Source organism: Patella vulgata, chromosome 9, assembly GCF_932274485.2.
Source record: "Patella vulgata chromosome 9, xgPatVulg1.2, whole genome shotgun sequence".
Classification (NCBI taxonomy): domain Eukaryota; kingdom Metazoa; phylum Mollusca; class Gastropoda; family Patellidae; genus Patella; species Patella vulgata.
In genome coordinates, this window is record NC_065887.2 from 12222884 (window position 1) to 12284023 (window position 61140).

Below are 61140 nucleotides of genomic sequence, written 5' to 3' on the forward strand. Positions count from 1 at the left end.
TTTTAAACAAATATTATTCACAAAGATAATAAATATTTTCAGTATAGATATCATGTATTAAATATATAAAATATATATATAAATAATATTAAATTTATAAATTCATGGTGATAGTTCAATAAAAATTTTGAGCATATTAAATAGTGTGAGATAAAACTTCAATATTATCTATTTACAAAACCCCCTCAAATATAACACTTTAAACATTATAATAACCTAATTATGATAATGATATACAAACAAATGGATGAAGATATATATTTAATAATTTACAGCTGCTCATTATCATATGGGGCATCTGTTATACGAATAACCTAAAAATACCACCATTAGGAGTAAACAAGTCACTTAAAAATGTATGAATTGTAAGCTTATTTATCAGTTTCAGCCTATTATTTTATTTTTCCCTTTCATAAAAAAAAATATATTTTTTCAAGTTGTAACTGATAGCCTATTTAACCACAAATGTTTGAATTTTGAGCTTATTTTTCACTTTCAACCTACAATTTTCCCATTCATTAAAAATTTTTCAAGGTGTAACTTCTAGTCACAAAGGAATATATTGCTAAATCTTTTATAGCACACAATAAGTTTACAATATATATATATTAACAATATCACTATATTTAAACATTTGATTCTAATACACAATAAAACAAAATACACTGTGACAAGCTTTAAAATTTACAATTTTAATATTTCATTTCAAGGATTATATACATTAGTTATGAAACAGAGGTCAACAAATATAGAAATCTTATGTACAAATAATTTATTTCACTCCTTTTTTTGATAGATTATGACTTTCTATCGCAACATACATACATTCATATATCAACAGGAAATTCAACAACTAATTAATTAAACAGTGATATGTATTTTCCGCTAAAATTACAAATTTCTCACGGCCTAATCCGTGCTAATATGTAGTCGCATTAATTTTTCAATATTTAATTAAGAAAACAAAATCCAAATACCAATGCTAGATTATCTCCGGATTTCAATTGGATTTAAAAAATGCCTATCATTTCTGTTTGCCCACATCAAAATGGCGGTTGGCTTATTACACTTTGTAGATACAGAACAGAATCCAAGTAAGTTGATGTCCAATTGGGCATATTCATGGTCAGACGCTTGGAAAATAGCGTAGGACATGTCTGGAATATATGGGCAAAATAGCATCTCTGGTTTGGACTGAATTCATATTGCTTAAAATGGGTTTCAAAATTAAAATCAACAATTGTCTTACCAAAGAAAATGGAGACTATATTACATGTATATCCTATTTAAAAAAAAGAAGTTAGTCCATATTCAAATTTTAAAAAAATTAAAGCACATGATCTAAAACTTTGTGAGTTTCCATTAGAGTTAAATCTTTTTACAGATATATAAACATCTGAATGCTGCTGATCACTCTGACCAACAAACAGTAATAACAAGAGACCTAAAACCTCCCTGACTTATGACGGTCACATAATAAATAATGCCATATTATAGAATATAATGCCCGATGTACTACTATACATAACAATACAATCTCGTGACTGTTTAAAGGACAATATTGGTGTCAGTCATTATCACATACGTGATAGAGCTGGTTAAACACGTTCCAAATACAATTTTAACACAGAGATCATTGCTACGGGGAAGTGTAATGAACATTTCAGCAATTGGAAGTGACGAACGCAAAAAGAAAACACGAGTTATCCCTCTATATAACTGACTGAAGTGACGAGTGATAACAGATACTCGGGCAAATTTCTGCTCACTAATAATTCCTTCAAGTCTAAAAGTTGTTATATGAGACTGTAAGAGTATATCGCCCATGTACCAGTTATCACTCGTCACTTCAGTCGTGTTTTCCTTTTGCGTTTGTCACTTCTGATTGTTGAAACCTGCATAACACATCTATCGAAGCAATGATCTCTGTGATAAAATTATATTTGGAACGTGTTGAACCAGTTCCATCACATATGTGATAATGACTGACATCAATATGGTCCTTTAACCCTTTAGTTCTTGGTACATGTAAATATATCGACTACCCCAGTTCCAAGAAGGAAATTAGAGAAAAGTAATATATTAATAGGAAAATAGGGGGCATGGCAACACTCCCTTAAAAGAATAACATGGACTGGACCGGCCTATAGTTCTGTGTAGCTGCTGGATCAAACGATGATGCCAGCGGAGAGTGCAGAGAGTAATAAAGATCTACAGGTAAGTACAAAATCAGAATTAAGGTTAGATGAGAAGTGGTATATTAATACTGTTACATCCTGAACAGATCGAAACTAGTGTACCTTAGACCGTCTCAAACCACCGGACATATTTGAATAGTTTTCCGTACTATAGGACCAATTTGCATGCCCCACAACTGTGCAAGTGACAGAGCCATTTGGGACGGTCTAAGGAACTCTAGTTAGGGTGGTAAGAAGCCGATCCATACCTATTTGCCTGTTTATTAATATTAACTGTGTGTTTATCTAGATCTAATTGCAGCATGAGCATTAAAAACTTTGAAGGAATGTATGCAGTATAAGACCCACTATTATTATTTACAGAACAGCTAGTATATATTGTAATGCTAAAAATAAAATACCCTTTCATTTACAGACAATGACTTAAAAATTATAAAATCTTCTAAATTAAATAATAAATATATCTAAATGTATCGGTAGTTCTAAATTCATTCATCAATAAAAAAACTTATGTCAGCAGAATTTGTACTAGAATCAAGCCTGTAAATAAGGCGCCTGTCACTGACAATGTCAGACACAGATTCAGGGATTGTCAGGCACTAAACCTCTGGTGCCTGTCATTTTGACTGGCACTGATTTGTCTTTTTTATTGATATTATTAATACATGTCCGGCATCAAGTTAAAAAAGTCAGGTACTATTTCATTAGTGCCTGACATTTTGTCAGGTACATCTAAAACCGTTATTTCCAGGCCTGACTAGAATCACCACAACTCAACAATCATAGAGTTGCTTGATACATGTAGTGTACTAATTTTGGCAATTTTTCCCCCAGTGATTAGACAACAGAAGAAATGAAATGAAATGAAATGGGGTTTAACGTCCTACTGTTCTGCTCCTAACCTGGGCTAATGAAGACGGGCATGCGCCATACAGTGTGCTATGAGGGAAATTTTGCCCGGACAGCGGCACTACGGCCTACTCTTATATCGAATTCCAACTGCCAAGGGATCTTTTACGTGCACGCCAATGTGTACACGGGACCTCGGTTTTTCGTCCCATCCGAAAGACTAGACAGCTTTCCTTGTCAGCCCCTCCGTCCTGCATCACTGACAAGGGAGAACCACGCCGGAAAATCTGGATGAACTTTCTCGGCCAATGCAGGGACAACAGAAGCCTAAATCAAATAATTGGAGAGTTACCAAAATGATTGACATCAGGCACACATGACATAATGACACAACTTACAGTTCCAAAATATTGTAATTTTTTTTAAAAATATTTTCTTAGACACTGCCTGACAAATTAGCGACAAATACTAATAGAACATGCTAAAATATCTGTCTATTGAATATGCTGTTTATTTACCCTTTCAATTCTGACACAAATTTTCAGATCACAGACTGCCATTTTCTTTACAATTCAGGGTTTGACATTTAGGAAATTTGACAAAAGAACAAATGTGTGACAGTTATTGCACAATTACAGATGGAGTCCTTAGAAGTCAGAAATCATTTTTGGATATCTATGTGGTCGTATGGAATCAATCTGTTGACTGGAATCAAAACATTTTAACATTTGTTTGAATGGCTTTTTTGTTAGAATTGATCAAAATATGTGACCGCAAAATGAGTGGGAATTCACAAGTCATAGTTTACAATATATGAACAAAATGTCGAAATATATATATATATATTAAGAACCTATTTGAACATTTTTTTTTCATATCGAAATGTGACTTACGGTCACATATGACCATACTTTTTTTATACAAATAATAATTCTTCTGGCATGTTGAGGCTTTAAGTATATAAAAAAAAAGAAAGAATTGAAATATTACGAGAACCCTGCCATGAAATAAATTAATTATATCGACCATTTTTTTTTCTGTCTACCTTTCCCTCTACTTGGTGGCAGGCCTTTCGATGTTTCATCACTTTTCTTTTTTCGTTCTACTACCACCCACTTATCTGCGGTCGGCTGGTTTCCTGTGCTGGAATCAGTTGAGCGAGCAGGGGAGCTATTTTGGGATTGTTGATGACTAGGTGAAGCGTTAGGGGATAATGTAGGAGGCTTTGGCTTTTGACCATTATTTCTCTGGACCTCTTTGTAAATAGCCGTATGACGTTCTTGAGGCAGATTAATCTTTTTTGGCGGCTTACCTCGATAAGCTGGAGTTTGTGAAGTTCGAACATAGGGATCACCACTCACGGTCTGTCGTTGAGGTATTTCATTTGTTTTCAACAGCTGTGGATTGGAGTAATTAGGTTCACTATCAGAATTATTCCGACTACCCTGTTTTTTGTTTCCACGGTACTGCCCCACACTGCCCCTACCCTGTGGAAAATAATTTTTAGGCTGATTGCTAGAGAATTGTCTATTTATGTTATGAGCACCTCGCCAATTTCTGGAACTCTCATACCTATGCTGATCGTAGTTTTGATTATTATGATGTGATTTCTTTATAATACTTTGCTTTTCTGTTCTTGCAGCTTGAGACTGAACTGGCACGTTGGATTGGCACTTGCGGCAAATTTCAGCATACGATCCAGACTGGTGTTCACTAAACCCACTGGAACTGCTGTTCGATGTGTCGCCATCTCCTAAAATGAATTTCACTTTAAGGTTCTTTTGGCTCGTTTCTCCTGGCTGAGGGTCTGCTGATGGGTTGTGTATTTCCGAATTTCTTCGGGAGAAATTGCTCAAAAGAGAGGCGGATGAGTCAAAGGAAGGCTGAAGGACGGCGTTTGACCCTGGCACGGGTTTGGGTTGTAAGGACCCAGCTAGAGATGTAAAGGAAGGTTTTCTACCAGACACAATACTCGACCAAACATCTGGACTTCCTATAAAATATAAAGAAGATAAAAGATTAAATTAAGAGAGAGAGAGAGAATTGGGGTTTAACGTCCACTCGATACAAACTAGGTCATTTCGGGACTAACATATGGTTTAATTTTATTTCAATAATTTGCTTGCGCGTAGGGGTCTTTAGCAGTGGGAGGAAACCGGAGGACCCGGGGAAAACCCACGAGGTTGGACAGACGACCCTACTCCTTGTCACGTACAACCGGGGATTCGATTAAATTAAGGAAAGAATGGTGATGTACATATATTATATAGTATCGGCAGTAAGAGAATATACGGCCACCATCAGCATTTTTAAGCGTTGCATTTATATATATCACTATATTACGTGCAATAATTACACATACATTTCAATAGGATACCTTTTTAGATTTGCCAACTAAATCCAGCTCGTTACAAGGACAGCTGTCTAGTCATTCATATGAGACAGAAAACCGAGGTCCCGTGTACACATTGGCGTGCATGTTAAAGATCCCTTGGCAGTTAGAATTCAATGTAAGAGTAGGCCATAGTGCCGCTGCCCGTGCAAAATTTCCCTCATAGCACACTGTATGGCGTATTTCCATCTTCATTAGCCCAGTCAGAGCAGAACATTAGGATGTTAAACCCAATTTCATTTCAATTTCTTTTCATGACAGGGGCAATGTATCCAGACATTGATTATTACCAATGACTTGGGTTAAGATATACCGCTAAACATTTTGTTTGTATAATCTAACAGCTCGATGCATTATTTAACGCTATAGGAATCCTTTTAAAACTACAATATTGTGAAAGGGAGATCGGTCCCAAAATGGTTCAAATCCATTCAGTATTTACAAAGTTATGATAAATTGAAATTTCATCAATCTATGCCGCTCAAGCGTAATAAAAAGCCGCCATCTTTTATTGGTAGCAGAGAAACCCGATGGGCAATTGTATCCAAGCCGAGAGATTATCTAGCACTGGTTTATTGAAATTGTTTCTTAATTAAAGGGGCATTATGGGGGATTAGATAAAGAGTTGACAGTTCTCACAATAATAGTTAAAAATTTCAGTCAAATTGCTCCACTCTGAACCAAGATATTAGCGACTAAATTTTAGGCCTAGCCTCAATCATCATTACTAAAGTCATGACGCAACATGCTTTATCATTTACTTACTTTTGTGATCATTAATAATGATATCTCTTTCTGCAAATCTGTTCATCCAAGCACCTTTCAGTGTAGATTTCTGATTGACAGATTTTGAACGAATAGAAGAATATGGTACATCATGACTGGCACTGACACTGGCAGTTGATGAAACAGTTTGTTCTAAGGTTAGTGTCACTGTCTGCTGTACAGAATCAGAATGGAGAGGGTTGATCTGGTGTAGATGACGTGTTGTTCGAGGAATTTTCACCGAAGACTGGAAATAAAGAAATAACAGACTTCCCTTTAAAGATGCATTATATGAGATTTAGAGTTGGTCGTTCTTGCTATAATAGTTCAAATCAGATAATGAAAAATGAATATATTAAAAATTTCATTCAAATTATTTTATTCTGGGCGAAGTTGTCACATGCCACACACTTGTTCAAATCCATTTAATTCTCGGCAATCCAATGGACTAGAGATTTGATTAATTATAGATTTGGCATGTGATCAAATGTCTAAATAATAATTTATTTAACATTTGAAGCCAGAAAAAAGATCTGCAATAGAATGGAGTGCTGAGCAAGGAATACTATTCTTTCCGTCATTTTAACCCCAACATAACTTTAATATCTCATCTGTCGTGCCACACATTCAACTTGATGATTTAAACTGAATTTTCTTTAATATGGGTCAAATTTTTTTCTGATCAATTATAATTTTTATTCATTTGGATTTCTGGTGTCATTAGCAAGTGATGAAATTTTTGGTGTGAAGTTTCAAAGAAGGGCAGTTAAAGAATATCATAAAAGCCTCAACATTTTCCTGTCAGCACTGATGCCTAATTCCTAAAACCATGCTTGGAAAATTATAAAATTCCAATAGTAGCGAGAGCGACTCTAGTGTCCGAGCTAAATGACTACCACACCTTCAGTATATGAATAACTAGAAGAATGCCCAGCTTCGCTCAGGGGTCATAACCCCGAAACCAGAAGTGGTAGACTAACGCCACCTGGCCTATGTTACTCCCCGGTCCGCGCAACCCCTATACCCCAAATTTCAGACTCGGGGCAGACCTAGTGTAGCCGCCAACCCGGAACAGACAGACAAACGACAGTCACAAATATTAGTATTGATATAAGACGTACCTCGTAATTGACAAGACATTCTATTGTCATACCTTCCACAATACCAACACACCATTTCTCCATTATAAATGGTGGCTGAAAATAAATACATCATTAGTTGTGTGTTTTTTTGTCAATAAGCATTTACTGATTTTATTGCATAATTGACTTAACTTCCACTTCTCTTGTAAAAGATAGAGATTTACCTGTTTTAGAGATTTAGTTGGGTGTTTTTTTGTCCATAAGCATTTACTGATTTTATTGCATAATTGACTTAACTTCCATTCCTCTTGGAAAAGATAGAGATTTGCCTGTTTTAGTGCAAATGTTGCATAGAGATTTACCTGTTTTAGTGTAAATGTTACATTGAGATTTACCTGTTTTAGAGATTAACATGTTTTAGTGTAAATGTTACATCGAGATTAACATGTTTTGGTGTAAATGTTACATGGAAATGTACCCGTTTTAAATGTTGCATAGCGATTTACCTGTTTTAGTGTTACATAAATATTTACCTTCTTTAGAAATTTACATGTTTTAGTGTAAATGTTCCATTGAGATTTACCTGTTTTAGTATAAATGTTACATTGAGATTTACCTGTTTTAGTTACATTGAGATTAACCTGTTTTAATTTAAATGTTACATTGAGATTTACCTGTTTTAGTATAAATGTTACATTGAGATTAACCTGTTTTAATTTAAATGTTACATTGAGATTTACCTGTTTTAGTTTAAATGTACCAAATGAGGGTGATTTACAGATAAAGCTGACATCACTGATGTAGACTAAAGGATTATGACCTTCAACATTTTCATCTTCATCAACTTCTACATACATCTTCCATTTATCTTCCTACAAATATATATAACAACAATATAATAATTTAACATAATGTTGCCAGGCAACGAATATATGCTCCTTCAGTAGCATTGTGATGGCTGTTCAGGATACTAAACTTGCGCTTACATTACAATTAGCTCCACTTGAGAACAGACACTAAGCTAGTCGAATGACATTTTAATTCCTAAATTGACGATTGTGGTCAAAAACCCTTTGAGAAACTTTGAAAAGTTTTTATTCTGCTTCCATTTTATGAATTTCAAAATGTTTATTTAGTCTTTGTGTGTATGACAAATGTGGAACCGAGGAGAATGGCATTACAAAATAGTTTTGTAATTTTTCGATATGGCGGCCATGCAAAGTAGAGATCTATTCTTGAAGTAGATTGTTCTCTGTATGCAGAATGGGAAGTTAGGTTGTATAACTATACATAAAACACATAGTGGAACTATAAGACTTCTCTTTGAAACCTAACCCAACAATTTGAGCAAATTTTTAAAAAATGGGGTTTAACACTAATTTACATATTTTGAGACTAACATATGGTTTAATTTTATTTCAATAATTCCTTTGTGTCTAGAGGTCTTTAACAGTGGGAGGAAACCAGATGCCCCCGAGAGAACCCACAAGGCTGGAGTGGACAGATGACCTTATTCCTTGTAACACAAAAGCAAGGAATCGAACCTACGCCACTTGACAAATGTACAAACCAATATCACCCATTGTCCCAATAAATACATGTAAAGAGAATGTTCTGTTGTTTTATGCATGATGTTGATATACCAAAAATAGATGTGTAACTACAATAACAATACCTGTAAAATAAAATGTAATCTTAATACCTAGATTTAATCCTAAAGATTAAAAATAAGATTCTGTCAAATAATTAAAAATATATGTCTGTAAATTTATCAAAATAACATTTCATTTCTTCTACCCCTGACAAGATACTTATCACACACAAAAGAAAGTTTTATATTAAGAACAAACTCTATTATTCCATTGCCTACGCTGGTATTATTAAGAAAAAGTCAGATTGAGACCGAGATTAAGTATTTTTGTAATTTCTGTCAAGCCCAACTAACTATCTAGATCTGATATCTACTTGTGTCGAGATATGTTAGTGTTTAAACATATCACTACATCTGATGTACAAAACACACAATAGGACACACAGCGATTCGTCCCCTCCCTTTAAAGTGACATAACAATTTCAGATATATTTGCACACCAATGAGTAATGGGGAGAAGTGGGGACCAGAGTTAATCCATATGACCAGACCCAATTTTACTTGAAAACTCCATGCTTGAAAATTCCCAAGGGGTGTTTTTGAGACACACTAGAAGTCAATTCCCGGACATTGCAGCCTACAGGCCAGTGCCCTACTGCTCAAGCAATGTGTTGAGGTCTAGGGATACAAAAAGGGTTAAATATATGAGTAGGGGAGTGGCATATATTTCAGTCATAAATTTCATGGCTTTTACGAATTAGACATAAAATGTCATGCAAAAAAATATGCATAAAAAATTGATGCACTTATTAAGGGAGCCATGGTGACTCAGTGAATATTGGGCTGGCTCTCTAACACGGAGGTCAGTGTTGGTCGAGACAATTCCTCAGAATAATTCAGTCTGGTTTTCCCCCTTGTCAGAGGTACAGGATAGTGGGCCTGGCATGGACGGGCATCTAGTTGTTCAGATAGGAATGAGGGAGACAAGGTTTAACGTCCACTCGACACAAACTAGGTCATTTCGGGACTAAGGGATCTTTAGCAGTGGGAGGAAACCAGAGAAAACTTACAAGATTGGACAGGCGACTCTACTCCTTGTCACGTACAAACGGGGAATTGAAACCACGCCAGCTGACTCAATGACAGACCTCATTATAAAGCGTGCACATGCTAACCATTCGGCCATCAAAAGCCCCCCCCCCCCGGTTCAGATGGGACAAAACCAGGGGACCTGTGTGGTGTACTTATCCGTAAACAAACTCTTCAAAGTCATAATTGAAAGAAAAAAAGCTAAAACATTGATGGCTGGGTGAAATTTCTGTCACAGCCCACTAAATATTATGTATTTACATGCCTTTATTATACAAAACAACATATTGTGCATAGGAATTTGAGAATCGTTTTGTAACGTCTTTATACAGCAACTGAATATTACTGTGTGTGACTTTATGACTAAACTACACATACCATTATCTTAATATTTTTTTAAAAATCTTGTATGAAAAGATGAGAGATTTTTTAAATCTATTTACATGACAATTTCCCACAATTACGATGACAATCAACTCGACGACTTGTAAGAAATAATCTTACTTGGACATCAGTAATTTTCTTCCCTGGGCCTCTTCAAACAAAGAATATAGATTTTTACACAATGATAACATTAGTCTATTATATATTTATTTATTGTAGAAACCACCCAGCATGTGGCACTGTTAAAGTATCCAGTGGTATTTTAATATAATGTACTAAAGATCACTCTGTTATGTAGATTCTCATATTATTTTCACCGATGTACTTGATAACAGTCACAGATCCCGGATGAATATTTAAATAATCAGAATCAAAATCAGCAACATACCAAGTTAAACGACAGTCAGAAGTTTTCACTGCCACAAAGATAATTATTTTTTGACATATTCTATGGTGTATTATGAATTATTACATTTGATAAAAAGAAGACAAAATGGCCCCCTGATGTTACAGTTAGATGAAATGAACTCTGTAAAGAGACAACCTGACATATGTACATATATTATTCAGTTTTCATCTATCTGATAAAATCTTTAATCATATTCATGAAATATGGCCAATTTTTGTTTCACAATAACAAAATAATTATGTTATGTCTTTCTGTCTTGTGAATTATTATAAAATTCATCTTATCACAGTCTACAGAAACTTTATGTAATAGGAGAGAAAAGAGAGAGAGAGAGAAAAGAAAGAGAGAGAGAAAAGAGAGAGAGAGAGAAAAGAGAGGGAGGGCGAAATGGAGTCTAACCTCAACTCAACACAAACAACATCATTTCGAGACTAACACACTGTTCAATTTCATTTTAATAATTCCCTTGCACTTGGAGGAAACCCGACAAGAGTTGAACAAGCGACCTTACTCCTGGTCATGTACAAGCGAGGAACTGAGACCACACCACTTGACACAATGACAGACCTTGCGATCTAAAGTGTGTGCTCTAAAGCGCATGCATTAAACCATTTAGCCACCCAACCCCCCTTTATGTAATATGGGAGAGAGAAATGTGGTTCAACTTCCACTCAACATATTTATACAAACTAGGTCTTATTGGGACTAACATATATTTTTTAAAAAGCAAATTAACAATAAAGTAACAGCAGAACCTGGGGCCTAAAGTTAAAATCTAAATTTTAGAAGATACTTCAATTTTGATTGGCTAAGCACTAAAATCAATCTAATATTATCCAATCAAATTACTAAAATTTGGATTTTATCTTAGTTAAAATTAAAATTTCGTGAAACAAGCCCCTGGTGATTGGCCATCCTCGGTATCCCCAGTGGTATCATTCCTTCTACTCCCCAACCCCTGGATCCATTCAAAGGGGAGACACATAGTCAAATTATCCTCCCTTGACCAATCAAAAAATTTCATAAATACAAAGCGAGTGGGTGAAGGGAAGTAACTCACGTCTTATTTCAACTAAGATCGGGGAAACCTTGTTGTAAACTTTGTCAAAATAATTTGTGTGCATGCCATTTATTTGATATTAATTTTCTTGCAAACCTTCTCAAAATCAAGCATACAAGCTGCTGTATTGTGGCGAACGTAAACAAGAACACTAAGACTGGTATGTAAAGTGTTTTTTGATTGGTTCTTAGAATCCAGCTACATGGCCAATGAAATCATCAAGGGCAGATAATATGAATTTGTGAAAACCCTTTCAATGAACACAGGGTTTACTGGAGTGAAACGGAACGATACCACTGGGAATACCAAGGATGGTCATTGGCCTAGCGTATATTGAAAACCTTTTTCATCTCACTGAAATGGCTCAGCATACTTTCCTTGCTAGCACTACATGTACTACTTCCGACAAATCAAACCCTGGTTTGAAAAATCCAGAATATTAATTATTTTTCGTGCCGGGCCCGTTGTGAGATCGATGTCTGGCCACTTCCCACCTCTAAAATCTACATCAACTACCAAAAGTGATAAATAATCTAATTAAATTTGTTTTAAAATCTGTAGAAAACCTGGTTTTATGTAGGGAATTAACAGGCTTTAAATGTTTTTATGAAATTTCAACAAGCTAACAATGAGGCTGATATCCCCCGCCGATATGCCAAAATAAATAGATGACACATATTAATTAATCGCAGATTTTTTTTTCAAAAGTATCGAGCAATCAAACTGATTATCAACTATACACTAAGTTCCATCACTTTCTATCAGATAGAATCAAAGTTATCTTTCCCCAAAGCAACGACCAATGAAATTACTTAGCTCTGCTTAGCTTTAGCTCGAAATGTTAATCATTGAACTCAGTCAAGACATTCACCTAATATACATCTACATCAAGTTTAAACATTTTACTTCAATTAAAAGCAGAGTTGTTATGTCTTGACCAATGAATTAAACAGCCTATCGCTCCTTAGTCTAAGCAGAAAATTCTCACCATCGAACTCTGTCACGGTAATTATATAATGAATCTATATTCAGAGTTTCATCGTTTTCACTTCATTATAACCAAAGTTATTGTGCCCCAAAGCATCAACCAATCAGATTGCTTATCTCTGCTTACCCTAAGCAGACAATGTTCATCACCGAACCCCATCAAGGCATTCACCTAATGAACGCCTATGCCAAGTTTGAACATTCTACCTCAATTAGAAGGAGAGTTATTGTGTTCCAAAGTCTTGACCAATCAAATTGCTTGTCTCTCTGCTTACCCTCAGCAGAAAAATGTTAATTATCGAACTTAGTCAAGGTATTGATGTATAAAAACTATACACCAAGGGTCCTCAATCTCACTTAATTAAAACTAAAGTTATTGTGTCCCAAAGCATCAACCAATCAAATAGCTTATCTTCGAACTTCATCAAGGCATTGACCTAATAAACAACTACACCAAGTTTGAACATTCTAGCTTAATTAGAAAGAGAGTTATTGTGTCCCAAAATGTGTGACGGACGGACAGACAGACAGACGAACCCATTTTAATAGTCCCCTGCTTTCTTCGAAAGGCGGAGGACAATAAAATCTAAAAGCAACAATTGGAACAGAAAGATAATGCCTGTTCTGGGATTTATCCTTTCATTTACTATTTGTGATCCTAATCCTATTTCATCAATATTGGAAGATGATGTAGTGGATAGAGGTGGGTTGGTGAGATGTAAAGTTGATAGAGACAGGTTGGTGAGATGTAGAGTTGATAGAGGTGGGTTGGTGAGATGTAGAGTGGATAAAGGGGGTAGATGAGATGTAAAGTGGATAGAAAGAAGTGGATGAGATGTGGAGTGGATAAAGTGGATAGAGAGGATGAGTGGATAGAGTGGGGTGGATAAGATGTAATGTGGATAAAGAGGATAGAGGGATGGATGACATGTAGAGTGGATAGAGGGGGTGTGGGATGGATGATATGGACAGTGGATAAATGGATTAGCATTAGATAGATGAATCATTGGATAAATAGATGAAATAGAGAGTTGATTAGAGGGATGTATGGATAAATGGTGAAGAGGGTATGATGATAGAGATACCAATAGATCGAAGAGATGTTACAAAAGGTGGATTGAGAATAAACTGACAAAAATGATGTGAATGGTGGATAGACGAATCAATGGGTGAAGGGATCTGATGAAGAATGAATTGAAAAGCTAGTGAATAAATGAATGGATGAGTAAGGCCTGTTTTCCATGTACACATTTCCCACATGCGATTTTTTTACATTTCCTTGTGTACAGAAAAAACACTAAAAAGTTTGGGGAATCACAAGTAAATTACAGAACGCCAGAATGTACACATTTGCATGTGCACACTTCACGCAGAGATCACATAATGGACAAGTGGATTAGATGAAACATGGACAGAAGCATTATTGCTAAACTTTTTCTGTTGCTGTTTTTATTTTTTATTTATTAAACCAAATTAAAATACAGATGTGACGTCATCCTTTGATGTTGGCGTACCATTATTTCAAATAATCGTACAGGCAACTTGCCAATCGTACATTATTTACACTAGTGAAATATTGGACTCGCATGACCTATTTCACTGAAAAAGCATGTGTGGAGTGTCTGTATTTTAAGTCGTTTAACGGCCCTCTTGTTGTTACAATATATTACTTAATGTCTCGCTTTCGACCACTAAACAATACTTAATTGATGAAAACATTCCTTATAGAAGAAGATAAAAATCAAATATAAATGGATAATATTCTCCTTTAACTGAATAACCAAGGGCAATACAAAATCAAATAATCTTAAAAAGAACTTACTTCCTGAGAATGACCATGACGTAAATGATGACCAAATATTAAAGTAAGGCTGATAGTTCGATGTTCTACAGTAAAGGACGGCTCAGAATGGACAGGTTTTATCTCCTAAAACAAAGAAAATATGTTTTTCTTAAACATATTGTCATATACTCCTTTACTAAACCAACTTATTCATATTATTAAGGAATAGTGGTCTGAAGCCTTCTTGAGTTATTTGTGTTAATAGAGTTACTTCCCTTGATTAATAAAAGGCTTTGATCCTAGATGGAATTCTGGGATGGAGTGAAATGGAAGATGGCTGTTTTTAATTAGCTCTTCTGATTGTCATAAACAATCCAGGCCATCTTGTGGCCTATACACCCCAATACCACAATATATACAGATATCATTTGAGAAATTTTTTGTCAGAACTAAAATAGGTTTTACATAGTGAATACAGGACATGGGTTAGCTGTATAAATGAAATGGGTTTTAACATCCTACTTTTCTAGGCTAAGTGAGCAGTATATATCTGTAAGCAAATCGTTACATATTCAGTAACCACACCATTCACTAACTAACCTTGGGGTATTATCCAAGCTTACACTTGCTACAACTGACTAACCTTTGCTCGTCTCCATTTTCCTAAGGTTAGAGCAGAAAACTAACATGTTAAACCCTAATTCATTTCAATGCTGCCCACACTACTTCTTTGTTGGGGAGTCGAAATGGCTCAAACGGTAAAGAGCTGGCCCCGCTGGCCTGGAGGTCGTGGGTTCATCCCCCGGTGATGGCCGAGAAAGTTCAATGTGATTTTTCCTTGTTAGTGGTGCAAGACATGGGGCGTGACAAGGGCAGCCGTCTAGTCAATTGGATGTGACGAAAAAAAAAACGAGATCCCATGTACACATTGACATGCACATAAATGATCCCTTGGCAGTTGGAATTCGATATAAGAGTAGGCCATAGCGCCACTGTCTCTGCAAAATTCCCCTCAAAGCACACTGTATGGCATATGCTTGTCTTCATTAGCCCAGTTGGAGCAGAACAGTAGGACATTAAAACCCCTTTCAATTCATTTATTTGTTTCTTGCATACATTAACTATGATTTTTCCATAAGATGGAAACAATAGAAACTATATGTAACAATATGGTTAGACAAGCAAAAACATTTGACATCAAAATCCAAAAAAAGCAGCAATTTAAGAATTTAAAATAGTCAAAGATCTCAAACTTACCATAGGAGATAATGGAGGGAAGTTAATAAGACGATAATTGTGAGCCTTTAATAATTCTATCTCTGTCTAAAATAAAACAAAATATCTTCATTTAAACCATGTAAACAAAATATCTTCATTTTAGTCATATAAACAAAATATCTTCATTTTAGCCATATAAACAAAATATCTTCATTTTAGCCATATAACTACTACTACTACCTGGTGTTTTAACGTCCACTTCCACAGAAGTGATATCACAGACAAATAGCCATATAAACAAAATTATAGTTACTTTTGATAAAGATATTTTGTTTTATATGATCTAAATGAAGATATTTTGTTTAATGAAGATATGTTTAAATGGAGATATTTTGTTTATATGGCTAAAAAAAAATATCTCCATTTGAACATATCTTCATTAAACAAAATATCTTCATTTAGATCATATAAAACAAAATATCTTTATTAAAAGTAACTATAATTTTTCTTAATCCAATTTTACATCAATATCTATTAAACACAGATAATATTCAGGTTTGCTTGTTGTAGTTTAAATTTTGTTTTATTTATCGTCAAGACAGTTGGATCTGCAAGAGTTTTTAAATATTCCATGTTCTGTTTGAACCGGAGGCCTAGCCAAGGAAATTGCCCCTTTAAGTTGAACTATGTACAAGGTGTGCACAGAATTCTAGGAGTTGCTTACTGAGTGGTTCCGTAAAAAAAACCCCACAAGTTAAATAGTCTACATTAAAGTAAGAGTTCACTTGTATGATTCCTGTCGTGACCCCCTACAAAAACTGATCTGAGTGGAGGTCAACGAAAGTTTAAAGAAAATGAAATGAAATTTAGATCTGTATTTAATCTACAGTAGACATTCTACACTGCCATATTTTTTCCAAATAATTTGAACTACTTCTATATTGTCATTTATCATTAAACTAATTACTATAGGATAATCTACAACCATAGCTACTTAGGTCAAATTTTTAAATCTGTCTAATATATGCCTCTCTTATTTCAATTCTAACTGATGATATACATAAAAATAAAAAAAAACCCAATATCACTTCATTCATAATAACACAACTTTATGGATTTACTACTTCCAGGTTTTTATTACATGCAACATGACGTAAGCGGATGTTAAATAAAGCTATTTCACACACTCATTATTGATCATTGCTTGATAAAGATACCTGTAAGAGTATTGAAACGTTGCATGTAATAAATCATGAAGTAGTAAATCCATAAAGTTGTGTTATTATGAATATTATACCTCTACTTCTAAATGTCATATAAGGATAATATCACTTCATGTTTCTAAGACATGTATTTTTCCATCTATGTGTAGATATATAGAATACATACTCATATATATATATATAGAGAGAGAGAAATGGGGTTTAACGTCCATTCAACTAGGTCATTTCGGGACTAACACGTGGTTCAATTTTATTTCAATAATTTGCTTGCGCGTACGGGTCTTTAGCAGAGGGAGGAAACCGGAGGACTCAGAGAAAGCCTACGTGGTTAGACAGGCGACCCTACTCTTTGTCACGTACAACCAGGGGAACCGGAACCCCGCCAGTTGACTCAATGACAGACTGTATGATACAGTGCGCACATGCTAACCATTCAGCCATATATATAACTTGTATAACTTACATGTAGATCTATATAATGTCCTATACTAGTAATACCCATATCTTTAAGATCAGATTGTTGTAATCGTAATAATCTTCTGCCAGTAATATTATTGGCAAGAAATAAATCAGCATATTGAGCTAAATCACACGTACTGCCTGAAAAATAACAAACAAAAATATAATCATTACTACTAGTCCAAGTTAACCACTGGGCTTTTTATTTAACATAACAGAATGGATGGTTGTCACACCTATGGATTCATGTAACAAATTCTGTTATAATTATGATATTTTACCAATAATTATATTTTACCAATAATCTGCCAAAAGATCTGCAACTGTAACAACTGTGTTGATGAATAAGGCATAAGCTATGGGTAGCCACGGTAGCTAAGTGAGTAAGACACTGACTCGCTAGCCTTGAGGGTTCAATCCCGGTGTTGGCCGAGAAAGTTCATCAGGATTTTCTGGTGTGGATTCCCTTTGTCAGTGGTGCAGGAAATTTGATATACGAGTAGTCTGTAGTGCCGTTGTCCGGCCAAGATTTCCCTCATTGCCCCTCTTCATTAGCCCAGTCGCAGCAAAACAATAGCACATTAAACGCAATTTCATTTCATTTCATGATATTGGTGCTACAGCCTACTCTTATTTGAATTTCTAATTGTCAAGGGATCTCTTTAATGGGCTGGGTTCTCCGTTGTTTGTCCAATCCTGGAGGGGAAACCAGGCTAGATTATCATGAGAAAATTCTTGGCCAATACTGGGATCGAGTCTGGAACCTCCTGGTAAGAAAGCCAGAGCCACCATGGCTTCCAATTCACTAAAAAGGAAAATCTAATCAAACAGATAATCTGAGATATGTGAGAGAGAGAGAGAAATGGGGTTTAATGTCCACTCGACACAAACTAGGTCATTTCGGGATTAACACATGGTTCAATTTTATTTCAATAATTCGCTTGCGCGTAGGGGTCTCTAGCAGTGGGAGGAAACCGGAGGACCCGGAGAAAACCCACGAGGTTAGACAGGCGACCCTACTCCTTGTCACGTACAACCGGAGATTCGATTAAATTAAGGAAAGAATGGTGATGTACATATATTATATAGTATCGGCAGTAAGAGAATATACGGCCACCATCAGCATTTTTAAGCGTTGCCTTTATATATATCACTATATTACGTGCAATAATTACACATAACGTCCTACAGTTTTGCTCCTAAACTGGGCTAATGAAGACGGGTATACGCCATACAGTGTGATATGAGAGAAATTTTGCGCGGGCAGCGGCGCTACGGTCTACTCTTATATCGAATTCCAACTGCCAAAGGATCTTTTATGTCCCATCTGAATGACTAGACAGCTGTCCTTGTCAGGCCCTCCATCCTGCATCACTGACAAGGGGAAACCACGCCGGAAAATCTGGATGAACTTTCTCGGCCAATGCAGGGATTGAAAGTTATATGAACCAATATAAAATAACTTACCATTATTTCCTAAAAGCATGACCCATTGATACTGTAATATAAACAAATATAGATTCAAATTTAAACATACATTATGGGAGATTCGATAACGAGTTGGTAATTCTCACTATAATCGTTAAAAACTAGAAAATGTAAAGGCAATTTGCTGAAAATTTCATTCAAATTGATCCACTATGAATCAAGAACTAAGCGATTTAAATTTTTGCCTAGCCTCGATCATCATTACTAAAGTCAGTACGATAATCGAGCATAGCCTTGATTATCCATTTAATCGTTAAATCGTGAAGGAAAGTTATGCAGTAAATCGGCTCATAATCCACTAAAGATCGCAGGCTAGAGATGCCATCTAAAGTTGATTATGGTCTGGATAGGTTAATTAATGTCTAATTAATAATTTAGATAACATTTCAGGCCTAAAGAAAGACCTGCAATAGACAGATCTAGCTCTTGCATAATGTATGTTTAATATTTTTTCTTCTTAAAATGAGTATCCAGGGAAGTAACTCTAGAAAACACTGTCTTCTCAAAATAATTTAATTCTCAAAAGTTTACACACATATAGCACACTGTTTCAACAAGTGTTTTTTTATAGTTTTCAAGCCTGTGCTATTTGTGTAGAAAGCAACGATTGTATTCCATCTAAATGATTGTTATGTTGTTTTATTGTGTTCGATCGCTAAATGCCATTCAAGAATTACAAATTAAGCAGTGTTAATATTCAATATTTTACTGTATTGCTAGTAACTACTCTTGTCTCTGGTTACATATCTGTCACTTCAGCTAGTGTGTGATCAATCAAAATGTACTTATTTCCTGGTGTTTAAAACACTAGTTTGTTGTACTTATCTTCAATAAAATCTTATACTCATAATCTATATAATCTCATTCTCATCGTCAATAAAATCTCATACTCATCATTGTTCATACTCATCATATTTCATACTATCATCTATAAAATCTCATACTCTTCATCTATAAAATCTCTTACTTCTCGTCAATAAATTATCATACTCATCATCTCTCATACTCATTATCTCTCATACTCATCATCTCTCATACTCATCATCTCTCATACTTCATCTTTTGTACTTATCTTCAATAAAATCTCATACTCATCATCTATAAAATCTCATACTCATCACCTATAAAATATCATACTCTTCAACTAAAAAATCCCATACTTATCATCAATAAAACCTATTCCTCATCTTCAATAAAATTTCATACTCATCATCTATAAAATCTAAAATCTCATCAATAAATTCTCATATTCATCATCTCATACTCTTAATCTATAATATCTCGAGCTCATACCCATCATCAATAAATTCTCATTTTTATTGTCAATAAAATCTCATTTTTATTGTCAATAAAATCTCATTTTTATTGTCAATAAAATCTCATTTTTAGTGTCAATAAAATCTCATACTTATAGTAAATAAAATCCCATACTTAACATCAATAAAATCTCATACTCATCATCACTTATACCCATCATCTCTCATACTCATATCTCATACTCATCATCTCTCATACACATTGTCAATAGAATCATCAGCAGTATCTCACATTTATTCTTAACTTATCAAAGTGTAAATAATACATTTATCCAGGGATGGGATTTTGCCCGTATATGTTTTAATTTCCTTGATGTCGGCCGACAGCACGTAGAAATTAGTCATATATGTCACATATTCTAATTACACCCCAAATCAATATGTATCCAATAGCTCGTCTGCGATATCACTTCGGTGGAAGCGAGCGTTAAATAAAGCTATTTCTCACACACATACATATCCGAAAAATACTAGATATTGCTAACTCTGTTTCTGATCGCACACGGTTATAGCACTCTGCAAACCTCGGCAGAGTCCATTACTCTACATCTAGCCTCGGCTGTATGACAGTAAATGATATGTACAATTGCGATGCGGCACAGGTTTACTTATTAGGAAAACTTGCCGGTTTTAAAAAGAAGTTATCAAAATTGCATTGTTCGAAGCATGTTTAGAATTTTCAGAGCAAAGTTGTCCTTGTTTGAAGAAAATCTGATAAACTTGAATGAAAAACAGCTTCTGACTTTGAAATATGTTGAAGAAAAGATTCTATTGTAATGGCATATTCTCGGATCTATGATCATATTTTGAATGGGGTTTACGTTTTTAGGTAAAGAAATAAGTACACTAGGCAATGTTGACGAATATGTCGATTGGAATAGTGTAAGTACTTAAGAGTGTATTCGCGAGAAGACCAGGCAAAAATCGCAAATGGTGCTAAGATGGGGGGGGGGGGGAAGTTTTTGATCAAACTTATGACATGCTGAAGTGGTTACAACCTGATGTCGCTATAAAGGACTGTACTGGAAATAGTCATTTTCTGGGTAAAATTTTGGTTTTCACATGTGTATTTATCACCCTTTTTAAGCAAAGATTTCATTCTATGGTGCAATAGCAACCTTTTAATTTTGACCCTGTCTGATAAAGCGGGTGGTCGACTTCCAACCCAGCACTAATTTGAAAAAAAAATCAGTCCCTACTAATTTTGGGGAGACTTCTTTTAGAGTACCATATTCACATTGTCCGTGTAGTACAGAAAAAGATACACTGTAACTTTTTCTTTCATGGTCGCAAGCAGAATTTCTTTGGATGGTTTTGAGGTGCTAAGCACATAGTATCAATATGTGTAAAAAAAAAGACCGGAATGCAACATACATATATTTAAAATATAGAGCTTATTGAAAAGTGCTAAAAATAAGCTTTTGCGATACATTTTTTGCAAATTTAATTAAGAGAAATAAATTTTTTGACTTGTATCATAGCCATAGCCATCATTTGTACCATGTGGTACTGTATATAAGTGTATATTTGTATTTATTGTATATTTGGTATTGTTGTATTGACAATTTAACATATTTGTTGTATTGTCTCTTTAAGGTTTTCATTTTCCAACAGGTCACCGAAAATTAGCTACAAAATGTTCAATTTCAGAGCATGTTTCCACTATTCATTTTTGGACACATTCACTGATTTCTACAATACAGAAATGTGGAAGCTTAAATTTTAACGGCAACGCTGCCTTGCGTCGAATTGGGCGACATTGAAAAGTGTAGCATGGTAGCAACGGCTCTCGAGCGCCGTCAGCTACACCTTCATAGCCTGATCTAGATTAAGAGAGGCCCTATGCAATCTCCCTATTTGGATTATTTTATCTAAAATAATGTCTATTTGAGAGTAATGGATATGTTTTGTTAAGATCATTTCATTGAGCACGTCGATACTCCAATGTAAGTTCAACTGCGGAAGCCAATTCCCGTCAGCGCCAGATGAACTATGGACGATTACAGGCCTTTTAAAGTATTTTTTTCAAGACATTGATATAAAACAGAAACTAATGTATTTTAGGGCTGGTAGTAAACACCATATGAATAAAAAGAAACAAAAATTGTTAGGTTTTTTTTATCTACTACGGTTAATCATCTCCAAAATAGAGAAATTAAATGTTAATTTCATGGGTTATTGTTTGCTTTACCTAGTTTTTGTCATGTTGATTCCGGTCATTTTTATTTTTTGTATCAAATGTTGGGAGGATGCTTGTTCACGTGAACATAAATTTTTGAAACCCACCCCATGAAAGAAGTAGCTATAGGGCGTCAAACTTTATGTGACGAAAAATGAGGAATTTAGATAGGTTTTGATATCCAGTTCGTATACAGATCTCGTTCGCTAGAATCGTCTGAAATTAATTTTGTGGTAACAGCACTAGTTTATCTACAAACTGTATAAGTTTGGTCTTTTTGCTACGTATAGTAAAGGTGTGAGGACTTGTCAAAGATGGTATTTGAGAAAAGATGGATTTGGGCAATTTCACCATATGAAAAATGTTTTTTTTAATTTTCTGTCAGGAATTGAAAGATTTATCTAATATTGCACATTTATGTGTTTTGGGACTATCCCAACTTATAAACCAAATTTGGTCAAAATCTGTGATTGAAGCCTTAGCACCTTCTGCATGGTTTTCTCGCGGACATGCTCTTAATTGTTTTAGACGATAGCGCGTGTTAGAGTTGAATGCACTTATTTAGCAGATGGTGTCACTCGCTCATTGTGGTAAAGCGATGTTTACTGCCAAATAAATTTCGGGATATCATTTTTTTTACCCTCCGTATAAAAGTATAAGACGAATCCCGGAGTTCTGCTGAAAAATATATCGACTTATGACACGAAAAATATGGTAATTTTGGAGGAATTTGAAACAGTACGGATGGGCAGTAGTCGGCACGCTTTTATTCTATCGTATTACGATATCACATAATTTTTTAGGAATATTACTGACATAAATTTGAATACCGCACAGGAATTAAATATGAAAAATAAGGAGGTACACATATTTTTTATTACATCGAATTCGAATATTTTGTTGACACGTGATTTTTGTGAGTGGTCTAAAAACTGCCTTCTTAAATAACGATAAGAGTTATGTCCCTTTATTTTCGGTAAAAATGTCTGACAGGAAAAATTTTGACATCCCATCACTGTATTTATCTATTTATAAAAAGGGTGTGATATATCATACTTATTATCGTTACATTAAACATCCCATCACTGTATTTATCTATTTATAAAAAGGGTGTGATATATCATACTTATTATCGTTAACATTAACATATCAACTTGTGTAAATATTTGTATCTATTTATAAATAATATCTCACCACATCAACTTCTCTCCATGTATTAACATCATGATTATCTAATTGCTATAAAAAACAAGGCAACAGTGAGGCCGATGTCCCCCACCGAAATCTCAAAATAAATAGATGACACATATTAATTAATCGCACATTTATTTTTTTCAAAAGTATCGAGCAATCAAACTGCTTATCAACTATACACCAAGTTTCATTACTCTCTATCAGATAGAATCAAAGTTATCTTGTCCCAAAGCATCGACCAATGAAATTGCTTATCTCTGCTTAGCGTTAGCTCGAAATGTTAATCATTGAACTCAGTCAAGACATTCACCTAATTAACATCTACATCAAGTTTAAACAGTGTACCTCAATTAGTAGCAGAGTTGTTATGTTCCAAAGTCTTGACCAATCAAAATGCTTATCGCTCCTTAGCCTAAGCAGAAAATTCTCATCATCGAACTTATTCAAGATATTGATGTAATGAAACTATACACCAAGTTTCATCACTCTCACTTAATTAGAACTAAAATTATCGTGTCCCAAAGCATCAGCCAATCAAATTGCTTATCTCTGCTTACCATAAGCATAAAATGCTCATCTTCACACTCAATCAAGGCATTGACCTCATAAACACCTACACCAAGTTTGAACATTCTAGCTCAATTAGAAGGCGAGTTATTGTGTCCCCAAAAATGTGACGGAGAGACAGACAGACGGAGAGACAGACGGAGAGACAGACAGACGGACGGAAAAACCCATTTTAATAGTCCCCTGCTTTCTTCGATGGAGGACAACAATAAAACAGACAAATTGATTGAACTATAATAAATATCTACAAATAAGAATGAAAAGAAATTGGGGTTAATGTCTTATTTTTGTGCACCCATCGGGCTAAAGAGGAAGGGCATATTTTGATAATGGTGCTACAGCTTAATGTAATTTCCCTTTCCACTTGTTAGGGGATCTTTAACATGCTGCCATGGTATATATGGACCTTAGTTCTATCTGTTTTCCAGGGATAATTCATGTTCATTCCAAAGATATGTTGGTTCATAAGGTATGTTATTGAGTCAATTAAACAGCATAGTTTCGATTCCCCACTTGTACATGACAAGAAGTAAGGTCGCCTGACCAACTGCAAGAGTTTTATCTGGGTCCTCTACATGCAAGCAAATAAAATTGAACCATATGTTCGTCCAGAAATGACCTAGTTTGTGTTGACTGGATGTTAAACATCAATTCTCTCTCTCTCTGGTTTACATGCGGAGCACTGGTTGGTGTTTAAATCTGCATCCACAACACGTAATATCGCAGATAATGCCTGCAGGGTTGATCTAGAGGCTATTAAAAGTTTAAATGAAGTAAACCTACCACTACTTTAAATTGCTGTTCTAAATCTTTTTCTCGTACCAGTAACTGTTGTTCTCGTGATTGTAACTCCTTCTCTTTAACACCTATATCTTTCTCAGCTCTCTTCAATCGTGTTAACGTCGTTTCTATCTCTTTCCTGTTAATATAAATACAAAATACTCATCAACCTAACCCTTCAACATATCAAGACACACTACTATGTAATCGTTACTGGTCGATATTGTGTTAAACGTCACTTACAAGTTGGAATGGAAAGGGATTTAGTTTTGTTAACATAATATGGCAATTTTTATTTATGCGGGACAGTTTTGTCCAGACAGGCGCATTTTTGTCAAACCCTCTTCAATTTCAAACTGTCAAAGATTCTTTAACGTGCACGCCAATGTGTACACAGGTGGATTTAGGTTTTTCGTACCATCCAAACAGCTATTATATACACATCACATGGACTCAGTGTATTTCAATCTACCCAGCTGTTAATTTTGTAAAGAAGGTAAGAGCATTGTAGTTTTTTCTGAGTGTTGATAGAGGTTTCAAATATACCCAATTATTTGCAATGTTTTACATGGAGTAATAAGTGTAATATTTAAACAATTTTGACTTGTGTGACAGTTACAGAAGGGCCATTTTACTGACAGATACGGTGAATATTATTTGATTAATTGTGTGAACACAAGATGGTTAAATCTAAAGTTAATAAATAACCTACTTCCATATTTCTTTATGTTCTAAGAATGAATTGGTTTGATCAGCTACAAAATCTGTAAAAAAAAAAAAAAAAAGAAAAGAAAAAATTAATCTTCAAAAATAACTTAACCATGTTCAGTGAAGGACAAAACCATTAATACATTGTTTTCATTCTGATTTCACTTACATTGACTTAGATACTTGATATCTAGAATCCGAACTTACTTACAGTGTAAACCGTTTACCAGGAAATTCCTAATTTTATCAAGCATCCCAACAGATTTAGTGTAATCCCTTGAGTGTTTCTTCAATCTCAGCGAATAATAACAAATATAATCACATGCCTATATATAGAGAGAAATGGGCTTTAACTTCCATTCGACATAAACTAGGTCAATTCGGGACTAACATATGGATCTATTTTATTTCAATAATTCACTTGCATTGTAGGCATCTTTAGCAGTGGGAGGAAACCAGAGGACCCAGGATAACCCACAACCCTACTTCGTTACCACGCCAGTTGAATCAATGACAGACCTTATGACAGGCCATCTACCCCCCACCCCCAGATGGTATGTAGAGCTTCTACTCCCTTCAATTTCAATTAAATAAATTCCCAGACAAATCTTAAAAGTAAAGAGACGAGGTATTTGTCTATTTAAACAATTCATTTTACAACACCTACCATCTTCCAGCAGCTTGTCAAGATCCATTAGTATCTGTTTAAATGATGGCCGCTTTTTGGGTTCCATTTCCCAACACTGTCTCATTAACCGAGCAAAACATGGTGGACAAGTACTGGGTATTGTTAAACGCTAAAAACATAATTCCAACATTTCAACAGAGAAATACTACCTCATAATCAATTCTTCCCTTTTATTATTATTGGGGTTTCACACATTGAGTCTGAATTTGTTGGATCAACTGAACCTCCATATAAATGTGTAGCATCACCAAGTGTTCTCGAAATAGAAAGCAGAACTGACAACATGCATGACCCTCGTCAATTTAACTGAAGCAATTACAGCTAGATCTAAGGGTATTTTCAATAAAGCAATTAAAGAATAAGCAAATAGAGAATTATCAACCATGTAAAACTTACCTCCCCTTTTTCAACAATTAACCATGCTACCTGAAAACCTTCTATACCATTAAACGGTACTTGATGTGTTAACAGTTCCCATAATACCTAGAAAAACCATAGGTTGATATACACAATACAAAACACAGAGTATGAAAATAAGAGTTGTTTCCCTTCATATCTTCTTTATTTCTGGTTAAAGATACAAGTATTTATGGGGTAGTTATTTCCAATAAAAGCATGACATATGTGGTATATAATGAAAGTAGAGGCATTCAGTCTTCCTAGAAAAATACTGGATTCCCTGAAAAACACCCATGGGGAGCCCACAGGAAAAAACTGGTTTGATGCCTAGATCTCAAAGTACGAGTTGGCTGGTCTAGTTAGTAGTTTTCAGAGATACACGGTTGCTTTACCCCGTTGACACTGGTACAACTGGTACATCAAACATAAGATCTTGAAGTGTATATGTGCATGAATCGGAAGCTAATAAAGTAAATACTTACAACTCCATAAGACCATGTATCACAAGTTTCTGATACCGGAAAACTTTGTATAACCTGAAAATAAAGCCATACGAATAAAATATTCTGGTTCACAGTTACTGCCACATCATTTATAGAGGGTGGAGAGAGAGAGAAATGGGGTTTAATTTCCACTTGATACAAAGTAGGTCATTTCAGGAGTAACATGGTTTAATTTTTATTTCAATAATTTGCTTGCACTTAGGGGTCTTTAGCAGTGAGAGGAAACTGGAGGACACGGAGTAAACATACAAGGATGGACGGGCGACCCTAATCCATGTTACAACTGACTATTTTCAAAGAGAATTACTCCTAGAAGAAGAAGAAGATGAGTAGCGGTTAGCAACCAGTTCCTGGTCCAAAAAAATAGCTGATTTTAAATCTTTATTTCCTATTTAAATATAAATGTCTATCTATACCTCTGGTGCCATCCAAGGAAACGTTCCTGCTAGAGACATCTTCGTTGTACTACCAATAAACCGTGATGCCCCAAAATCACACAACTGTAAAAAAAAAAACCCAAAAAATAACATACCTCAATAAAATATATCTATATTTTCACTTGAAATTGTAAATCCTGACCATGCATTTTTTTTAGACAAATTGAAATTTTCGACTGCTTGCTTAATTCTTGCATAATGTACTCAAATTGACAAGTCTTATTTTTCATTTTTATTATCTTAGCACACGCGCAGGGGTCTTTCCTGTGGGAGAAAACCGGAGTAACCGGAGTAAGCACACAAGGTTGAGAAGGCGCCTCTATCTCCAAGCCACATACACTCACACCCAGGATCGAAACCACGACCGCAAGTCAGAGGTGACCAGCCAGCTAGAGCTCAAAGCATGGCACTATACCCGCTAGGTCATCCCATCCCCTCCCCCCCCCCCACAATCTCCCGACTTGGTTTTCTGTTGGATTAAAAAGATGTCCAACACTTAAAGCAGCATTAGGTATGATAAGATAAAGAGCTGACAATTCTCGCTAGAACAGTTAAAAAATAAATAATGAAAAGAGAATATCCTGAAGATTTCAGTCAAATTACTTGACTCTGGGCCTATTATACTTATGCCTTGATTGTCATTACTACCGTTGTTACGATAAAAAAAAAATCATCACTATCCATTTTTTCGGTAACAGCATCGACCACAAAATGTATTTAAATCTACTTATATCGCAGCCATCCGATGGCATCAAGAGTAGATTATGGTCTTGGTAAGTTAATTAATGACGAATTAATGTTTTTTATAACATTTAAGGCCTAAAAAAAGACCTGCAATAGGCAGATTTAGCTCTTACATAATGCCTGTTTAAGTTGGTGCTAGTTTGTCAATATCATCTGAAGTAATTCAAAATCTATCAAATAATAAGCAGTAGCTTTAAAAGAAACTGTCTTAAGCTCTACATAGTATGATTGTGTTGGCAATGAATCTATACTAATATTTGTGACTGTCATTTGCTTGTCTGTCCCAAAGCTAAAATTTTGTGTATAAAGGTAGCTCCGACCAGTGAGTAAAATAGCTCTGATGGTGATGGCCTACCACTTCCGGTTTCAGAGTCAAGACCCCCAGGCTTTCGGCCACGGCCGAATTTCAACCCCGGGTGAAGCCTGGCATCCTTATAGTGAAATCTATGTGTGAGATTTGAATACTACTAACTTGAACATCATAATACTTTACAATAGAATTGTAGTTTTCTTACCTTACATGTCCAATCTTCTGATATAACAACTATAGAGAAAAAAAAATATTACGCTTAGAATAATTTAAAAGAAACAGTTATTTTATGATGTCTTAAAATAATGGAATCATATTTCCATATTCAATTGACAGATATGTGGTATATGCACAAGGTCAACGACAAACATGAACACAACGTGAGAAAATGTCCCAAAAAATTACACACTTGATTGATTAAATTTGTCTTCTTACAGATTTCCAGGTCAGATCGCAAAACCTTGGCATTTGTTTTGAACATGCTCAAAACAAATGCTGTGACCCGGCAATCATTGGGGACCATGGCGACCACAGCACGATATTTGGCGTTTCCACCACACTTTTAGCACACTTATGGCGATCTTGACGTCCTCTGCGACCATTTTCCGTCGCCACAGCGTCGCAGTAAGTATGCCACTCCGTTCTGACGGGGGTATAAAGAGAGCGTCATAATCTGCTGTCACTCATTGAGTTTGACACTAGTTCACTAGCCAGGAGGTTTTATCAAGGTATTGGAAGAGAAAGTTTCCCATGTGTTTTGGATGGGGCTATAAAAAAGAATTTGACACTAGTTCACTAGCCAGGAGGTTTTATCAAGGTATTGGAAGAGAAAGTTTCCCATGTGTTTTGGATGGGGCTAAAAAAAAGAAGTTCAGAGCACACCATCTCTACAACTTGGGTATCATTTAGTTGTGTTGTTTTAGCAGGAGTTTTTGTATTTAATGTTTAGTTTCAAACCAGGGATCTTAATAGGCTATTTTTGTCGACTTTAGCCGCCTGAAGTTCAATCAAGCCGATTGGTAAAACAATGAACCAGCCACTATAGTATCATGAATCAATCTACTTTCAACTAAATTACAACAGGTTAATTATTACTTGTTAATTAAGTAGTCAATCAACTTGCTTGTCGACTAAAATAACAGTCATACCTTAGTGAGAATCAGCCATGTGGTTCATAATCCAAGTAATTAACATAAGTAACAGTAATTTTGATAATCCAGTAAATAACCAAACCAAGCTTGCTGATTATTCATAACAGGTCCAGTAAGTTACCTTTAAGGAAATAAGCCACGTGGCATTCGAAGGAAGACGATCTTGGCATGGATTGTCCATCTATCGCGCGCCTTCGACGCTCTGTATGAATTCCAGGTGTGCCGGTAGATATTAAAATAATAATTGGATCATAATTTAATGGTTTCACTGACTAGTTGTTAGTTAAATTTAAATCTTAGTTGAATATAATCCTCGGATAAAACACTGAATACACAGAGAAACAGTCATTAATAATATGGATCTCCAACGCCAAATCCCTCGATGATTATGACATCGATTTGAATTAGGTCAATAAAACAGCGATGCTAGTTTTACATGTAGTTTTAAATAGTGTGTACCATTACAATGTTTTATTTTATACACATGCTGACAGAGGCTTATTTTTTAAAACAATATTGTCATTATTGTCATTGAAAGCTATATGGCACAGTCGTATGGAATTTAATTTTAAAGCCATTTCAATTATGGTTATCACGTGATCACTGTGTGTCTATCATGGATGGACGAATGAATAAAACATTTGCAAGTTAGGTGATAGAAAAACACCCTACAAATTGTGTTCTGAAGAAATACCATGGTGTCGAATCAGCTTATATCCATCGAAAAAAACGAATATAGTAATTTATTCAGGAATATTACTGACATGAATTTCTAGCGGGTACATAAATAAAATATGGAAAATTTTCTGAACGGTGTACCTATTGGTCGTAATTTTTGTGGTAATTACATACAGAAGAATACGATATTCCTCATAACAATTACCAAGAATTATTTTTGTTGAAGTCTGGTTAAAAACAAGGGAATAGAAGCTTAAAATTTTAAAACACAGTTCCTACAGGGATCTCATTTAACTCAATTCTGGCTGGTTCATTTCACAAAGGATTAAGAACCCTGTTTCAAACCATTGTTTGAAATCTAATCAAATCTGTTGAGAATCATAAAAAAACATTTAGTTTCTACTGTTGTGTAGTTTAAAGGGTCTGTTTAGATTGTTAATGAGTGTTAGGTTTATAACTGTTACTCAACACCTTTTTGAGATACTGTTTAGTTTCTCGAAAGGTGTTCAGTAATTAACAGAGTAATTAACAGACCCACAACACCTTTTGAGAAACTGTTTAGTTTCTCGAAAGGTGTTGAGTAATTAATTAGTCTATTAAATACTCAACACCTTTTGAGAAACTGAACAGCTTGATACCGAACATTAAAGATGGGTTCCCAGAAAAGTATTTATCAGTTGGTTATTTCCGATAAAAGTATGGCAATTTTGGTATATATGGAAAGTAGAGATATCCAATCTTACTAGAAAAATACTAGATTCCCTGAAAAACACTCATGGAGCGTATACAGGACAAAAATGTAAGGGTTCCCCTAATCCTGACGATTAGGAATTTCTGCACGCGTGATGTCAAAGGTCACACGCGAACGTGGGTAGTGGATAATGCGAGAATTTAATTACGATTCGATATTTGTAATAAATAGTAAGCGATTAAAGACAACATCGTCTTATGTATGCAATGAATTCTCCTCTGACTTCCAAGAGAGGTAAGTCACGTGACGTAAACATGACCTGGTTTGATCGAATTTTTATAGCAGGACATTCCTTTGCAATTACAATGTTTGAGAAGGATTTGAAGCAAAGTTATGACAAATTAATTAGTTTGAATATGTTTTTAGTCCATATATACCATTAAATCACCCAGTTTGTACGTGGGAACCAATTTTTAAATACAGAAACAACATAACCAAATGATACCTGAGTTGTAGTGTATGGCATGCATGTTAAAAATCCCCCATCAGTAACATCAGTTGGAAATTAAAGTAAAAGTAGGTTGTAGGATATGTTGTCTTCATTACACCAGTTGGTGCAGAGAAGAAAGATGTTAAGAAGTTAAAGCCCATTTCATTTCAAGTTTTACTAACAGCAACTAGTGATTTGGGGTTTTTATGAACACTGAAGAGCCCTGTTATCCTGGGTTTATTTTCAACACAAAGATAAAAGACTCTGAAGGTTTATTAACAGCAAGATAAAAGATTCTGAATTTATGAAGAATTAACAGAACAATAATATTCAGATCCTTAATTCAAATACATGGAAGCACTTTGAAACTTTTCTATGTGATAAAACAAAATATCTAAACTATGATATCTTACCATTTTTTGATTTGAGATCTCTGTGAATTACTTTAACTGGAGCTTCACAGTGGAGGTAGTTCATTCCTTTAAAAAAATATCAGTAACTCTGGTAAGCAAGGTGTCAAACCTCTAACATATATTTGTATTGAAAAAAAAAAATTACACAAAGATGTTAAGAGTTTTCAGCCAACACAAACATTTTTAATACATGTTAATAATACATCTCCAAATGTTTCTCTCATCTGTTTCTTGCTTTTACTAGTCCCTGATCACCTCAGCCCATGTAGGAGTACTCCCAACTGATCACCCCAGCCCATGTAGAAGTATTTCTCCCAATTCTCTAGCTTTTACTATTCCCTGATCACCACAGCCCATGTAGGAGCATTTCCCCCAACTCTCTCTAGCCTTTACTATTCCCTGATCACCCCAGCCCATGTAGGAGCATTTCTTTTAACGTTCTGGCTTTTACTAGTCCTGAATTTTGCTATTCGTGTAATCTAAGTTTATTTCAGTTAAATGTCTGTATTTTCTGGCATGTAATTTGACTAAGAGGATTGATTACCCAGCCTGTAAAATCTACCAAATTGAAAAAAAAAATACAATTCATGTTATTACCTGTAGCAATTTCTCGGGCCCATTTTAATATTTGGTTAAAATCTAGCTCATTTTCTGGATTTTTCAGATAGGCGTATAAGGATCCATGAGCAGCATATTCTGAATAATAGGAAAAAACAAAATTATGAAATAAAACAAGATGATGATGAAACAAAAGGATTCATAAGGAAAGATAAAAGAGATCAGCAAAGACTTGAAAAAATGACAGAAACAAATGATATTTCACACTAACACTATTTATGGAATAATTTGCTTGATAAAGACGAGAGTATTATGGTCGAAGCGTTGCATGTTAATAAATCAGTAATTGTTATTCCATAAATAGTGTTAGCGTGTTACTGTTCAATTACTAAATGCCACTTGAAGAAGAAATGATATTTCATTTTTATTGAATTTTACTTGGAGGATTTTAAACACCTGGCCCTGTGTTCACAAAGTATTAATTTAAGTTAAGATTTTACACAAAATTGTTTGTCTTATTTAAACTGAAATATAGCCATTTATAAAACTTTTGCTGTTTTAATGTATCAAATACATCAATAAGAAACTATGTGCGGAGTTTGGTGTTTCTGGATCAAAGATATTTCTCATAAACAGTGATTGAAAGTTAAGAATGCTTTGTGAACTCAGGGCTCGGAAGTATAAATAAATGGAGTAGAAGCTCTGATTAGATTTTGAATATCTTATACTCTTAAGAAAACTTTTAATCACTCTATTTTCAGTCTCCAAATGGCAAGTGTTAAAACAAATTCAAGACAATTACTATTGGTGATACAAAAAAGGTCTTCAAAAGAAACAAGATAATTTCAAGAATATTTAAGTTTCGATTCCATTCATTTCGATTCCCTGTTAAGACTAACAAGATAATATTGTATGAAACATATCAGGGAAAAAATCACTGGGTTTTATTCATGAAAATATATAGTAAGCAGTTAGTGTATATGTATAATTATTAAGATGATATTACAAACAGGTAATATAATTTACTATAGTGAGGTACCAGTGAACATACAGTCAACACAAATTAGATCATTTAGGGACTAACATATATCAATAATAGGGTCTTAAGGTGTAGGAGGAAATTGGAGGATCCAGAGAAATCTCAAGAGGTTGGGCAGGTGACTTTACTCTTGTCACATACAAGCTTCGCTTCAAAACAATGCTCGTTGACTCGATGGTGGACTATTATGATCTAAAGCATTTGCGTTAGACCACTCTCCCACCCATCCCCTCAATATTAGAATAAGATAATTTTACCTGTTATAAGACAGAAGTTATGATCATCTGTAACAGCACCATAAAACTGTATAATATTACGATGACTTAAAACACTTAAAACTTGAGCCTGGAAAACAAATTAATTTATTGACTGATTTAAATCTCAAGAGTCAATCATCATTACATGCAGGAAAGAAAGAAATAGTCTTTAATGGTAAATCAACTCGAGCCACGCTGCCCTGATGATTTTTACACTTTATTACAAGAATGGCTGAAATTTTTAATCATTTTACTCACCTCTTTCTCTAAAACTAACAATCGCTTGACAGCAACTATCATATTTTGTGATTTCCATAATGCTCTGTATACACTGCCAAATGTACCACCCCCACATCTTTCATAGAATAACAGATCATCAATATCTAACTCACAGAATATATCTGTCATCTTGATGTCCACATATCTTCACGCATACAGTCTGAAATTAAATTTAAAATCAATACAGATGTTCAACACAAAAATTTGGCAAAACTGTACCATTGGCTGTGCATATAAGTTCATTAGCATCTATAATTGTGCAGTGTTTTTCACAGCTTTATGTTAATTACATCCACCTTGCACGATACTGTGTGAAAACAAGAGCTTCCCTAATAATGAATGCATCTCTATCAATCAGTCACTTAAAAAAAAACTCTGCTTTGATTGGCATAGAGTTGTCTTTTTATCCGCCAAGTACCAATGTCATGTATTTAAACTCAATGTGAGTTTAGACAAAAAATCAGATAAATAAATGAAATGGTGTTTTAACTTCCTACTGTTCTGCTCCAACTGGGCTAAAGAAGAGAAATTTTGCTTGGACAGCAATGTTACAGCCTAATTTGATATTGAATTCCAATTGCCAAGGAATCTTTTAGGTGCATACCAATGTGTACACAGGACCTAAGTTTTTCATACCATCTGAACAACTAGACTGCTGTCCTTGCCAGACCCTCCTCCATGCCAGAAAATTTTGAAGAACTTTATCTGCTAACACAGGGAGCAAACCCGCGACCACCAGGCTAGCAAGCCAGCGTCTTACTCACTTAGCCACCATGGCTCATCAGATAAGTACTTTTAATAGGCCTAAAGAAGCATAGCCTACAGTTTCAATAAATATATATTTCATAAGAACCGATTTAAGATCAAATTTTGTTCGAAATTAATATCCAAGCGATAGGAAAAAGCACCAAGTTTTAGCCACAGCCTTCCTCCTCACTCACCTCACCCTTGGCCTTAACCATGCCCCGGATTGTCTACTATTATACCATTCCGCTACCAACTCATGGAAGGTGCATCCCCATCATCAAATAATAAACCTTCTTGTGGATCACGGTCATGCATGATAATAAGACAAAGATAACCTACTTGACACCTGTGTACCGTTATGATTATGTCAGTGGTCAGTTTACTATCATTAAAATAGGACTAATCGGTCTGGCTATTTTTGCTAAGTAACTGTCAAGACTAGCAGTGTGCCAGTGAACACAACACTGTCATCCGCACACAAACCAGCCCACTCACTTCGAGAATCCGGATAACCTAAAATTTATCCAGAACGCACATTTTGAAGATTTTCTGCAATGTACGCAAGCATTCTATAGGTCTATGAAATTAAATATATGACACTCTATCAAGTGACTGACAAAACAATTCTTTTACCTTTTTTTTTATGAAGGCCACTATTTTCGTAATAATCAGCTGGCCTATGTCCAAACCAACACGAGAGAGATAGAAAAAAAAAAAAACTAAACTTTTACAACAGTTGTCGTCATTAAATTGTTTTCTTCAAATTATAATATACATACGAAATTTTACATTTTACTAAAACAAAATATTGTTACTAATTAACAGAGTGTCAAATATAATCAATTTATGTTCTAAAACGTATATATTTACGACATTCATTTTCTGGTCGTTTCGTTGTAAACAAATCTGGTGATAACAACAACAGATTTACAGAACACGTGGTGAACTTAGGTCAGCTGTCAAATATACACCAGTGCCACCAGATCTGCTGTCACTGTCATTTTTAAGTGCTTTTGCGGTGTTGATGAGACTTTTTAAGTTCCTGGGGTATTTTTTTGTTGGATGGAGGGGTATTAAAATATTGTCTCGCAATATCAATATAGAAACTGTAGGCCTAATCCTAATGTAATATTAAAGGGACAATAATAACACTCTGGCTGGCTTGGCAACTCCAGAAAATAAAAAATAGCCTTATTCTAAGTACTAGATGTGTTAGTGTCTTACCTGTTGTGTAAATTATCCATTAAATCCTATTATACTTGTCCAGAGGGTTCAAAAATATTTTTAAATCCAACCAAGTCACATTTGAAAAGCTTTTACGTCAGACTTTTCAAATCATTTAGTTGAATTTTTCCATTTTTTTAAAATTAGGTGTGTTAAAATGAAATTTGTATCATCAATTAATTGGAATATTGTAAAATAGTGCAATTTGTTGACCAGAATAAAGATTGGGACATATTATTCAGTTACAGCAAGAGTGGTATTGAGCCTTAAACCTTACTGACAGTTTTCAGATTAATGATTTACCGTACCAGGGTTTCTAACAGAATTGAGGCGCTATTGCACTTTCGCACCTCTACCAGTTCCTACTTTTTGCATATTTAGTTTGGCTGTTGTTACATGACATATCATTAGCCAGCGCCTTCATGACATAACTAAACGTCAATTTAAAATATCTGGCAAATCCAGAAAATATTGCTTTGATTTAAAAGGGATGGTTTGTACCCATGTCAGGTTGGATTATATGCTTAATTATAGTTGAATGTTGCAGAAGAAATGTAATAAATACCAATAATCAATCATCATTTTGAAGCAGAAATTGGCAGTTTTGCTTTTTGAAACCCGATCTGATTGACAAAGGGGTTTTACCAGGTAAAACTATATAGTAGTAGGCCTACCATTTCTTACTCCAAACACGGAAGGTTTGAGAGATATGGTTTCTTATCTAGTATATATAGTCCAAAGTCAAAACTAAAATGATAAATTAATTCAATTCATTAAATTATATCTTTATTTAGTTTCGTCTTTCTTTATGGTTCAAATTTTCTTCTGTAATCTACATAAGGTATACCTGAGCCTCTTGTATTGTGCCTTCAAGCACGTCCGTGATCTGATGGGCGAAAACTGTGCTCTGATAAATAAAAAGACATGCTCTCAGGTAGTTTCAATTTGGGCAAAAAGGGCGTACCTGATATCACTGAGGATAGGTCCATCACAATCGGATTAAAACACAGATCCTATTTCGTTTCGTTTTTTTATAGTTCAGAATTTCGTTTTACTTGTCTTTACTACACTAGGATCTGGAAGAGTTGATATATAACCTGCATTTTAGTTGATGTAAGGAATTAACCAATGAAACAGTCTGTTACGGCGTTCTTCGCATAAAGTGCACAGATCTGTGGGTATCCAACTAGATACATTAACCCTGATTGGTTAATCAAATGTCTGACGTCATAGAATCAAAAGCCGTGCATATAACCCCTGACGCAACCTTCTACTACAACAGGTCAGATCTTCATGTAATGGAGGCCATCGAAAGTATAAAAAAACCGAAAAGAAATATAGAACTGTGCTTTAATCAGATTGGTCTTTCATTGTACCAAATTCATATTGTTTTGAAAATTAGAATCTATTAATGGATGTCTACCTCAATGTGTACATCAACATGTCTGCATGGATTGAAAAACGTCACTTTTAATCAGATTGTAAATAAATCTCCAAACTAAGACTCCAAAATTATTACACCATTTTTATAAGCCAATCGGAGATATCATTGATATCACATGATCTCAAAATCGCTTCAACATGATCAACATAATTTACATGCAGAGTGGCATATGCTCCCAAACTCCCAAGACGAAAGCTGCGTGTGTCCGTTCATGATCAGTGGTAAAAAAATCCCTAGCTACTTGAATTTGTCGCGATCAGGCGATAAAGTTCGCCCTTCTGTCCTAGGCTTGACCAATAATGTGATTATGAATTTCCATGCAGTGATTTTTAATTTTAACAAAAAATAATTTAAGGTGCCCATTTTAATTAAGAAATTTTATTTCAACCCTCATCTGTCGTTTTATAATGTTATAATCCCCACCGCCACCCCTAAATAAATTATTGGATTTAAGCTTTAATATGATACGAAAGAATCATCTTCAAAATCCTGTCCTTAACTTATCAGTGTGTAAAAGGCTTAGCTCCAAAATACTTATCGAACCTTATGCAAATACATGTTCCCTCACGTAATTTCCGATCAAACAGACTTCATCAGTTGTGTTGCCCAAGGTGGAAGCTAAAATCATTTGGATACAGATCGATCGCAGTTAATACTCCTAAAGAGTGGAACAATCTACCAGAAATCATTAAAGCATCTCCAACTCTCTCTTGTTTTTAATCAAGACTTAAAACCCATCTTTTTGAGAAATGTTATCATGATTAATCAAATTATTTAACTGTATGCGCTGTGAGCATGCCTCTGTGCATGGAGTACTAGCGCTTTAAAAATGTACATATTATTATTATTATTATTATTAGATTAAACTTCACACTGCTTCTCAAAAAATCATTCTAAAACTATCAATGTATTCCTTTAACTCAACATTATTCATAATATTTGGAATTAGAAACATGAATTAAAATTCAATATTGGTCTGCTTTATATGGTACAATATGGGTAGGGATCCTAATATCTGTTCTTTAATACACAATCAACAGTTTAAAATGAGTAAACAATGTTGTGTACTCTATGGTTTTGAGCTCCATTTGTAATAAACAAATAAAAAAACATATCCCATAAGACAATATAGAAATAATTTAAAAATGGCCGATACACAAACAACAAAATAATAATTTTAAAATATTGTAGGACGGACTTAGAAGATGCAAACGACTGCTTTTCAATTTGGACTGGTCACGTATATCACCGAACATCATTGATTAGAAATTACAATAATAGTTTTAAGAATTGAATGTAAATCACTTTATAAACACTCATGGTTTTAGACCCATTTTGTGTATTTTAAGGATCCAAAGAATAGAGCTATATGCCCTTTAAATGGTTGAAGAACCCCTTTAACACCTCAAAAGGGTAATCCAATTTCTATAAATGAAAACATAAAACATATTAATGAAGATGGCTAATTTTATAAGCTTTCTTTTAACTTCTATTTAATATATTTTTAATTGCCCTTTAATAGTTTTTTTCTGACTCCGATTAGATGTTTGATAAAAAAAAACTAAATTAAACCTCATTAGGCCAATGTTTTGAAAATTTTAAAATTAAAAGAAAAAATCCAACAAAATCTATTGAATGTGCAGCAAATTTTTTTAAAAAGTAAAATGTATATATTTCCTGCATGAATATTATATACAGTATGGATGGTTTATTGTCTTAAAGTTACAATTCCATATTTTCTAAGAAAGTCAAAACATAATTATTTCTATGTCTTTTGCTCAATAGGTTGTCAACTCACTATTATACGATCATAGGTTATCTTTCTCACTCTTAAAAATCTTCAAACCGGAAATAATAACACAATTACCTCCCAATTATCTCCCTAGCTTTCCTATTCTCCACCATGGAATAGCTATCTTCAAATGTTTGAATTTGAAATTAAAAATGATATTTTTGCCAATTTCTCAACTGGCTATAGTGAATTATAGGATTAATAGGATTATTCTTTAACAAGGCAGGACTGTTTATAGATACCATCTATTTTAGGGCTTTATATTTTAATACATTTTAAAAATATAACTTAAAAATATGAAATTGTAACTTTAAATAATAAAAACCTGCCAAAATTTGAGAAAAATTAGCTTATTTATTATTGTTAAACAAAGTTTCATTTTGGCATGGCCTTAATCTGATTTACCTCTGCATCGTTTTAGGTAAAGCAGGTGTAAAGACTAACTTGTGCCAGTGAAAGCGGGAAAAGGCGTTGCGTAGTTAAAGACAATCATCATGTAGCCTGCTAGACTAAATATAGAACATTCCAAGTTAGTCAGTCACAGCAAGGTTTTAGTTTACACATATATATATATTGGCTTCAGAACTTGTGAAGATGGAAGGCAGACGGACCAAATTATATCTTTTTGAGAATCCAAGTTCAGGTATTTACTATTTACGTTTCCTTATTAACTTACCGACTGTATTAAATAATTATAGCCATTTATTCCATTGGTCAGAAGTTATTCGATAATTTTTATCATTGAGTGTATATTAAAGCTATGAAACACATTGATCCACATAACTCCAAGCTTTGGTTGTTGTATGTCATGATCACCATTGGCAGAGGGTCTAGGACCAAGGGGGGTGGGGGAGGGAGGTTTTAATGGTCTAGATCATAAGGTCTGTCTTTGAGTTAAATGGCGTTGTTCGGTTCCTAGCTGTCCAAATTTGTGTGTTTTCTCCATGTTATCCAATTTCCTCCCACGGCTAAATGTTAGTCCCGAAATGACCTAGTTGGTTTCGAGTGGACATTAAACCCTATTTCTCTCTCTATATCTGTATTATTTTTATTATTTTGGATAAATATACTAAAATATACACAATTGTGAGTTTTTTTGACAGGATGAATATATAGATACTATAAGATAAAGACTTGTAGAAGTTGAGTGAAGACCCGAGAACTTTATTTGTATATATTTGAGTCCTTTATAACTTAGTTGTATATATTTGAGTCTTTATAACTTAGTTGTATATAATTCAGTCTCTATAACTTAGTTGTATATATTTACGTCTCTGTTTGTTGTTGTTTTATTTTGGTTGATGTGTTTACATGGCGTGCGTGTGAAGCCAGAACTAGGTTGTTAAAAAGACTATGTATTTTTTATACAGATATATTGAATTCTAGGTTAATATAACTACGCTATATATAGAGAAATAAATACTAGCGCTGTACCTGTGTGATAGTTGTAACATTTTTTTTTTAAATTCTAATTAAGTAACTGAAAGTAGACACATAGAATGGAAGAAATGCTTGAAGATTATTAAAGATGCACTATGTAAGATTTAGATAAAGAGAGGACATTTCTTGCTATAATAGTTAAAAATAGATAATGAAACGGAATATGTTGAAAATTTCAGTTGAATTCATTCTGTGTGGTGTTATGGCCGTGGCAAGAACAGTGTAGTCTCAATTGTCATTGCTACCATCTCGATTAACCTTTTTTTAATTAAATTATTAACTGGCAATAATGTTTAAATCCAATGAAAATCAAAACATCCAATGGGCTTGGCATGTGAATAAAATGTCTAATTAAAAATACATTATGGGAGATTAGATAAAAGAGCTGGCAGGTCTAACTATAATAGTTAAAAACTAAATAATGTAAAGGGAATTTGCTGAAAATTTCAGTCAAATTGGTCCACACTGAACCGAGAATTTAGCAATTGAATTTTGGGCTTAGCCTCGATCATCATTACTAAAGTCGGTACTATAAAAAAAAGTCTCAATTATCCATTTTTTGAATTAATCATCAGTGAGTGTTGAGCAGCAGATTGGGTTCCAATCCAGTAAATATCTCAGGCTAGCGATGACATCGAGAGTTGATTGTGGTCTGGATAAGTTAATGAATGTCTAATTAATAATTTAGATAACAATTCAGGCCTAAAGAAAGACCTGCAATAGACAGATTTAGCTCTTTCGTAATGTATGTTTAATGATTTATATAACATTTAAGACAAAACAAAAGATCTGTATTAGGCAGATTTAACTCTTCCATAATGCATCTTTAAGTAATGAGATCTCTTTTGTAACTGATTTAAAATCTAATCTGGACTTCAAGTATAGAATAGTACATGTTCCTGAAGCAACGACTACAAGTTTCACAACTTCTGGCCTTGATAAGATGTACGTAGTTAAAGCGAGATCAAGCCTTCTATTGAAGATGAGAATAATATGTCCCTACCCCACCCTACTTTTCCTCACCTCAACCCCTTTTATTGTTTGCCAATGTTCTCTGCTTGTAAAAGTTTTCCAGCTGAGTGTGGGTTTGGTGTATCTCAGTAACTGAATTGGAGAAGAACCTTCAGAATTTTTTGAGCCTAGTTTCCCCTCTTTAGGGGATAAGGAAAGTGTCTTGTCCTTTGGTTGGTTTAGAAAAAAAAAATGTCTGGAAATTAATAGGAGGAAACTAAAAGATGACTTGGGACTATTTTCCTCCCTCAAATAGTAGCCTATGTATATAATAACCATATGTTAGTCTCTAAATGCCCCCACCCCTCTTCATTCCCTTCCTCTCTCCACCCCACTCAATTTCCTTTACCAATATTCATAATAGGTGTATGCTGGGGCGTGTCCAGGAATTTGAGCCGCCGGGAGTGGGGGGGGGGCAAATGGTGTCAATGTCAAGTTTGGCATTAGGTCGAGGAGAACTATGTGCAAATTTGATCAAATTAGAAGTTTTGAGACAATATTTCTGCTCATTTAGGTTTTCTCCGAGCCCTCTGGTTTCCTCCCACTGCTAAAGACCCATATGCGCAAGCGAATTATTGAAATAAAATTAAACCATATGTTAGTCCCGAAATGACCTAGTTTGTGTCGAGTGGACCTTAAACCCATCTCTCTCTCTCTCTCTCTCTGTATAAGATTACAGTGGATTACAGCGTTATTTCCATGAATGCAGGAGAGAGAAAATAATCTCTGTGCCAGCACATGGGGGTCCAGACCTCCTGGAACCCCCGTCTGGACACCTACCTGTATAACTAATAAAGGTAATTTATCTATCTATGCCAAAAAAACGATAAAAAAACTAATTGAGCTCATTTCGTGACTTCTATTTGAGTGTTGATAGGTCTGTACAAATTTAGACTATGACGTCTGTCTGTGGGTGTTAAAGGTATTGGCAATGTTTGATCTATTGCATGTGCTGACAGTACAACGCTTCCTATCTTTCTATATAAACCCTTGAGATGTTTTGAATAACGCCTAAACGTGTGTTCGATCACATACGGTTATCTGCATAGCTTATTTACCTTTCTGTATTTGGATGCTGAAAATATCGAGTTCATATATGTATGTGTTTATACTGTGTCCCTGTGGATTTTCTGTCTTTTTTATATCTACACAAAACATGCAAGAAAGCAGAAAGTTTTAGTTTATTATTCTGAGCCTCTGAATGCAGACATAGCTAAACAAACCTGTGATAAATAGGGGGTCACGGTGGCTAAGTGGGTAAGATGCTGGCTCGCTAGCCTGGAGGTCGGGTGTTTGATCCCTGCATTGGCCGGGAAAGTTCATCCAGATTTTCCGACATGGTTCCCCCTTGTCAGTGATGCAGGACGGAGGGCCTGACAAGGACAGCTGTCTAGTCGTTCGGATGGTACGAAAAACCGAGATCCCGTGTACACATTGGCGTTTACGTAAAAGATCCCCTGACAGTTGGAATTCGATATAAGAGTAGGCTGTAGTGCCGCTGTCTGGGCAAAATTTCCCTCATAGCACACTGTATGGCGTATGCCCGTCATTAGCCCAGATAGGGAGGAAAACAGTAGGATGTTAAACCCAATTTCATTTCATTTCATTTCTGTGATAAATATTGACATTATTATTAGAGAAAGGGAATGGAAAATTCTTTATTGATTCATAAACACTTAGGTCATTTTAAGACTTTTTCTCTGTGTCCTCTGGTTTCCTCCCACTGATAAAGACCCCTACACCCATAAATACTTTAAGACTTTATCTCCGGGTCTTCTGGTTTCCTCCCACTGCTAAAACCCCTACGCACAAGCGAACCATGTGTTAAGTCCCAAAATGACTTAGTTTGTGTGGAGTGGAGCCAATCCCCCCCCTCTTTCTCTCTTCTCTCTCTCTCTGGTCAACCAGAAATGCCCATGTTAGACCTGACAATGGGGAACAAGCCTTGAAAAATCCCGAATATTCTTCTGAGTGCACACCAGGATAACAACCAAAGATTTTTAGTCCAGACTCCACAGTTACTAAAATAAAAGTTGTCTGAGCTAGTTGATGGATCGTCCAATTTGTTGGTTTGTCTATGTGTAGGCACTCATGTTGCTTTCTTTATGTTATAATCTTAATTCATACCACATTTTCTTGATAACAGGAAACAAAAAATTCCTAAGGGTTAAATTTATCTTTTAAAGGACAATAAGGTACACTTTTTGTGCCAACTTCTTCTACTGTGTTGCACCATAAGGTAGAGCCTATAGATTTGTAAATTCTACTGTGTATTATGGATGATATCTGTGTATCTCTTATCTAATGTTTTATTATTATCTGTCTTGCAGACCAGCTGAGAATAGAAAGTTATATCATATTGAAATAACACACACATATGTTTTGAGAATTATCTTACAATAGAATGTTTTTAATTCTATGATAAGGTAAAGTTTATGATGAGGTAAAGTTTCTGATATAATATGGGGGGTTGGATGACTGAATGGTTAGCACGTGAGCACTGTATCATAAAGTCTGTCATTGAGTCCACTGGCGTGGTTTCGATTCCCTGGTTGTACGTGGCAAGGAGTAGGGTCGCCTGTCCAACCTCGTGGGTTTTCTCCTGGTCCTCCGGTTTCCTCCCACTGCTAAAGATCCCTACGCGCAAGCAAATTATGGAAATAAAATTGAACCATATGTTAGTCCCGAAATGACCTGGTCTGTGTTGAGTGGACGTTAAACCCCATCTCTCTCTCTCTCTGATATAATATTTGATCAAATTAAGCATAAGCCACTAACATACTCAACTCTACACTTCCAGCTGGGGTAGATCTGAGGAACAGATCAGTTTTTGTCCTGCACTGGTGTACTCAATAGCTTCAGAACACTATCAGGATACTGTTAGTGGGTTAATTTCTATCAGACAAACCCCCAGTGTGTCAATTAACAAAATTTCAGGATCTTCATGATTTAACAAAAAAAGTGAGTTTGGTGTAAGGCATATATAAACTGTTTATGCGAGTTATGTGTAAGCAATACAAACTGTTTATGTGAGTTATCTTTAAAGATACATTATGGGACATTAGATTTAAGAGCTGGCAGTTCTCACTATAATAGTTAAAAACAAGATACTGTAAAAGGAATTTGCTGAAAATTTCAGTAAAATTGATCCATGAACTGAGATTTTAGTGATTGAATTTTCGGCATAGCCTTAATCATCATTACTAAAGTCGGTAGGATATAAAACATAGTCTTGATTATCCATTTCATGGTTTAATTATGAATGGAAGTTGAACAGCAAATCGGAACCTAATCCAATAAACATCGCAGCCTTGCGATGCCATCGGGGGTTGATTATGGTCTAGATAAGTTAATTATTGTCTAATTAATAATTTAGATAACATTTCTGGCCTAAAGAAAGACCTGCAATAAGTAGATTTAGCTCTTGCATAGTGTATGTTTAAGCAATACAAACTGTTTATGTGAGTTAGGTGTAAGGAATACAAACTGTTTATGTGAGTTAGGTGTCAGGAATATAAAATATTTGTACGAGTTAAAGTGTAAGGTTTATGAAATGTTTATATCAGGTGTAAGGAATATAAACTGTTTATGTGAGATAAGTAAAAGGAATACAAATGTTTATGATGTGAGTTAGGTGTAAGTTTATGAAATGTTTATATGAGTTAGGTGTAATGGTTATAAAATGTTTATATGAGTTAGGTGTAATGGTTATAAAGTGTTTGTATGAGATAGGTGTAAAGAATAAAAAATGTTTATGTAAGTTATGTGTAAGGAATATAAAATGTTTATAAGAGTTACATGTAAGGAATATAAACTGTTTATGTAAGATAGGTGTAAGGAATATAAACTATTTATATTGAGTTAATTGCAAGGGTTATAAAATGGTTATATTGAGTTATGTGTAAGGAATATAAACTGTTTATGAGTTACATTTAAGGGTTATAAAATGTTTATATGAGTTACATGTAAGGGTTAAAAAATGTTTATATGAGTTAGGAATATAAAATGTTTATATTGAGTTAGGTGTAAGGAATATAAACTGTTTATATGAGTTACATGTAGGGAATATTTACTGTTTATGTAAGATAGGTGTAAGGAATATAAAATGTTTATGTGAGTTGTGTGTAAGGAATATAAAGTGTTTATGTGAGATAGGTGAAAGGGATATAGATATTTATGTTAATTTGCCAAAATTCCTCTCTTAATGTAAGCCATTTCCTGATTTAATTTATATAAAATACACGTTTATATCATAATTTGATAATTCTACCACAAATTGTGTAATATTGATTGATTTGCAAGGAATTAACAGAAACTAAATCTAAGTTTCTAGTACCACACATGTAGAAACCGTCCACTAATCAAGGTTATGTTGCCATTCCAGTTACTTGTGGATCTTTCTTGTAATTCAGGTATAAACACCTTACAATTTTAGATCCTGAAAGAACTTATTGTTTTATTACTAAAAACAACCCATGTCCAGTAAAAAACAGTATGACTGTCCACAAGGTTATTAATTTTATAAACTTCCACATTCCTCAAATACAACATTCTTAGACTAGTTGGCAACCAAACTAACATTTGTTTACAGTAAGGGATGTTATCGAGTAATAAACAAGAATATTGAAAGAACCGAAGCTTATATTAACTGTTAAATTTTCTTAATAAATATGTATATAGAACTGATTAATTATTCTGGCGGGCTCATTGCCACCCATAAAATCTTAAATGCTCATTTTCCACCCCCAACAGTTTTTAACTGTGTTTATTTTACATTGAGTGATAAAAACAAACATTTTAAATCAGTTGTGAAAAAATGTTTCCTTTTGCTTTTATCAAAGATATTTTTAAATGTTATTTGTTTTTTCGAAAGTGTGCCAGGATGTTAGTAGATCATATCGAATGAGTTCTTCAGAGATGTTTCTGTTCTAGATAAGTTATTTAAAGAATGGTTTATATTATAATGTGTGAATTTATGTAAAACTTGTTCAACTCCGGTGCTATGTAGGTGAGACATATAGATAGACCAGGTTAATTGACTCCAGCTGTCTAGTAAATACAGAAGATAGTATAATAGGTATACTGACGTTCTTCTTACCTACTTAGTATATACCTACAGGTAATTACTAAGACTATTAAATATATAGGTTGGGGATCTCATTTCACTTATACCGGTAGGTAGGTAGGTAGGTGACCGATTACTTTGAAGTTGACCACTTGTAAAATGTTCTTTTAGGTGCACGGCAACGTGTACGACTGTACATACACAGGACCTCATTTTTATCATCTCATCTGAATAACTAAACGCTTTTCCTTGTCAGGTCCTCTGCACCACTGACAAAAGGAAACCACGCTGGAAAATTTGGGGGCGTTTACAAGACCAAAACTTGGATCAGATTCCGGTCCTTCTTGCTAGTGAGTCAACACATTATCCACTGAGCTCCCATGGATTTCCAGTCAAGTGTACAATGGAATTGAACCATTTTTGGACTGACATTCCAATTACGGTAGAATTGAACTTTTACAGTATCATAGTTGAAATGAATTCCTAGATTGCTCAAATTACACTCAGGGATTTTTAGACTGATACACAAAACTTTTAGAATTTTGTAGTTTGCAATAGATTTCTATATTATTAAAAAAATCTGGGGGGGGGTGGCTCTAGTGGTTTAATGTGTGCACATGAAATAACAAGGTCTTTGATTGAGTCAAGTGGTGTGGTTTTAATTCCCTTCTTGTACAAGACAAGGAGTAGGGTTTCTCCGGTTTCCACCCACAGCTGAAGTCCTATACGAGCAAGCGAATTATTGAAATAAAATTGAACCAAAATGTTAGTCCTGAAATGAACTAGTTTGTGTCAAGTGGAGGTTAAACCCCATCTCTCTCTCTCTCTCTCACACACACACACACACACACACAGATATGTTCTACCCATTACTGCTAGAAGAATCAGGTAATTATAGAATGTTTGTCTAAAAGTGAGATTTAAGTCGTAGTTTGGGTGTTATCTTGCTGCTGAAAATAGCTCACATTGTATGTACCATTTGTTACTAAAATGGCATCAAGAATGATTACAAAATCAACTGTTCAAGTAATTATGTAATATTTTTTCATTACAGAATTTTGGACAATTCATAGGACAATAAAACTAAAATGTTAAAACCACTTTGGTTCCTAGCTGTCTTCATAATTAACGCAGATATCATCTAATGTGAGTATTTATACTATTATCTACTTCTTATACCTCATACTCTGGGGATGTTGGGATGTACACTTTAGATCGTGAGGTCTGTCATTGAGTCAAGAAGTGCTGTGGTTTCATGTCAAGGATTATAGGGTCACCTGTCTAACCTTGTTGCCTTTCTTCAGGTTCTCCAGTTTACATCTACCTGTACGTGTATGCAAATTATTGAAATTAAAATATAGAATGTGTCAGTTAAAAAATGACCTAGTTTGTTGAGTGGAAGTTAAAGGGAATCTTTCAAGTAAATGGTAAAATTATTTTCTACATGTGCGATTTAAATGGTAAATTTGGGCAAATGTGGATAGTCATTTTTCTTCTATTCATAACATAAGGGGTCAAATTCAAACAAAAATCTTCAAGACTAATATTCCATTCTAGAGGAAGTCTACCAAGACTAATATTCCAATCTATAGGAAGTTTAATGTTCCAATCTATATAGGAAGTCTACCAAGACTAATGTTGCAATCTATAGGAAGTCTATCAAGAATCTCACTATAGGAAGTCTATCAAGACTAATATTCCAATCTATAGGAAGTCTATCAAGGCTAATATTCCAATCTATAAGAAGTCTGTCAAGGCTAATATTCCAATCTATAGGAAGTCTATCGAGATTCCAATCTATAGGAAGTCTATCAAGACTAAAATTCCAATCTACCAAGTCTAATTTTCCCTTCCAATCTATAGGTTAGGAAATCTACCAAGACTAATCTTCCAATCTATTGGAAGTCTACCATAATCTCATTAATATTTTCAGTATTTTTATCTTAAAAAAAAAACATGAAAAATAAGTTTTAATAAATTAGACTCAGTGATATTCAGGCAAAAATAGAGAAATTTGGCGCCCCCCCCCCCTCCAAATCCTGGCTGAACAGATTTGTGTTATTACCTGGTCATGTCCACGGCAATTTTGAGTCCATCTTTAGTTGGAGATTGACAAGAGAGTTAAATGGTACCAATAACTCAGGTCGTAAAATATGACATACTAGCCTAGGTTATAACGTAATAGCCTGTTGATAGATTAACCTAATCTTGGTAAACCCCTATAGCAACATAATAACCACATGACCTTTAATAATAATGTTTGTGTCATGTATTGCTACAACAAAAACAACCTATTATTTATTGTTAGATGTTTTTATTGGAGGAAATTCCTGAAGGGTCATTCCAGAAATAAACCAAAAAGATGTATCATTGGAGATCAAGTGAAGAGGATAGATTCTTAACTTCTTCACAAATCTTCAGTTTCTGTGTACACATTTAGTGGGGAAAAAAATGAAAGTAAAATGAGATGCATTAAGAAGTTAAATATGCCTTCAAATACATGTTGAATAACAAAGTTATGTTTTTTGGTACCAGGTGTACGGGTTGCTATTTATAGAAATTCTCTTTAAGAGCTATCAAATGTCAAAATGTAATTTTTTAAACCTGGAGATAAATAAACGAAATAATCTAAGTACTACTGATACCGTTTATTGCTTACTGTTTCTGCCAGCTGCATAACAAATTGGAATTTTGCTGATAGTCGTAAAATAAAAATTGATTTATCTTTTACGTAATATTGTACTGGTTAGTTATTATGTAATTCTAAGCACATCTCAGTGTAAAAAGAACTTCATGAAGAATGGGCTTGCTTGTACAAAAAAACATAGCTAAATTGTTTTAACTATTTTTGTCTAAGAGAGAGAGAGAGAAATGGGGTTTAACGTCCACTCGACACAAACTAGGTCATTTCGGGATTAACATATGGTTTAATTTTATTTCAATAATTCATTTGCGTGTAAGGGTCTTTAGCAGTGGGAGAAAACCGGAGGACCTGGAGAAAACCCATGAGGTTGGACAGACGCCACTTCACCTTGTCATGTTCAAGCTGGGAATCGAAACGCCACTTGACTCAATGACAGTCCTCGTGATTTCATGTGCATGTGTTAAACCACTAGACACCCCTCACACCACCCCCACCCCCCCCTATTTGTCTAAGAGATATAAAGATGGTGGTGTGAAAAATCTGTAGAAAGCAATGTAAACTTCAAATGACCATATATATATATATATATAAAAAAATTCAAATCAGTATCATTGTTGATAGCAGAGAGGGGGGTGGGTGGATGGCCGAAGTCGCGCTGTATCATAAGGTCCGTCATTGAGTAAGCTGGCTTGGTTTCGATTCCCTGGTAGTATGTGAGACGGAGTAGGATCGCCTGTCCAACCTCGTTGGTTTTCTCCGGGTCCTCCGTTTTTTCCCCCTGCTAAAAACCCCAGCCTACGCCCATGCAAATTATTGAAATAAAATTGAACCATATGTTAGTCCCAAAATGACCTAGTTTCTGTCGAGTGGACATTAAATTCCATTTTTCTCTCTCTCTCTTTCCCCATTGATAGCAGACTAGTTTCTCCTACCTATATAAATAAAGATACTTTCTATAACTCTCATCTAATGGTGGGTATATATTTAGCACCACTGAGGAGAAACAAACAGTTGTAGAATCAGATTTCACACACACATGATTCATAAATTTCTACTTGTCTGGGCTACAACACACCATTTTATACTCAATGAGTCCACGTAACAGCCGTGTGTGGAATAGTATCAGGGTATTAACAACATCACATCTCATCAATCCATAGCCAATAAACTATAAAAGGGTGTGGCTATTATTAGGTATCTAACTTGTATCCTACACATTCCACATTTTTTACATTCTGTAGCATGTGCTCTATTTGTATATATCGACTGTACCCGTCTGACGATTGGCTTGTACGTCTGTTTACATCTTACACATGTGGCAGTGGCGTACAGAATGTGGTTACGAAATGGTCAACAATTTTGGGAATTAGTGATCTAGGCTGTTATGGAATTTCTAGTTACTAGAATCCACAATAAGATAAATTTCATTGATACCAAATATATGTTCCATATATGGTCGTAATCATATTGGGATTTTGATCAGCCCATCCAAGATAAAACCAAATTGTTATTCAAAAAGTTGCACAATTACAAACTGTAAATATAAGCATAGTGGTTCTTTTCTGTTTTGAACTATTTGATTTGGGTAGTATGGATGCCTGAATATCACAAGATACCAATTAAGCCGAATACACCAGAAAGTGACTTTCTTAAATTGTTTTCAAAGGTTATATAGTGATACTATAGACTGGAATATTTGTATGGCAGATTCTGGTTTGAATTTGACCCCTTATCTTCAAAAAGTATTCAACAGAATAGATACAAATGTAATGATTGCATGAATTTCTGTAACTGCCTAGCTGTGTCGTCCCCTTCCTCCCTCCCCCGTAACATTAGTATGCTGACCCTGCCTGGAACACCCAGTATCACTTTCTTTTCTCATGGATCAGATCTGTTTGCTATTGCTTACTTTGCCAAATTCTTGAAGTATAGCTAGGTAGAAATGATTGAGCTTCATATTTCTTCAGTCTATTGTTTTTATTTCTGTTTTTATAGGTTTCCAAGACAAGTGATGTTTCAGATATATTCTACGGAGAAACACATGCAGAATTATGATATGTATCTTCACCAGTGCTAACTAATAGGAATATATACATGTAGATCAGATCAAGATGTGACTGAACAAAGAATTGTGAATTACTGAGGTGTGAAAATGATCAAAATGTGACTGAACGAAGAACTGTGAATTACTAAAGTCTGAATATAATCAAAATGTCGGATGAGGAAATGACATATTCATCCCGACATATAGAACAACTTTTACAATGTTCTATATGTCTGGATCGCTTTAAAACACCCAAACTGTTACCATGCCAACATACATACTGCCAGTCACCATGTCTTGAGCAACTTGTGAACCCCAGAACACGCATGATACGATGTCCAGAATGTCGGGCAGATCATCTTGTGCCACGGGGCGGTACAGGATCTTATCCAAACAACATCACGATCATGGGTTTCATGGATTTACCAAGATTAGCTCCAGGTATAGAATCAACTGCTACGACAACCCATCGAGATGAAGGAGGTATCATGCCGACTAAGAAAGTAGAGAAACCAACTGACACAAGTAGTTCTGGAATGATGTCATCAGTATGCTGTTCAGCTGGTTATAATGATGACTTTTCTGGTACGTTTATTTCTTTACTTTAGGGGGTGGGGGCCAGTAGTCGAGCAATATGGTCACTGAATGCTCAAATAGAATGCCCCAGCGTGGACCAAGAAGTATCGGGGTAGAGCCTGTGAAGATAACAAGTAAAGTGTTACCTGGTCATCCGGATGGGACAGTAAAATGTGGTCCCGGTTGGCATGCATGTAAACGAACCCTTGACAGGTGGAATTACTTTCCTTTTTTGGGAGGAATGTCCAGAAAACTTCACCAAGATTCTTGCATCATGCTTTACGAACGAGAAAAAAAATCTGGAAAACCTCTGATTAGTGAGTCAGCAACATAGTCAAAGAGCCATCGTTGAATTCCTACTTTTCATGATCTAATATGCGCGTTTGTTGTTAGTGGTGTCTGTATATTGTGTCTTGTCAGTCTTTTACGTAGGTTTCTCTTGTGTAATTGTTTCTTTGTGGTCCAGTCCCCCAGCATTTGCTATTTCATGATAGGTTTTAAGAGGTATTGTCAATGTACAGTATTAAGCTTAGCATTGATTCCATCCAAATGACTGTCCGAAAAGCACGAATGGCAGTTTAGCAGGTCTTATGTAAGTACTGTATGATCCAAGCTAGGTACTGTAGAAATTAAGAATGCAAGACCAGTTCTAAAATTGTCCAGCTCCCTTTTCATATTCTTAAAAAAAAATAATTGTCTCTGTCATAGATTTCCTTTTCTGGTAATCATACACATATTTGATTAAAATTGTTTTTTTTTCTGACATGATTTGAGGCATTGTTCATTGTGTTTTGTAGGTGGATCAAGCTATGAAGCACCAGTAGTAGTAGCACCACCACCACCAAGGACAACCTGTAGTGGATGTTTTCGAAATAGTCGCCTGAGTGCCTGTAACCATTGTCAACAACAGCTATGTGAAGCGTGTTGTCGTCAGCATATGGAACAAATCAAAGTTGAAATTGAACGAATGATTTATAGAATCAAACGTGCCTTACCAAAAATATCTAGTGCCATTGATGATATCGGTTATAAAGGAAATCAATCACAACTAAAATGTCAAAATGCCAAAACCGAAATTACCGATATCTTTGAAAGGCATCTTCGAGAGTTTGAAGCGCGACAAAGATTTCTTATGGCAGAAGTAGATGCCTTTCTTTTCGCTGAACTAGAAAATCTAAGAATACAACAAGAGAACTTAGAAGTTGAACTTGCCAGTATGGCAAGTTTTTGTGACTCTTCAGAATCTGCTATTGGTCATGGCAGCCGTTTAACAGACACAGAATTAATGCAGCTTCATGAACAATGTCAGGAAAATTCAGACACCATGCAAAGTTTCGAAGGCAGTCAAATTCGACGGACTGGTTTGCGGCAGATTGACGTCAAAGCAGAAAACCAATTGTTGACTGATGCCATTGCAGCTTTTGGAGAAGTTGAAATTATAGGCCGACCTATATCTGCTCATATCAACAACAGAATGGATGGTCAACGCTCCTACGAGAGTCGGTTAGCCAGCAGATTAGTTGATTTAGCACGGCCAGAAAGAAGTCTTTACCAAAGTAGACCATCTTCAAGAAATGTAGATACTGATTATGCCTTATCTGTGATTGGGAATCAGAGTCCTTTGGCTGTGTCACCTGCCTCACAACGACGTCAGACATATCTCAGTTCCAGAGACCAGCATCTTTCCGCAGATGCAGCTGATCTGTACGAGAGCAGAAGTGGCAGAAATACAGGTGGTGCTGTGTCAAGAGTTCCAAGACGTCGTCCACGGCGGGAACACCATTCGGATACTAGAATAGCAGGAATAATGGGAGGGGATGATAGTGCGTATTCCAGATACAGACGCAGAAGTCTTGGTGGTGCCCTTTCTCCTCCACGGGAAGCAGAGGATTTTGATGATGAGGAATCACCTCTACCTCTAACCAGAGGCCAGACATTTTCTAGAGATCCTTTACAAATATCTCCTAGGAATCCACGACGACCTGTTCGTTATGATATCGCTTTCGATAATGGATCTTCAACAGAATCACTTGATGATGACAACTCAAGTAATTCACGTCTGCGCCCAAATCCTTACCCCAATACAAATAATCGCACACAAACCCAAACTCAAAGCCAAACTCAACCTCAAAATCAAACTAACAGTCGTAGCAATAGAGGTAATGTTGAACCGCGTAATAAGTACAATCAAAAAGGACGTGCAATAATTCGATTCGGTTCTCGGGGAAACGGTCAGCATGAATTCACATGGCCACGAGGCGTAGCTGTATCTCCAATTGACGATACTATATATGTGGCCGACAGTAGCAATCATAGAGTTCAAGTTTTTGACAATACTGGCCGATTTTTACGAAGTTTTGGATCCTATGGAACAAACGATGGTGAGTTTGATTGTCTGGCTGGAATAACTGTCAACACCTTAGGTCAGGTGATTGTCTCAGATCGCTATAATCATCGTATTCAAGTGTTTGATCATAATTATTCTTGCATCACATCATTTGGTGAGGAAGGAACGGCAGAAGGACAACTGAATTATCCATGGGGTATTGCGTGTGATAACATGGGCTTTATTTATGTCTGTGATAAAGAAAATAACCGTATTCAGGTCTTTCAATCAAACGGCAACTTTGTTCGTTGTTTCGGTGAAATGGGAAGTAGAGATGGCCAATTTGATAATCCCCAATATGTTGCTGTTAGCCCTGATAATAAAATCTACATAAGTGATAGTAGTAATCATCGAATACAAGTATTCAGCATGTATGGAGATTTCTTATTTAGTTTTGGTTCGTCTGGAACCCAGAATGGACAATTGAAATATCCCAGAGGAGTAGCGATTGATTTTCAAGGTTTTGTGGCTGTGTCAGACAGCGGAAATAATCGCGTACAAATATTTCGACCAGACGGAACATATTATTCCATGTTCGGTAGCTGGGGTAATGAAAACGGACAATTCAAAGCTTTGGAGGGATTAGCTATTCTAGCCAATGGAAATATAGTAGTGAGTGATCGAGAAAACCATCGAATTCAAATATTCTAAAAAGTGTCTGTGATAATTTCTCGAATAATCAACTGCTATAATGTAAATCTAATCTTCCAATCTTGTGAATTTTTAAAGAATTGATTAATTTATATAAGAGTATTGAATTTGAGACTTGGATATAGATTATATTCATTAACGTATGTATTATTTATATTAGTGAGTTTGGACAATTTGATCTCTGATATTTTATGAGTGCATGAAAGTCCAAAATTGTTGACAAAGATACATCTTTTAACATTTATATAGATAATCATGTAAAATGATTTCATCTAATGCATTTTGTTTGTGAAAAATGAAGTTAATTTGAAATGTCTGCTAAAATATGGAATATCATTATACAATAGTACTTAGCATTACTCAAAATTAAAAAGCTCCATGTTAAGTTGCCTTTCTGTTGATGCAAGGCAAAGAGAAAATCACTAACATATTTTTGTTCAAGTCTTCTTCAATAAGTGAAAGGCCCTGGTGTATTTCTCTGAAGCAGTGTGTGGGGTTGGGGGAATGGTTAGCGTGTGCGTCTTGTATCATAAGGTCTTTGATTGAGTCAACTAGCGTGGTTTCGATTCCCCAGTTGTATGTAACAAGGAGTAGGGTCGCCTGTCCAACCTTTTGTGTTTTCTCCGCATTCTCTCCGGTTTCCTTCCACTGCGAAAGACCCCTACGTGCAATCGAATTATTGAAATGAAATTGAACCACAAGTTAGTCCAGAAATGAGCTAGATTTTGTCGAGTGGACGTTAAACCCCATTTCTCTCTCTCTCTCTCTCTCTCTGTGAACCAGTCATGTTTTATAATGCACTTTACTGATATTTTATTGCAAATGGTTGAGTCAGCTGTAACAACCAAAAATTTAAGTATGTTTAGAAAAGTGGTTATTGTTGAATGAATATAACCATCCCATATATACAACAAATATAAATCCTTTGTATTATTTATAATCAACTAGTACTGTCCATTCCAAGTGTCTGATACAGGATTTTCATTTTAAAATTTTACCGGATCGACTATTTTTCACATTTTTTTGTTGACATGTATTAAGATTTACCAGGTTTTTTTTAGACTATCAATTTAAATGTCAATGTTAAGTGCTTTGCATATGTAACCTACAGATTTAATACAAGTATTTCTCTCAAATATCAGATGTTATTAATAACTACAGATTTAATATGAGTATTTTTTCAAATTATGTCTAAATTGACTGTGGGGAAAGTTTGCTAATGTTTACTCTCCTGCAATATTGAAATTTATTTAATTTGTATTGTAATTTTCTTCCACTATCATTGTGCTGTATTTGCTTGATCATAATAACTGCATGAGTTTTATTTATGCATATTTTAAGAAACAATCGAGACCATTTCTACAATTAAGTTATGATATAGACATGGTAGATGCTGTAAAGTATGAATTTATTGTCTGCAAAACAAATTAATTGTGAAAGTCCCATCTTTATTACCCCATTAGGGCAGGAAAGTAGGACGTTAAACCCTATTTCATTTCATTGTGAAAGTCAAACCGTGGCATTTTGATTTAAAGACCAACAGTTTTTATCAGAGTTATATGCCACTGCATTTAGAGATGTTCACAGATGTAATTCCATAACAAGGGGCCTTAATCCATGTAATTTTAACCACAGGCCTTTCATTTAAATTATGTAGAAACAATTAGTGTTAAGTGAAATAAAATCTGTGATAATTGAATAATTTGTTTAAGACAGTTACATGTAAGAGCTTGCTGTATTTTAAATTAATATTAATGTTTTTGAGATTCATAACATTTTGTTTTTACTTGCTTACTTGCTGAGTTTTATTATGAGTATGGTCTCTCTTTTGAAATAAATGTGTTGAGTAACAATTGCTTTGATTGCATCATACTCTGTGCAATTTATGAGACCTAATTGGTCATCATACACAGCTATTTTGGGTGAAAAATACAAATTTCAACCAATCATACTAGGTTTAACCAAACTAATCGGGAAACTGGTTAATTGAAACATGGTATGTCAAACTACCATGGTGGATGAAGTGCTCTAAAGATCTGTCAGGAGTTGAATGCTAAATGGTTATTAGCCTTGATGGCTTATATTAAATTTTTGGTTTATAGTAATTTTTTCTGTTATGATTATGTTGATGAAGCAAATGCTGATAAACATAACTAGTTAAAATAATTTGTTGTAGCTGTATACTCTTGTGGGGTAAAATATTATTTATTTAAAAAAAAGTCTTTCATGTTACAGAATTTGAATGGTTTACTTCTGCTGTTTAACATATATCTATTGTTTGTTATTGTTATGTAAATGTTCATTTTGTTTAAATCCGCATCAGCATTACGTTTTCTACTACCATAAAATGAAATTTTACGGTGAAAAACCTAATCAAAAGTTATTGTGTTTATTTTTATACTGATTACCGGTACAATTTATTTTCTTAGTCAGCATTATAAACAGTTTTATCACTGATGGAGAGATTTCAAAAACTACTTTTATCAAATGACCACATGGAAACACATGTAGATTTTAAAATTTTATTGGGCTGTAATCTGTTGTTTGTTATCCTCTCATCAGAATTTCTCAGCAATTCAACAGTACCACATTAATTCCTCTGCATTATTTAAACATAAACACAGGAACTCTTACAAATCCATATAACCAGTAATATTTGACAATGTAAGTTTTACTGTATTACATTAAAAGTTGGTTAACTTTAGCAGATACAGGGCCTAATAGAGTGCAATCTCTCAGAACCTACAGTTTCAACACTGATACGTGCAATATTCTTGAATAATGCCCATTGTGTATATTATCTTGTTAACGTCACTATCTTCTTTGCGTGGCTTTAGCAATTGACACACAAAAACATACTTCGAAGCCATTTTAAGAATTTGAGTTTTCAAAGGTATTTGGAAAATGTGGAGGTTTATGTGGTTGTGTGAGAGAGAGTTTAATATCCACTCGATGCAAACTAGGTCATTTCGGGACTGACATATGGTTCAGTTTTATTTCAGTAATTCACTTGTGTGTAGGGGTCTTTAGCAGTGGGGAGGACATAGAGAAAACCCACAAGGTTGGAAAGATGACCCTACTCCTTGTCATGTACAACCGGAGAATCAAGAGGTTTTTAAGAATAAGTTCGTAGTTGGCCATAATAAACCATGGTGTAACTCTGTGAAAAGACTGGACATTGCTGGTTTGTATAAACTAATAACAGAATTGCTACTTTCGTTATGATTTAAATCTCTTCAGTAGCAAAACGATTAATGCTATGATTTTACTGTTGACATTTATACAATATTGCTACTTTCAGTGTGATTGAAATCTCTCTAGTAGCAAGAAAGATTAATGCTATGAAGTTTTACTGTGGACATGAATACACATGGAGTCTGATACTAGTCTGATGTTATATAAATTATTTGTATATCTGTTGTTATAAATGTTGACATTTTTAAATGTGAGTGCCAAATATTTATTATGTAAATATGTTACAGTATATAATCATCATCATTAAAATATATTATACTAATCACTTGTCATTTTCATTACATTTGAAGCCTGGTATTTTAGATCGAATGAAGCAGGGTGTTACTTTTCTGAATGAGGAAGAACATGTTGTCTCATTTGAGCGAACAGATGCTGTCCTTGTCCGGCCCTCTGTCTTGCATTACTTACATGGGGGAACCATGCTGAGTACGTTGTTGGGCATGCAACTTTACTTTATTAATTACAAAAAAAAACGACCCTGTCCTTCAAATGTTTGCAACTAAAATTATCGGCCTACAATACAGTACTCAGTAGGCCCAATATCAGAGAATAAAAAACAACAAGAAACCAAAAGGATTAAATGAATAAAACCTGACCCAAGAATAAAATATTTCATGGTCCTGAGTTCTAGGGTTGTGGTGCGTTTTGAAAACAAATTTCAACTACTAATTATAAGAAGTTGCTTGTCATAAGTGAAGAATTGACTGAATGAATATGAATTACATTGGAAGAGAGAGAGAGAGAGAGAGAAATGGGGTTTAACTCGACAAAAACTAGGTCATTTCGGGACTAACATATGGCTTAATTTTATTTCAATAATTCGCTTGCGCGTAGGGGTCTTTAGCAGTGGGAGGAAACCGGAGGACCCGAAGAAAACCCATGAGGTTGGACAGACGACCCTACTCCTTGTCAGTTGATTCAATGACAGGCCTTGTGATACAGCGCGCACGTGCTAAGCATTCGGCCATCCAACCCCCCTTGCATTGGATGAACTCTTCATATTTCCCCACTGATCATGTTTAATGTAGGTCCTGTGGAGTGTGGACTATGAATGGAACTTGGAAGTGTAGAGACTTAAGATTTCGCTGTAAATTTCAAATGTAAGGCCATAGAAAAACTATAGCCTGGTTCTCATACAATACATCCCAAAAATCTGATGCGGGAGTGAGGAATTTTTCTGTCTTTATTCTCACAAACATCACATCTTGGTTCTACATTTATCTATGCTGTTTATAGGTATTGATTATTATACAGTGTCATTTATGATCGTCAATAACAACACATCAGGGTTGTGGACATGATAACTGATCCTACTAGTACACTTCCAGGTCATAAGGCTTTAAAAAAACAAATATTTTTTCTATATGGCCTAAAATGTCCCTCTCTAAAAACAAATTCAAAATATAAAAGTGGTTATTTAATAATTTATTTTTTCTTATTTTTGTTTTTTTTATTTTTTCCCCCTCTGAAACTGCTTTTACCTTTACCGTCATCCAAATCTAAAATAAAAATATAATTTTAAAAAAAAGAATTTATTAGTACCATAAATCATTTTCATCATAATGCTACATACTTGCCCTAGTCATAGGAACATAATGGGGCATACTTCCTCTAGTCACAGGTATAAGTACTAGGAACATAATGCAACGTTCTTTCTCTAGTCACACGTGTAAGCACTAGGGACATAATGAGACATACTTTCTCTAGTCACAGGAACATAATGAGACATACTTTCTCTAGTATTAGGAACATAATGGGACATTCTTCCTCTAGTCACATGTGTAAGTACTAGGAACATAATGGGACATACTTTCTCTAGTCACAGGTATAAGTACTAGGAACATAATGCAACGTTCTTTCTCTAGTCACACGTGTAAGCACTAGGAACATAATGAGACATACTTTCTCTAGTCACAGGAACATAATGGGACATACTTTCTCTAGTATTAGGAACAAAATGGGACATTCTTCCTCTAGTCACATGTGTAAGTACTAGGAACATAATGAGACATACTTTCTCTAGTCACAGGAACATAATGGGACATACTTTCTCTAGTATTAGGAACAAAATGGGACATTCTTCCTCAAGTCACAGGTGTAAGTACTAGGAACATAATGGGACATACTTTCTCTAGTCTTAGAAACATAATGGGAAATTCTTCCTCAAGTCACAGGTGTAAGTACCAGGAACATAATGGGACATGTTTTCTCTAGTATTAGGAACATAATGGGACATTCTTCCTCAAGTCACAGGTGTAAGCACTAGGAACATAATGGGACATACTTTCTCTAGTATTAGGAACATAATGGGACATTCTTCCTCAAGTCACAGGTGTAAGCACCAGGAACATAATGGGGCATACTTTCTCTAGTATTAGGAACATAATGGGACATTCTTCCTCAAGTCACAGGTGTAAGTACCAGGAACATAATGGGACATACTTTCTCTAGTATTAGGAACATAATGGGACATTCTTCCTCAAGTCACAGGTGTAAGTACCAG

The 61140-nt window shown here is 34.9% G+C and overlaps 2 protein-coding genes across 2 annotated transcripts; one reads left to right on the forward strand and one right to left on the reverse strand.

The window, feature by feature from the left end:
• Positions 1 to 3991: 3991 nt before the first annotated feature.
• Positions 3992 to 35805, reverse strand: LOC126832380 (mitogen-activated protein kinase kinase kinase 20). Its single transcript, XM_050563133.2, has 21 exons — positions 35739 to 35805; positions 34338 to 34518; positions 34080 to 34167; positions 32823 to 32921; positions 32226 to 32291; positions 29008 to 29036; positions 27728 to 27811; positions 27291 to 27344; positions 26806 to 26892; positions 26389 to 26518; positions 25726 to 25777; positions 25017 to 25152; positions 23667 to 23711; positions 18957 to 18987; positions 17494 to 17630; positions 15847 to 15912; positions 14629 to 14733; positions 8027 to 8158; positions 7326 to 7400; positions 6205 to 6451; positions 3992 to 5040 (listed from the first exon to the last, which is right to left on the reverse strand). The coding sequence occupies exons 2-21, from the start codon at positions 34485 to 34487 to the stop codon at positions 4064 to 4066; spliced, it is 2790 nt and encodes a 929-aa protein (XP_050419090.1). The 5' UTR covers positions 34488 to 34518; positions 35739 to 35805; the 3' UTR covers positions 3992 to 4063.
• A 1074-nt stretch (positions 35806 to 36879) lies between these two features.
• On the forward strand, positions 36880 to 58899 carry LOC126832381 (RING finger protein nhl-1). Its single transcript, XM_050563134.2, has 5 exons — positions 36880 to 36977; positions 39987 to 40208; positions 48136 to 48227; positions 51721 to 52354; positions 53143 to 58899. Exons 4-5 carry the CDS (start codon positions 51937 to 51939, stop codon positions 55380 to 55382), a joined length of 2658 nt encoding a protein of 885 aa, XP_050419091.1. The 5' UTR covers positions 36880 to 36977; positions 39987 to 40208; positions 48136 to 48227; positions 51721 to 51936; the 3' UTR covers positions 55383 to 58899.
• The last annotated feature ends 2241 nt before the right edge of the window (positions 58900 to 61140 follow it).

What these genes read in the sequence shown, in the direction of transcription:
- LOC126832380 (XM_050563133.2), bottom strand. Translation starts at nt 34,487, where the DNA reads ATGACAGATATATTCTGTGAGTTAGATATTGATGATCTGTTATTCTAT. An exon ending in AACAGCAATTTAAAGTAGTG is followed by an intron (nt 23,712 to 25,016) that starts GTAGGTTTACTT and finishes TGTTTTTTATAG; the next exon opens with CAATTAGATAATCATGATGT. An exon ending in GTCATGGTCATTCTCAGGAA is followed by an intron (nt 8,159 to 14,628) that starts GTAAGTTCTTTT and finishes ATATATTTGTAG; the next exon opens with GAAGATAAATGGAAGATGTA.
- LOC126832381 (XM_050563134.2), top strand. Translation starts at nt 51,937, where the DNA reads ATGTCGGATGAGGAAATGACATATTCATCCCGACATATAGAACAACTT. An exon ending in TTATAATGATGACTTTTCTG is followed by an intron (nt 52,355 to 53,142) that starts GTACGTTTATTT and finishes TGTGTTTTGTAG; the next exon opens with GTGGATCAAGCTATGAAGCA.